The sequence below is a fragment of the Vigna angularis genome, chromosome 2 (assembly GCF_016808095.1).
Source record: "Vigna angularis cultivar LongXiaoDou No.4 chromosome 2, ASM1680809v1, whole genome shotgun sequence".
NCBI classification, from domain to species: Eukaryota; Viridiplantae; Streptophyta; class Magnoliopsida; order Fabales; family Fabaceae; genus Vigna; species Vigna angularis.
Window position 1 is genome coordinate 48,552,980 of NC_068971.1, and position 65,062 is coordinate 48,618,041.

Here is a 65,062-nt window from a genome sequence, read left to right on the forward strand (position 1 = left end):
AAGATTTATGCGACCAATTCCCAATTAAGTGTGTATCGTCATCCCCCACAAGCTCAGTCAACTTTAAATTTATCCACATCTTAATCTTTCACTTCCCAAATTCATTTCAAATAAAGCCACAACATACATTTATTCTTTCACCAAATCCAATATATATTGAACATTTTACCCAAAACCTAACTAATATTTTCCATCTTTCAAGTATTCCAAACAGTGAACTATTTCAAATGTGAACTTTTTTAAACAAAAAATGTCACTTTTAAATTGACTATTTTGTAAACAAATGGTCAAGTGAAAATGACTGGTTTGATAAAATAGACATTAAAGGGAAAAAGAGGTTCTTCTTTAAAAATATGATAGACTACTTTTGATTTCTAAAATAATTTTACTTCTTCTAACCCAAAATTGTTACATTATGAAGGGAACATGCAAAAATGAAAGAGTCGTATTTTAAAATAAAATATAAAAAAATGATTATCCGGATGATCTCCAAATCCTTCCCTCCAAGGAAACCACCATAACAGAAACATCATCATGATATTTACGGCGATCTCCATGAGGAATATCCAGCAATTCATGAAAATCCATTCCTGCAAAAAAAACTTCATCAAAAATGAATGGCATAATAATGATGACATGAGTAGAAGAGAGCATAGGTGACACTGACCGTTCTTTTTTGCGGCACGGAATAGAAGTTCTGCTATAAGGTATTGTGCAGGATCGCCTTCGGGAACATTTTCCATGAACCAGGTGACATGGGCAACTACCTCTTCATTGCTGAAATATTGGTAAAGGCCGTCAGAGGACAGCACCAGGAACCGATCACTTGAAGAAAGCCGGTGATGAACAACAGACGAAGCGCAACTTAGGTAAGGACCATTGCCCACATACTCAACTCGAAACATCTTCAGTAGAGGTTCGTTAAAACATGGCTAAATCATACAATTTTAGTTAGAAATTGTTTCAGAAAACAACAATATCTATTCTTCATTATTTATTCTCACCATCCAAAATATTAGTACTGTGTCTGTAACCAAATATGCTCCTATTGACATCTACTTTTTTACCTAGGTTATAACCAAATAACAATGAACCATGTATTTTTCTATCTTACGTAAATCAAATTACACCTCAAATTGATTTAATGTACAAATCAATATTTGCCAAGTTAAAGAAAATAACATGCAATATTCAAAAATATCTTCAAGAGCGATCAAGACTACGATAAAAAGTGCATGATAAACATCACAATTTAAAAATGTAAAATAGCTTAAAAGGTAAATGCATAAAATAAAAGGAAAGAGGAAGAAGCTATTAAAAGCATCAAGACAAGAGAAACAAAGTAAAAAAGAGTGACTTGTAGGGCAAATTGCAAGAATATAAATATAAATTGAAAACAAAGTAAATATACTGAAAATGCAAAAACTTTATTGAAAGAAGAGAACATACACTCAATTCGTTACTCAATAGTCATTGATGGGTAAGGTGTTACAAAGAGTTTGGTGTATTAAGTGTTTCAACAATGATGAATATCTACGAGTTTTTTAATATATAACCATGTAGTAGCCAAAATGCAGATGTAAATTATTTTCTGAATGTGAATTATCATAAACTATTTGATTACGAACTTCATAATATCAAAGTCATAAACTATGCATCTCTGATATCATGCATATATTGGAGGCCCGAAAGTTGGTTTTGTCACTACTGTAGGGAGAAAAATTAATAGCTCTACAGAATACTGGGGTGATCACACAAATACAAGAGAAAGATTCAAATTAGGTGATACACAACAAGCATAGAGTAAATGAATGTATAATGATGCATATAATAACTAAATTCAACATGCTACCTCTTTATTATTCTTTAGGAACAAATCTGTCACTGACCATCACAAACAAACTATACTAAAAAATTTAAATGTAAAGTGAAGGTCAAAGAATATGCTTTATCTCTGAAATGTTTTACCTACCCTTTAAAGTAGGTTACACTTGAAAAGTCAAAATATAACTAATTCACAATTGACTCCATCATCTGCTTATCCACCAACTCCTTTTTTGGTTAACATTTTGACAGTTAAACGAGAAAATCAGAAAGTATGATCGACGTCTAATGAACAAGAACCCCCCTTAATGCATTGATTGGAGATACTCATTCTTGCAAGAGAAATGTTTATGAATTTACTTTCAAGGATACACACATATATAAAAGGAGACAGCATGAATTTGAAAATATGTATACTTTTATGCTCAAAATCTGAAAGGTTAATTGTCCATGTCATGAAAAAAAAATGTATGAAATATGAACACAAGTGGAATCCCACCAATAAAACTATGGACAAAAGAACTGGAGCAAACTAAAATTCAGATAGCCAAAGTCAGAAGATCAACTGACCCTCTTCAAGAATCCAGCACCAAATGCTCTGGTCACTTTTAATTGTCCTTTCACTCGATCATTAAATATGGCCTGATTATCATCAGGGTGTTCTGCTCTTATTCTTAAAACTTCCTGCCACCAGAGTTGAAAAACATTGGTAAACTACTTTAACAAATAATACCAAATCTCCTTTCCAGTAAAGACAAATAATTCAATGTTTGTCTAAGGTGTTACTCAATCCTTCTGTTGTTTACCGAAAATTTCTTCTAATCACTTTGATTTTTTTTTCTTGAATTTCAGAAAGCATCAGATATAAATAATAAGAAAATCGCACTACTCCTTCACAACTGTATGTTGTATGCGCAAATACTAGATGTAATATAGGCAGAAGATAAAAGTACGTAAGAATGTGCTAGGTCCAGATCTTATTGAAGAAATATGAAAAAAGGGTAAATGAGATTCAAAAAGGTGATTATAAATAAAGTACTTTGAATTCAATAGGTAATATTAGAAAAAATGAAGATATTTGCTTTAATTTTTTGTTAGATAACTCAGTTCAAAATTGAAGAAAAAAAATCCTCCAGCAAAATTGCCAACAAGTCTGACCGGACCTGATCTGATCCAGAGAATTACACCTAACATGGATTTCTCCATTTACCAACTATATCTTACTTCTCATTTTGTTTAAAAGCAGGAGAATAAAGAAAAAACAACCTCTAGCAAATGCCCAATGACTATTCACAAATGGGTTTCTAATATAAATTCAAATTTGAGCATTCCTAGGCATTTAAATGCGAAAAATAGTTAAGAAAAACATGTAGAGACAAGATAAATCAACAACATATACATGACAATTCAATAAACCACGTAATAATAGCTGATCACAATTTAGAAATATAAATTTGACTATAATATATTAACCTACGGTTCATCAATAAAAAAAAAAAAAAAACACACCTCTTCTATACTTGTGCTGTGATCTGTAGAAAGCTGAACAGCCCTCATTTTCAATCTGCACATGGATATCTCTCGATTTTTGTTTATCTTGTTAACATGCTTATTAATATTGTGCACTGGGGACTCCTCCGAAATTCTGTCCAGCTCCATGCCTACTAATGACTCTCTAGAACGATTCCTATGCCTCATGTCATCTTTGACGAGACATGGATTAGGATGACGATCATTTGGTCGTTCTTGAGCCAAAATGGCTCGACTATCTCCTAGGTTCATAACATAGACATCTTGATCCTTCATCAGCATCACTAAAACACATGATCCCATTAAGGCAAGCTCTGGATTTTTATCCATACTATTCTCCACCATTTTCAAGTATTCTTCTTCTGTTCTTTCAAGAGCCCGAGCCATTGCTCTTAAAACTGCACTATGATCTACTCCAGACTTGCATATTCTAATGGGTCCTGAGGATTTCACTAATTTCTTGTCAAAACAAGTTTCCTCCCTATGCCAATCATAACTCCAAGGAAAAAGTTTCTTACGTAAGGACTTTTGTTTCCTGTACATTTTTCTGATTTTTGTACCAATAAATGACTTTCTTGTATTCTGTCTTTGTCCTGAAACAGAAAAGGGAGCTATAGGCTCCAGATTAGTCGAACTAAACCCAGGGCGTCCATTTTCCCCTGAAGTAGTAGGACATTCATCCTGGTGTCCAGATCTATCCTCTTTACCACCAGATGAGCAGAACCTCAACTGCCTTTCTTGTGTTATTTCAGCAGGAACTATAGAATCCTTGCCTTGTTCTGACACTTGTTCATTCCAAGATTCCATCTGAAGTAGCTCATAAAGTCGCACACTTCTTCTGCCTTGACCACTCAATTGTCCAATTGGAACAGATACAGGAACAGGATGCTCAATACTGGGACTTCCACAATTTTTCTGTTCAACATTTACCTCAATTTCAGCATTTACCTCCACTATCTCACTATTAGATGGCTGATCCTTGACCATTACTGGACAAGAAGTTTCTGTACAGCAGGGTCTTTCTTCATTTGAAATGTTATGAGCATCAGACATTTCCTCCCTACCGGATTCTAGAGCAACTACATCATTTCCATTATTATGGACATCAGGTTTAAGTGGATCAACAGGATTATCTTCATAATCCCAGAGCAACCCTTCTAATTCCTTGTCTATAAACTTATAAAGATGACTCATCAGAAAATCAGGTGCATCTGGTCCACTAAAACCATCATATATCCCAATAAACAACCACCCTTGTTCTTCAGAAAGCACAACATGAACCCTATCTTCACCGGCCTTACCATGAGCCCACTGCAAATTTTGTGTATGTTTATACTCCAAGTCAGACGATCCAACTTCAGTACAGTTTCTAGAAACTTCAGACCGAAACTTCGCCTCTTTAGAATTCCAAGCTAGTTGAGACACCGGATGAAGGAATAACCGCTGCACCCAACTGACACCCATGGAGTGCTTGGAAAAAGTCCGAGAAAAAGTGTTTCTCATTGGACCACTCACACTTCTCATGAGGCGCTGGAGGTGTGGCCTTCGGCGACCACGTGCAAGGGGGGCTGAGAAGTTGGACTTGTCAGTGGCATCAAGAGGTCCTGACATTACTCCCTTCTCTATCGGCCCAGACATGAAACCACCACCCTTATCCAAGGGACCGGAAGCAAATCTCTCCAAGGGTCCCGACATGAATCCATTCAAAGGTCCAGAACCGCGGGGAACAGGCTGCAAAGGGATTGCAGCAAACGACGAGGTTCCCTCAAAGGATGCAGCAGGCTCTAGAACATCACTAGCAAGTAGAGCATTCTGGTTACCAGTCCTGGCAGTGGAAACATTGGCACTGACCGAAGCCCCTGATATTGTCTTGAATGTTGTCTCCGGAACATTCTTGCCAGGCCTCTCTTCGATGCTCTCATGCCTAAATGAACCACTCAATGTCTCAGAATCAAGGGTGCTAGAATCAACAGTGAACCTCTCAGAGTTTGAAGGGGTAATGGCAGGAGATTCAAAAATAGAAGGCCTCACGTAACAAAAAGAGTGGCCTAAACCTTCATCTAATGGCTCTAGAAACTCCAAATCAACACCACTTTTGCCATTAAACGGCACCAAACAGCCAACAACACGAGAAGTGCCGTTGCCCATTATTGTTCCAACAAATGCAAACACCCCCGACACAGAGATGCCAACACCACAAGGTTTCTGAACACAAGCACCATTACCAGATACAAATACAAACCAGACGAAAACCTAATATAGCCCTAATTATTAAACACCCCATGATTACACATGTCACAAACATGCACCACCATCATCATCATCATGGTCATCAAATTCCGAGGCTGAAAGCGATGCGACCCATTTGCTGCTTCGGGACAAGGTAACATAAAAAGAGACCAAAACACTGTCCTGCAAAGTGGGTCTGAATGAAAAACAAAATCCCTCAAACAGCGCCAAAGGGGTAAAGCAGGAAACGCAGTTTTGGTGGGAAAATGTTGCGATCTAACCTGGCGGACAGTGGTTGGGAAACAGATCTAAGAACTGGAAAGAGGGTGCGGTGAAAGAGAGGTGAGAGGCGAATAGAGAGGCAGACCCATTTTAGAAGGCAGAGTTTTTTTCCTTCTTCGGCGCGGAATCTGAAAGATGAACATGAATGAAGGCGTGGGCGAACTGAATCATGAACGAAGGAAGATGGGGCTTCTGAGGGGAATTGAGAAGAGGTGTGAAATGAAGTGAGTGTGTGTTTGACTAACCGTGGAGAGCTGAGTGAGGGAGAAGACAACAAGAGCAGAAGATGAGAGCAGTGTGGTGTGGGCTTTTGTTTTTCTGTCCAATTTTAATTCTTCTTTTTACTCTTTCACTTTCCTTTTCCTCACCTAAACCATAAATTAACTACTAATGCCTCATTACATCTTATTATGGATATTAAAACACTGTGTCATTACATTCTAACCTTTAGTCATAAATCATTATTAATCATTTTTTTAAGTAGTAGTTGTACAATTAAAATATATATATTGTGCTTAAATCACATTCTAAAACTATTTTAGAGGAATACCTCACACATACAAGGCTTAATTAAATATGTTACTGGTGGGGTGGGTATGATATAGTCATTTATTATTTTATTTTTATTTTTATTTTTTCATTTTAATATGTTAGTCCCTGTAATTTTAATTTCCACTGGTTTAATGCTATTATTAGAGTATTTTAGTTAAATAATAAATTATATACAGAACATGACATTCCAATACATGACATGACTCGTGTGCCGTTGAAACGTGACATTTCCTGTATAATGTAATTTAAAGACAAAACTCTTGTGAGAACTAAAATATTAAAACATTTTTATCGAGAAAATAAAAAAAATAACGAACTGAAAGTATTATAGAAATTATATTTGCAAAAAATATTTTATTGGTTTTTATTATATGTTTGAAAGATTATTTCGTGTATACACAAAAGAATTTTTGAAAATGCATAATTTATAAGTTTTTTTTTATTTATACCAAATTTCGCAATAATTAAAAATGTTGATGTAGTTAATTTAATTTAATATTCTTGATTTCACAAAAATAGATAATTACAATTATTAAGTTATCTTGAATTATAATCGTTAGGAGAATAATAACACTGGAAAAGACTCAGTAGATTATTTACTTTTGCTATACATAAGCGTTTGTGAATATATATATATATATATATATATATATATATATATATATATATATATAATGTATATTGAAATTTGTATTCTTTATTTAATAAAATCATACCATTGTTTAAATTATTAACTCTTGAGCAAACATTTTTATGCATAAATGACACTATATTTTAAAAATATAATTAAAATAATAGGTATTAATCTGTATAATAGTTTTATATTAAATAGGTCGTTTATATTTTAATGTAATTATTTTTTATATTGTTTCTTATGATATAAAATTGGATTGACTTTCTCATTCTCATATAAAATTTCATATTCTGGATTTGAATGTTGGGATATGTCTTAAAGTAGTAACATGATATATAATGACTGCATGGTGTTATATATCTTAATGACAAACAAAGATTAAAAATTAAAATAATAAAATAAATATAATAAATGATCACTAACATATTTGAGTTTACTTACAAATTTTTAACATTAGAAACATATTGTATTATTAGTGATAATTTAAAGTTAAAAGCAAATATTTTTTAGCAGAAGACGCATATTATTGAGAATATATAAAATTATGATAAAATTATCCCATCACAAATATTGATATTGCCATGTATGAATGTATGACATGTATTTTCATTTTTAACAAATACATTAACATAGTATTTTAATTAACTAAAACAGTATTTTATTTACACAGGTAATACTTAACTTTAGAAAAACAAATACCAATGCTTTCACAGCAATGAGTGTAAGATATTAATAAAAAAATAAAAAAATAAATTACGATTTTAAGACAATTATTATGAATGTTAACTATTTTTTTTTTTGTTATATATGTGTGTGAGAGAGTGAGGGAGAGAACGTTGTAGGTATTTTATACCAATCAACTTCCATTTTTAAAAGAGTATGCCGCACAGAAAATTACATTATCAATAGATGAAATACTGTATTGTATCATTTAAAAAATAATTATTATTAATAAATTTATTATTGTTGAGTTTTTTATTATTATTAAGATAGATGGGATTTTGACTAAATTGTTCATATAAGAAACATGTTCTTACTTCTAACAGGATAAGGTAAGTTAGGGTTTTTCACTCAATTCTGATACTACTGTTAGAATTTGTTTTTTTTTTATGTGACATGTGGAGAGATTAATAGTCTCTGAAATATGAATATTTATATAAAATAATATATTAACACTACTTTTAATATAGAACACTAAGATTTAATGTTTATGAATATTTGTTTTTCTTATATATCATTTAATTATTTTTTTTATTTTCACTTAATAAACCCGTACTTAAATTTAATAATTATATGCATAATTTATAGTTTATAGTTTCATAATAACATTAAAATGTCTACACCTTCATTCTATAATTAACTAAGTTTATAATATGTATTTTCCAAAAATAAATGCATTAATTCTACATGACAACTTGCACATTTTGAATAATTAATTAAATTTATTTAATACCTGAGCATGACTATTAATAAAGTTATAATAGTCATTTATATGTTTAAGAGCAATTAAAAGATATATATATCATTCTCTTTATATATCTTTTTTCCTTTTAAATTATATGAATTTGATGTAACATGTTTGTTTCTATCGAAGAGTGCGTAAATCAGTTTTTTTTAGAAAAAAAAACATTCATCTAATAACAAAAAATAGACTTTATTTTAGTAAAATAAAAAGATTTTTTTTATCCATTGATACTCTGTGACGTGATGGAAAACGAAGAAATTTTTTTTATTTGTGACTAAAAAGATAGTATAACATATAAAATAAATTGTTATTGGTAGGGATTTGGTTTGACTATGAAGAAATAAGACTCCAACACGGATGGTCTCTTTCCTTCGGTTTCGAATGGTTTGGGAGGTAAATTTAATACAAACTTTAAATAAAACAATATTATAAGTTTTATAGATAATTTTTATTCAAAAATCTAATTTATTACTTCAAAACAAATTTTCTCTCTTAACGTTTTTTTTACGTAATTAAAATCCAAAATATTACAGAAAGAGTGGAATCGAATACTATATAATATACATACTTTCCTCCAAATGATTGTTAGTTTTTGGTGCCGTTGAAGTCAATAAATTAGCTATGCCCATCATCACTCTCATCAATGAAATTGGATGGGTGGAATCAAGTGGGTCATACCCAACAATCTTTTAACATCGCTTTTATTGTTATATTCTTTCAAAACACTTTTTATTATATGGAAAAACATTCTGCAAAATAAATAACTTATTTTAGGTATTTACAAATTATATAATATAATAAATACATATTTACTTATTTATTTATTTGACCACTTAACCGTCGATTAAAAAATCAGTAAAGTTTGTGTGGTACTTTTCAATGTTTGACATAATAGGAGAATAGTTTCCTAATTGCAGACATGAAGCAATCAATCCGAAAAACTTTGAAAAGAAAATGCAACGATACTCTTAATTTTCTATTTCTTTGACTTGTGGTTTCATATAATTGAGAAACTTGTTTTCTGCTCCACGGCAGGGTCTTTAGATCTTCTTTCTCTCTAACAAGTTTAATATATTTCTTTTCATTTTTTTAATATTTCGCCAATTACACAGTTTTTGCTTAAATTCTTTACCCTACCACCGTTCCTCATTAATTATAAGGCCCCAATGTTGGGGTTACGTTTTTGTCTCACTTGTGAGGTGAAAACAAGTCTTCAAGTTGCAAACCCGTAATAATCGTGTAAGCTTTTTGCTTTTGCATGTTTTATTCAAATCACAATTTTATTTACTGTTGAAGTCAAATAAATAAGCAGAGTATTTTATAATTTAAAAAAAATATCAAACACTGTTATTTAAGCATATTTTTTATAAGGGTTGTATAACTCTTGAATATATATATATATATATATATATATATATATATATATATATATAAATAATATTGCTAACATAGTTTTTCAAAATATTAGTGTATTGATTAGATTTTTAAAACTATATGCCATGTTATTAAATACTCTCTATTCATGTTCCAACTTATACTAAATGCTCTCAAATCAAAACAGGAAAAAGGTTAATATGCTAGCTTGATGAGTATAATCATTTCTTATATTATATTGTCTATCATGTTAAATCTTGCTCAATTCACACTATTAGATGACCTATACTATATGACTTAGACACTAGTTGAGTTAAAATAGTATGGTCCTCAAAGTCTCATTAGATACCCCAAGCAATAATATTTTTTCATGAAAACAATTACTTGGACTCAATCATATACTATTACTTCATATTAGTATTTAAAATGGTTCATTTTCAAATTTTAAAATTAAGATCACCGTTTAGTGGTAATACCAACGCCTAACAACATATTTAGTATACTAAATGGTATTATGTAACCAATTTTTCTTAAATTTTTATATATTGATATTACAACTATCAATTACTAAATATCTCATTCATTTTCATTTATGTGTCTAAAATTTTTTCATACAGACAAATTACACATATTTCATAACCTTTTATTAATTTAAATTTTCATAAATCAACTCAATTATTAAAAGTATTTCACAAACCATGTTTACATACTCATTAGTTCTCATCCTCATAATCTATTTTCAATTTTCACATACCTTCAAGTTTACTCAGAGTCATCAAAAAACTCAAAATTATATCAAAATACCAAAAGTTTCACATTTGTTGTTCCATTACTCAAACCACTTATACTTACATCAAAGCTCACTTCTCAACCCAAAAATTTCCTAACTTAATTCCAACAACAAATAACTTTTGCAATTCACACTAGTACAAAACAGGGTATAGCGTTCAACGTCCAACCACTGAAAAATCAACGTTAAAAATGATTGGTGACATTTTTGTAAATAAATACAATTATTAGACGTCGTTTAGAACTGTAATTCGACATCAATTTGTTATAAGACGTCGAATATTGAGATGTTCGACATCCTATTGGATAAATTTTGCAAAAATGTTTGGTCCGAAGGTGAAAATGTACTTACGTATGACGTCGAATGTCCTAGTGTTAGACGTCAAAAGGTTATAAATCGTCGAATGCCCTAGCGTTAGACGTCAAAATATTAGTGAATTCAATAAAAATTTGAGCGGGAGATTGAAAATTCATTCACTTTATCTTAGCACACGAGACCCTTTTCTCTACTCAAACATTTCTCGAACGAAGTTTGACGGCCATCACATGTAATTTTTCCTTCATTTGATACAAACGCGGGTTAATTAACTACTTTATGTATGATTTTCGTTTGTTTTGACCAGTTATTTTCGTGTTCTTGTTCTTCATAGGTGCATTATGCTTTCTCTCTCACGGGTGACAACACTTTATTTTGACGAATCCACATTTTGAAGGTTAGTTTTCGTTTTCGTTTTGAATAACTTACTTGTTAAACTTGTTTCTTGTTGTTGTTTGATTGAACTTGTTTGTTATGGTTGTTTGGTTGAAATTTTTTGTTGTTATTTGGTTGAACTTGTTTGTTGTTGATACTACACTGCACGTTCATAGTTTGTACTTTATAAAATACCAAAAACTAAAATTTGTTGTTTTTATACTTTTCGTAGAGTTGTAAAAAAGTATCACAAAGAATCACAATTAATTAAAAAAAAATTGATTAACGTTCAAAGTTCAACCTTAATTAAGGTAACATCGAATTTTTTTAATTCAACGTCAATTTAATGTCTCCTGATATGACGTTGATCTTAATTTCGACGTGAGATGTCAAGAAAACACTGACGTTATATGGTATTTTTGTACTAATGTCATTCAAATAAAAAATAAAGAAAATTTTCTAAATGAGTATTTCCTCTTACCTAAACTAAGGAATCCACTCTCTTTTTTCCTTGAATACAACCACCACACTATTTAAGCTTGAGTTATACAACAAAACCCTAATGAGATCATATTACAATTTTATAAACTCTATGGAATGAAGATTCATTTAAAACACTAAAAAAATCACATGCAACTCATGAAATTTACATGCATTAGAAATTGGAATGGTTCAGAAAAATACAGATTATACGCCTAGAGGATATTCTTAGAAAGCAAAGCATGGGGTTTTAAATTTTTTTTAGAACTTTCTTTCCTTCTCCTCATATTTTTACTTCTTTTAATCTAATAATATAATAAAATCATTTAACATTTAAAAACAAAAAATTATATATATATTGGACAGGGCCATTTGGATAAACATAATTGGTGTGAGTAGCAAAATGTAGCAGGAGTGAATGTAAGAGACTTGGCAGTATCCCTGGAACATTGTCATGATTGGAGTTTGGTGCAGTTTGAAATCTAAATAAATACTATTATTAATTAGCACTGTGATACATAAAAGAAAAAGAAAAATAATAGTAATAAATAAAAATGACGGAAAACTGATTCCCCACGACACGACCATAGGCAGCAACTTCTCCACGATGACTACTAACCAAACCCACTATGCACTGTGCAGTGACGATGGATGACCCGAACTCAGTGGCTATCATTTCAAACTTCTTATTATTATAAAACATTCACATAGCTGACTTTAGCTTTTGCCGTATCTTATCTTCACCTCCTAAGATTTGCCTTCCAATATTTTTTCAACGACCTAACCAACAACATTCCTTACATTTGCTAAAACCTTTCAACTCCATATATTCACCTTATAAATAAGATATTTCATCATATTTTACATTATTAATATTTACTAAATATTTTTTATAACAATTAATTTTTAATTGTTTTATTAAATACTCAATTGATTTTACTAACATAATTCCTCGTCCATTACACTTAGATTCGATGGTTGAAAATAAAGATATCACAGGTTTACAAATATCATCATTTGGGTTGATGGTCATTTTTCTTTGATTTTAGATAAAGTTTTTGGAAAAAATTTATTTCAGCACAATTAATTCTAAGAACAATACTTTTTACTACGTACGATATTTAAAAAAAAATATACTTAGTCAACAAAACATAATTAATTTTTGGAATATAAATTAAATATAATTATACATTTCCTTATAAGCTTAGGAAAAATAAAAGTAAAGGAAATGTTATTTTGATAAATAATTTCCATCCCTTGCAGAAGATAATTTAAAATTCGTAGAAATACAATTTAAAAAAAGACAATCAAGTTAAAACTAATAAAATAATAATGTAAAAAAGGTAAAAAACAAACAAACAAATAATCTGCTTAGTTTAAATAAAATAAAACATATTTAAAAAAATTAATTGAAGTTTGAGTTGAGGTTTTTGTTGGAAATCTAAGTGTGAATCTATGTCACACATTAATATAATACTATATAAAGATGAGAGACTGATTAACTCATTGGTTTTTGTAGAAAGTGGTATCAATCCTTAAATGGTTTGACTCATATCTTACTTAGTATTGTATCTTTCCGGTGAATCTCATTTTCAACATACTACAATTTTTCTGTAAGTGAGTGAAATAAATTATATATAAGGAAAAATAAATTCACTAATTTTTGTTTTAATATTTTTTTTAAATTACTGTCAGATCTCTTATATGTAAAATGCTTCCCAATTAAAAATTTATTTTAAATTAAATATTTATAATATTTTATATATTTATTCGAGAAACTTACATGATATTTTACTTTGTTTTATTCATAAAAAAATTTAACATATCCATGTCAATTTCTTAAGAAAAATGGAAAGTTCTGCATCAAGTTGCAAAACAGTTTTACAATAATTATATCATTTCCTTAACATATTTTTGTTTCAGTATTAATTAAAAAAATATGTTTAAAACGTTAAATAATTTAACAAAATTTAATTAAAACAAATAAATTAATATAATTTAAAAACTAAATTAATTCAAAGATTTTAATAAAAATTAATTTTAATTTTTACTAAAAATTAAAAAACTAAAAGTATATTTAATCTAAAAATCAATTTCACTTAACAACAACAAAATAACACTCTCAGAGAACAATGATTTTTATTTTTTTTAATCTTAATTTCAGCAGTTGATTTATATCTCTAATATTTTCCTGTTGAAATAATTTATTATATATATTTTAAGGTCTAAACAAAATGATTTCGTCAACGTTCTGTGAAAAATATGAGGTAAAGAGAAAAATTAATTAGAGTACAGAGCAAAAAATTAAGGAATGAATTAAACAGCTTTGTTACGGATTAATGACGTAGTTTCTATATGGGTTGTCCAGTTAACCTGATATGTTAAAACAAGTTGACTATAGATATTAAAGGTAGTGATTTAAAATAATTAAAAAAAAAGGTTACCACCAATAATAGATTAATAGTGACATTTTAAAGGGTGTAATTTAGTTAATGTAACAAAATTATTGTAAATCTTACTAATTAAAAATAAGATATTAATTTGTTATAAAAAAAAAGCAGCAAGTGTCTTCTCAAAATATAAACAAATTGTGTTGAAGGTAAGACAAACACGATAATAACTATTTCAAAGTTACAACTTTACTAAGGTCACTAATTAAATCTTAAATTCAATACTCAACTTTATTCGGTCTTATTTTTTAATGATTTTTTTATTGATACGACTTTTAACGTATAATAAATATTTTCTGAGGAAAGGCTGTTGAAGATTATTTGAAAGTCTGAACGAATACACTAAATAAAGGTGTTGAATGAAACAATGTACGTCACTGATCCAACCAGGTTTCGAGTTTCATTTATTTGTTTTGAGCGAAACATGACATGTAATGGATGCTATGTTACGTGTGATACCCAACAAATCCTTTAATTCTCATTCATTTTGTTAAAAAGCTTTTAAAATACGTTAAACTTATATTAGGAATCTGAAAGCCGTGACGGTTGTTTTTTTGGAAAAACACTTTCATCAATCTAGGGTTTACCCTTTTTTTTTTTTTTCAATTCTAGTAATGTTTATAAAACAGTGTTGGAACTCATTTTTGTGCTCATTGCATTGGAAAGAAGACTATGGAGAATGAATTCCACTCCATTCTAGATGTTGAACCATTCTAAAAGAATACTAAAATATAACCAAAAAAAATACTTTTCAAGAACTTGAATTTTAAAATAAAAACTATCAAAAGACCAAACAACTAGGATCAATAAATTTCAAGTACCCGTTAAATACTTCACATAATTTTTTTAAAAAATAAATTAAATATTTTAGCTGACTTTGTCATTTAACTTGACATCTATATAAAACTTTATTTCTTTTGTATTAAAAGGACACGTTTTCTGGAAGGAGTTTTTTCTTCTGAAGCTCTAACAGAAGCACTGTTTGCATTCAAAGCCTGGCTCATTTTATGGGCTGAAATTCTTTTTTATTGTTTTTGGTGAAAGCCCAAAAATAAAATCTGGCCCACAAAAAGAAAAATGAGCAACAAGAAAACAAACAAAACATCATGCATATTTAAATTATTTGCTGATTATTTCTCTTGTCCATTAATCCACCTGACATTTTAAATTCACAGATGGTGGCTGAGAAATCAATGTGAGTGCAGCTGGTGGTAAGACCAGCACCAGCAAGCAAAACAATAATTATACTTATTATTAATATCATATCTTATATAATTATTAAAATCAAAGTGTCATAATAATTGTATAGAAAACTTGAAAGATTTTTTGGTATAAAATACTATATAATAGTAGTGGAATTGTATATAGTCTAAAGAAATTATTCTAACCCAACCGTTGACGAAAATTTAGAATTCACTCTATAAAAACATCTAAAATGTTTTTTTACGTGAATTTTAGTAAAACTGGAGACTATTAAACATAAACACAAAAACGCCCTTTTATCTTCCATTTCATCAAGCAAAAAAAAAAAAACGTAATGTTATACTCTTTTCTATTGATACTTCAATATCTCTAGATTGTTCACTAAAAAAATCTGAAGACAGCTATTTGTTTTATTAGTTCCCCCCTATTTTTATTAGATATTAGAATACAGAACATATTAAATTAAACAAGGATATTATATATATATATATATATATATATATATATATATATATATATATATATATTATGTTAATAGATGTAAACGATTAAATACACACTTACAAGATAATTAATTTAATTGACAAAAGATTATTTTTAAAATAAATAAAAGAAATACTTTTAAAATATAAAACTACACATACTTTCAGTTTTTTCTTTTACATATAAAAAGGTGCACATCCTTATAACCCCTTTATCTCTTTCGGTCTGGTTCTTCAATATCAGCACAGCACAGCACAGCAAGGGAAGGTTCGAGTGAGTATGGCGTCTTCATTATCAGCTCAATTTGTTCATTGTCAGAACTCACTTCCACGGGCTCAGGTCTCTGCGTCCTTTCTCTTTCTCTTTATCCTTCAATACTATCAAGTGTACGGTTTTGACTTTCCCTTTTGGAAGCACCCAAGTCGCTTTTGTTCGATATAATTTATGAAAGAGATTATTTTTCATACATTTTCCCATTAGGGGTTTCGGATTGCAAAGTTGTCAACTGTTAACAATGGTAGAAGTTTGCTGCCATTTTTTCAGGGTAATTTGAGCCGAGATGTGTCAAAGGTTCAAAGGCCACGTGTTGTCTGTTGCGTTACAGGGTCACGGCTTGGTTACGGTAAAACATTGGCATCTAGGTCACACTATGCCTTGAGGTTCCCTGTGAGGCAACAATCTGAAGCAAGGTCAATTAGATACAGGAGCATGACATGTGTCAGCGCCACAGACAATGTAAGTTTCTAATTTCATATTTGTGGTTTGGGATTGTGTTTACTGAAATGGTAACTAGTATTATTACAAGAAGACAGTGGAGAAGCTAAAGGATGAAACCTTCAGGGTCTCTTAACTTTTACTCTTTGTTCCACTGGGCGTCCTTACAAGAGTGTGAAAAGAACATGGTTTTCACAATTTCTTTACAAATTTTTTAAAATAACAAAACAAGTTGGTATTTGTAATTATCAAAATTAGAAAATAGAAGGAGAAAATATTTTCTTAACCAAGCAGACACTGAATAGTTCTTAAAATTTAGACCACTTGTTGATCGAATTATCATTCAGCATTTGGATTTGTGATTGTTCATACTCACGACGCCGTGTTTGGAATCATATTCAATGGTTTAATGTGAGAAAGTCTGGAAAGTGCTCAATAATCTCGTCCGCTGTGATTAACATGATTTTCTTACATGGTTTTGTACCTTTAGGCTCTAGAGCTTCAAGCCAAGGTGACAACCAAGTGTTTCTTTGACGTAGAAGTTGGGGGTGAGGCTGCTGGCAGGATTGTTTTGGGCCTATTTGGAGATGATGTTCCCAAAACAGCTGAAAATTTCCGTGCTTTGTGCACAGGCAAGCAATCAAGTTTTTCTGCAGCATTTTTCGTGTTGCCGTTGGATTTCTACTCTGAAATGGATTGTGTAACTTTGAATTTTATATATCAAACTTAATAATTTTTAACAGGTGAGAAAGGATATGGTTACAAAGGAAGCTCCTTCCATCGTATAATCAAAGATTTCATGATTCAGGGAGGAGACTTTACGGAAGGAAATGTGAGCTCTACTTTTTGTTTGTATGCCTCCATATATGTAGTGATGAGTGCATTTACTTTCCAACTGACATGCCATGTATGTGCATCAAAGAGGCTACTGAATTTTATTCTCGCTTAGAATATGCTTTTATTTGCTGCAGGGAACTGGTGGAATTAGTATCTATGGTCCAAGTTTTAAAGATGAGAGTTTTGCCTGTATGTCTCTCTATTCTGGCCGGATAGTAATATTCAATTATATATTTTTAATAAGATTGCCTGATTGGTATTTAAAATTCAGTTTAATTAATCTGCTTACATTTCTACTTTCAACACTTTCTTGCAGTGAAGCATACTGGTCCTGGAGTTCTAAGCATGGCAAATGCTGGTCCTAATACCAATGGTAGTCAATTTTTCATTTGCACTGTAAAGGTGAGAGACATGCACTGCCCCTTCTGATTTTTTCAAGTTACTGATAGATAAATTTCAATAAAAGTAAACTCAAAATTCTAATCAAGCTTAACTTCAATATCCACTGACTGGTTGTTTATTGTAAAAGCCTCACTAGTCACTAGGGAATGTATTTATCTAGTCTGGTTCCAGATCTAAGATATGATTTCTTCACAGATCTGGACCATTTTGCTGTGGATGTTATTTATCGTATTCAAGGCTCAATTATTAACCTAGAATTTGACTTCTATAAAATATCAACTGTCTTTATTTTTTATGCAGACTCAATGGCTAGACAATCGTCACGTTGTTTTTGGACAAGTCATTGATGGCATGGATGTTGTGAGGACACTTGAATCCCAGGAGACGAGTAAATTAGATGTCCCTCGGAAGCCTTGCAGAATTGTTAATTGCGGAGAACTTATAGATGGTTGATCCTTACCCGGAATTACTTTACTTTTCTTCTGATTTTGAGTTCATTTCCCAATGTTCTGATTGTCTCTTATTAGTCATGTTAATAATGGGTTTGGATTGTCATTAGTTGCTGCCTAATTTCCCATATTTTGTATGACAAGACTCGTGCTTAATCTTTAGAACAATAATATTCTCATTTCCATTTCTTTATGCTATTGTTATTTGCGTTTACGTCACATGCTCCCAACAACATGATTTACATTTTTAAGCATCACTGTTTGTGGGGAGCCAACTGCTATGCACCATGGTTGGGATTGCTCGATAGTAAAAATTTGCTTATTCAAAGCAAAATCTATGCAAGGACCATGGTTTCAACTGCTTGAGATTGGATTATTTGCTGGTGGTCTCCCTCAACTTCCCATATCTCGGGTAATGCTTCTTTGATGTTATGAATGCTGTTCAGTGCATGGTCAGCTCCCGGCACCAAATCTGAGCGTCCCACCTGTCGCCAAGGTGGGTAACTTGAGTTAGATACGTACATAAATCATATAGCTATTCGATTTCAAAAATTTCTCAAGAGGAAACATGAATAGTAAATTATAGCTTACAATAACTGTGTTAAATCCAGCAGCTTTCCCACTTGCAATGTTTCTAGCACTGTCATCAAAAAACAACTGCATAGGATGGAAGAGGGAACACCAAATAACTATAGTAAGATATTCCAAGATTAAAGGGCCAAAATGTTGAAATATAAATAAACACACAAAGGCATAATTTGCATGCGTCACTTAGTTTATATAGTGTTTGCATTTTTTATCAAAAACGTGCACGCGTGAATAATTTCATGCCATATATGTTAAAATGACGCAGAAGCAACTTGTAAATGCGTAAGTGATGCATGCTTACTTTTACACTATATGCTAAGCAAAACACATGTAATTGATTGTACCGTTTTCCTTGGGTCTACATTAGCAATCTGAATGGCAGCTTCAATGGCTTCAACAGAGGGTTTGCAGAGGATTTGTGTCTTGGAGTTAAAGCATTCACTCTCTACCTGGTTACAATCTTCTTTGTTCAACGAGTTGCAGTTGCTCCATGCTAGCACGCGATTATCAGTTGGTACATCTTTGTGATCAGGAGGATTAAGCGTTTCAAAGCATATAATACTGTCAAAACATTCTATCAAGCCCAATCTGTTGAGCACTTGGTGTGCATGAGCCTGATCTGCATTGGTGAATACCTGAGATGGCCATTTCCTAGTCTTAGAATTATATGGAATACTCTCCGCTGAACAGACTAATATATAATATTTACACATACTATTTTACGCTGAGGCATGGAAAACAGAAGGTTCCTTAACACTGGATCTGGCTTCAGTTTCCAGTATGGTAGTCTTCCATGCACGTAGTCATGAAATTCATCATTATCAAATTCATAACCAAAGGCCTGAAATGCATATTCTTGTAAGAAAAGAACGATGAAGAGGAAACCGAGAAAAATGGGTATTTCTCTACCTTTAGTCCTGCCATAGTTGTCCCATATTCCTTGTAGAAGTCCAGGCAAATCTTTGGTACTTCACTTTCTTCCATATGCAAGTGTTTTAACATGTACTCTGTAAACAAGATTGGTTTAACTGAAGTACATATTTTGCATATTATCTTGGCACTAGAGGTACTCTGTAAACAAGGTTGTTTTACCTTCTATGTTCTTCCGACATGCCAAATTGAGACCTGAGCTCAATGGGTAGAGAGTATCGTCCATATCTGTGGAAAAAGTTGGAACAATACATAAACAACACTCCCCGTTTTCCTTTGAAATTGTAACAGAATACGTTTGCAATGGCTTGGTTCAGTTGAATGGAGGAGACATGTGATAAAAGAGGGAAATAATAGCTTGATTGTATCTCCAAAACTCCTCTTTTTTTAGTTTTCTTTCCAATTTATGTAGGAGAAAAAAGCATCATTTTCTCTCTTATTCTGTCAAAATCAAGTAAAATTCATCAAAAACTGGAATTATCATTCTACACTTTCTAGTCCCTACTATTTGTTTAATTATATCATCACCATCGTAATGTTTGCACAGCTTAAAAGAATTGCGCCAAAAAAAATAGTAAATCACGTGCAGTTTCCTAAAATTGTACTGCTCAGGAAACATGTAAGAGCGCAGAAATAGAGTAGCATCATTCATACCGAAAAGCAAGCAATCATACTTGTATCCAGCAATCCCCCAAGAAGCATCCATCTCAAACAAATTCTAATCTGCATCAACATGCAATAAGTTTGTCAATTCCAATGTTCACAAAAACCCTGCTCAATAAACCATAGTATGTGTGGAAAATCCATTGAGAAGTATAAGAAATTCAGTATAGGATGCAGAAGCTGCAACTGTTAGCATCTTAGTAAACATGAAAAACCATATATATGGGACAGGGATCCAAAAGCGTTAATATATATTTTCCTTATGCCATTTAAATTTGAAATGCAAATATCATCACTTTCGGTAACTTAATGGTTTCAGTTTGAGTGAAATCATAAAGGTAAATGAAACAGAAATACTACTATATTCCAAAATAAAAAAAGTTTCTGAGCAAGGTTACCGAAGGTGTTAGTCTATAAGTATTGAGGACTTACTTGGTGAACCAATGAAGAAGATGAAGAGGTATATATATATATATATGTGATCCAAACCTCCAATTTCTAGCTATAACAGGTTCCACCTATAAAAACAAACGAGCCTACAGTGAGTTATTTAATGTGGTCGGATACTGATAAACATCAATAATGGATGTGAAACAAATAATGAAAAAATAATGAAGGCTACGAACAGGAGAATCAAGGACAAGATATTAATTAGAGAACAGAATAAGAAAGTACAATAATCGCAAAGAAACGAAACAACACTTGTGTGGTGGCGTGTTTGAAGGTAGCAGGAAGAATTAATTAGATAGTTGCACACTCACGTGAATCTATTTATACGAGAGCATGCGTGCATGAAACTGTAGAAAGACCCGCCACCAAGTGAGAATGTGCGAGGTGACGATAAAGGGGTGAAATCTGAGGTGGAGAAGATGGAATTTTTTGCACCACTTGTAATTTTGTTGCTCTTATTCATCAAGTCCACAACTTTCAACTTAGGATTTCGCATTATTTAATTATGATAAATATACGGTCCAATGCATGTGGCCCATGTGTGTGCTAGCTCAACAAAATCACAATATTAGGCAGCAATCAACCTTCTCCATATATGCATATAAATTTTGTCACACCAATAGGATAATCTTTTGCTTCTTTGGATGTAGAGATGGGTGGTGAAGATGAGGTTTATTCCTTTTTATGAAGAATATTATAAGCATCAACGTTGTTTTCTGTTACTCAAATCAAGCATATCAACCTCAACATGTTTTTTACTTTATGCCTTTTGCAACCAAATCAGATACCCAAACTCCTGGGGAATTGTCCAAATGCATGCATCGAATTTTTCATTTTTTTCTTTTCTTACTTTTGTATGTATTTTCCTTCGTAGACACTTATGATCACCACAGAACAAATACTAAATAAAAACACTTTTTTTAACGAAAATTCAAACTTTATTTGACTCCCTTGTAAAGATTAATGAAATACTTAAAAGCAAATTACTGGTAAAAAAAACTTTAAGGAAAATAGTAACAAAGATATTATTTAATATTGAAGATAATGACAACATCAAAGTTTCCTTTTCACAATTTATCCCAAAGTATATTATCTCCTAGAGAGTGTAACATATTCGTCGATTCCACTTAGAAGGAAAAAAAAAAGGCTTAGGTAATATCCCATTCGTTTGTTTTATGTATCAGTGATTGAGCTACACATTTTATTCCTACCAGCACTGACAAAAAGGTAATCTTAGGCCAAGAAAATTTGTAGTAACTGATATAAACAAAAAAGTTTGTAACAACAAAACAAAAACTAATTTTTATGTAAATTACACATAGAAAAAAATGCTTTCTCTTTGAAAGTTTTCTTAATAAATTGAATAGTTAAACATGCATTATAACTTCACATAGAAACACTTACCAAATAAATAATTAATTAACATTTTTATTCTGTACATTTGTCGGTTATTTTTATTTCATCTAATGTTTTAAATAGAGTCAGTTGTTCTTTGAATACTAAGATTTTGTGAAGCTATATAGGTCACCAAAATGAATTAGTGTATTTGAATAAGACAAGTTATAGAGTTGACGGTGAATCCAGACAAAAGGAGAAATGAAATGCAAAGATGATCCAAACAGAGAAATAGTGAAGGGGAACCGTAGCCTGCGCAAGAGGTGGTTATGAGGTGCAAAAAGAAGAAGCAGCCCACACAAGGATAACATCCTATGGATCAGGCCCGAATTACCATAGGAACCAGCCCATATCCAATCCTTCAAACATTGAATTACCCAATCATCATACTGATACAATTAACAGTAAAAATAGTTTAAAAAACCTTTCTATTTAAACAAAGGGATTTTCGCTTGCATAAAATTAAGGATAAAGACTACAAAAACACATCTCTTTTGTTTGATTTAAAAATAATTATAGGACCACATATAATGATTATTTCAAGAAATATTAGTACTTTTAGAGTCTACAAAAACACATCTCTTCTGGAAAGCACACTCCAAACGACAATTATTTGTCTTGAAATATAAAATTGACAAGTCTTAAGCATGTACATTTATATTATTGTTAAACTTGATAGAGCTTAACGTGTTATTTATTTAAAGCTATTAATTCAGCATTTTGATAAACATTAATAATATCTTTTAACAGATTAATGAAGTATAATACATGACTAATTCAATGATATTGCTAAGTATAATTTATTTTAAGAAAATTATAAACTTTACATATATTAGAAATATATATTAAATAAAATGTGACTATTACAAAATCACACATGTATTTAATCATTATATAATTATATTCATTAAATATGCAATATATAATTAATGTTGTACACACTTTACTAATATATAGCTTATACAGGTGTTATTTATTTAATATGATACACAATTAATATTCTTTTTGGCGCAGGATATATAATTAATATTACACATGTTTTATGAAGATAGTATTATCTAATTATTAAAAGCATAATATTCCCCATTATCTATAAATATAACATATAGTTAATATTGGGCTATTTAATTTACATATTTAACACACACAACACTATTATTTATTATATTTAAGGTATAACTAATATTACGCAGAAATCTATGTATTTAATATATTAAATAGCTTAAAAGATATCAAATACAAATAATTCAACTTCCATAAACACTATAAATTGATAATGAAACAATAATTAATTTGACGGTTGAATAATTATATATTATCAAGTGTATATTAAATTTCGTAAAAATATTAAAATGATAATGTAATAAACATATTTATTACACATAATAATATTATATATTATATTTAATATATAATTAAAATTACAAACAAGCTTATGTATATTTAATATATTAAATACATTGAGAAGAATATCAAATAAAAATAATTTAACTTCCATAAACACTGTAAATTGATAACGTAACATTAATTAATTTGATGGTTAAATTCTAACTTCATATCATCTTGTGTATATCAAATTTTATAAAAAAATAATGAAATGATAATTAAATTATACATTCAAATATATATTACATAACTTTTAATTTTAAAATATATAAATGAATATAAAACAATTTCGAATTGAACTTTTTTTTTATAAATATGATAAATGTAAAATGAACATGATAATTCTTTAGAGTGATTTTTCAATTAAAGGTTACCTAATATATTTTAGTAGGTTGTGTAACTGTTTTTTTTTTCACAAAAATATTGATGTATGTATTATTAATATCCAGTGTTGGTTGATGCACCTAAAAATGTATTATATAAATATTTAAATTTGTTAAGATAAATGAATTATATCGCATCCATGTTATTAGAAGAACTAAATTACTTTAAATTTTAATGGTTACAACTTTTCAGAGGTTGTGTGTAAAAATAATAATGTATTGAGTATCTTCTCAGCTAAGAATCTCTCATGCACTGGACATAGAAAAGAAAATCTGTCTTATAAAAAATAATGCTTGACAGTGATATGAACAAGTTTTGCAATATAACTATAAAATATTTAGAAGAAAAGTTTTTTTTTTTCATTTGGGATAATAGTTCTTGTTTGGAATAATTTTTTGAGATAAACACATTTAATTTATATAAAAATATTTTTTTATTTATATTTTTATTATTTAAACTAATGAAAACACATGCAGATGTGTGTTCACTTTTTATGATAAGAAAAAATATTTTTAATATTTTTATTATAAATATAACTAATTTTTATAATTTTATTTAAATATTTTTATTTATTTTATTAGTTTTAAACATGTGTCTTTGAGTTGATTTTTTTTATGTATTTATTAAAAAAGATTTAGAGGTTGAAAAATTAAATAATAAACATTTTTAAGTTTATATTAAATTTTGAATACCATGTGAAAACTAATTTATAGGTTTGGAAAGTTAATATTTCTATAAAAATATAAACAGTAAATTTTATAAAAATACAAATGATAAATTATGTGCAAAAGCATAGAGTAAACCCTCTAAAAGTATATATGATGTGTGCAAAAATACGTAGAATTGATTCACGAAAAGTATAAATTAGTGTATGAACAAAATGATTTAATGTGTACTGCTAAACTTGTGAAGCATTAATAAACTTGTTTAATATATGTTGTTAGACTCATCTAATGATTATATGAACACATTCGTCTAATGTTTATTATCAGACTCATTTGTCTGTAAGACTCGTTTAATCAGAAAATAGATAGAGTCACTTAATATGTATTAATAGACTTATCTAATATATGCATGAACAAACTCGTCTAATATATGTTGTTAAATTTGTCTAATAAGTATATGAACAAACTCGTATAATGTGTGTTGCAAAACTCATTTTATCAGTGTATGAACATATTAATCTAATGTGCATTTTTTAACTTATTTAATAAATGCATGAAATAATTCATCTTATGTTTTTTGTTATATTCGTTAGTGTATGAAAAACTTGTTTAATGAATAATGTTAGGTCAATTTAATATTTTTCACTATATTCATTTAATTCGTGTGTGAACAAGCTTATCTAACATGTATTTGAAGATTTATTTAATAAGTGAATGAATATATATTGTCTTGTGTAACACCCTAATATTTTAAAGGGTATTACTGATAGTTAGAGACTAAATTAATTTGATATCTCATATAAACAATCAAACTTTATTTCAATTACTCCAAAGTACAATACCAAACTTACAAACTTTAAACAATATAGTCTTCACCATTGAAATTTCAACCATAATCTTCCCAATACAAATTTATTCTTTTTACAAAAATCCCTAAAAGTTTTCCCCACATCTCTCTCATCTCTAAGCTTTTTCAACCGCATCTGCAAAATTATCTAATCACATATAACATGAGTTATATGATCATAGTACAAACAAATAAGGGTAAGCCAATCATATCATAAAATCATTAAACTTGTAATAAAAATATTATAATCATGTGTTTGTGCAATTGATAAAATATCATTATTCCGATGTCATTAATTCATCATTATCAAAATCATCTTCCTCATTTTCATAAACCTTACAAGTGTACCATGCTTACTCACGAAGCCTTATGGTCAGACCGCTCTCTGCCTACTTCCTTAAGCCTCACCTGTATACTATGTCTTACTTTTTGAAGCCTTATGGTCAGACCTCTCTCTGCCTGCTTCTATAAATCTTTGAATCATATATTTATGTCAAAGCCTTATGGTCAGACCACTTTCTGCCTGCTTTCATAAACCTCAGGTGTTACTTTGCTCATATCAAGCTCTCATGGTATAAATCGCACATACTACTCCTCGTAGTAAACATCATTTCATAAGCAATGATTTCTTATATCCACTCCAATATTTCATCAAATCAACATTTCATACCATCTTATCCACTCCAACATTTCATCAAATCAACAATTCATAACCTCTTATCCGCATAACTCAATCATGTTCATTCTTTAATCATAATTTGACAATAACCTATTTTGATGTCAATAAATTAAACATATTGTCAGATATCATACTTCATATTATAAACTCATTTTGACCATAACGAGTATAACTCAACATATTTTCACCAATCAAAGATTCATAGATCAGTCAAAACATTTCAACATATCTTAGCAACTCATATTAAAGTCTGAGCTCAATGTAACAATAAATAAAATATATATGAGGTTTTTACCATGATAACTTTATGCATCTACAGTCAACTTGTTTTATTTTATTTTCATCCTATTAGAGATCTTTCTTTACCCCAATTGGTCACCGGAGAGGACCCAGATGTCTGAACGCATCAAACTCACCTTCGACGCCAGCACATATGACTAGTCACAACTGACTGGACCAGGCCAGGGCTGCTCTATGATCAGGGATGTGCCAACTCAGGTTTTTAAGGTTCCTCTATCCTACCAACAAAGGGAGGCCCTCAATAATTAACAATTTATTTATTTATCTACCTTGTTCTCTTATGCTCTAAATCTAATATGCCAAATTTTAATATTTTTACTTCCTCTCACAACAACCTCAAACAGTATTTGTATATCTATTTAATAACCATATACAAACTATTACAGAACCCTTACTCCAGACCTTCCAACAAGATCAATTTCAGCCAACAAGCTCATTCAAAACAGATTAAATTCATCACATCACAACATGTACAATTTAACAGTTTCAGTTATAACACTCAATATAATAAAAGTCATAAAACAGTTTCGCAAGAGAACACCAGTTCAACATTCGTATATTTATAAATTCATACAAAAATAATTAGTTGCTCTTACCATCAAAATAACATTAATATAAAAATTCAGGGGAAACAAGAAGTTGAATCTGGCAGAGCCGGTTAGACAACTTCTCATCCTTCCAAAAAGATGCAATAAAAAGAATAGATAAAACAATAAAATTTCTGGGGAAACAAGAAGTTGAATCTGGCAGAGCCGGTTAGACAACTTCACATCCTTCCAAAAATACAATATAAATAAGAAATAACAGGTATGGGAAAACAAGAAGTTGAATCTGGCAGAGCCGGTTAGACAACTTCTCATCCTTCCAGAAATACAATATAAAGATATAAGAAACAACAAAAGCTTTAGGGAAACAAGAAGTTGAATCTGGCAGAGCCGGTTAGACAACTTCTCGTCCTTCCAAAAATACAATATAAAGATATAAGAAACAATCAAAGCTTTGGGGAAACAAGAAGTTGAATCTGGCAGAGCCGGTTAGACAACTTCTCGTCCTTCCAAAAAAATACAAAAGAAACAAATAGATATTCTCATTCAAAATTCAAGACCATACAACAACAAAATACTACATATTCAAGATTTAGGATTAGAGACAAGCAAAGTATAAGAGTGGCTTCCCTTACCTCTATTCCAGACTTAGTTTCCTCTTCTCAAACCGTTCTCCGGAAACTTCCAGAATTTCCCCTCTTCAACTACAATTTACTCCAACTCTCTTCTCTCACAATTTCTCTAGAATTTTGGTGTAAATTTCCAGCCTCCCCCCCTTGGCTATTTATAGTAAAAAAACTTTACTATTCATTTTTACTATTCATTTTTACTATTCATTTTTTTATTCATTTTACTATTACAAAAATAATTTTTTATTTGCAAATTGGTGAATTCTGATCTCAAAGCTACGTGTAACACTTATCCTTTCCAAAAATAATTTTTTTTTTACTATTCACTTTTTACTATTCACAATTTACTATTCACAATTTACTATTCACTAATAATTTTTTTTTTCTAGTATCTAACAAATATTTTCAAGGATCTTACATCTTGTGTATTAATAAACTCATCTAATTTATATGTAGAAATACTTATCTAATGTATATTGTCATTGTTTAATTAATATATGAGACACTCATCTAATATTTATTGTTAACTTGTCTAATCAATATATGAATTAATGTTTAACCTAATAAAAATATAAAAAATATCCAATAATAAAATATATTATTATAATTTATTATAAAAATAATTTTAATTTTATGTTTACAAAGACAAAATTATTATGTTATTGTAATGTGTAAATATAACTAGTTTTTATAATTTTATTGTTAATACTTTTATTCATTTTATTTTATAGGTAGTTTTATAATTAAGATAATGATTAACTTTAAAAAATCTGTCAAATAAAAAAGTGGTTAAATTAAAAAAAACATTTACTTAAAGGTTGAAATTAAGAAAATAATTATTTTATTTTAAAAGTAACAACTCTAATGTTTGACTTCTAAGAGATGTTCTAAAATATCATTTATTGTCATTATGAAAGTTTTAGAAACTCCTTATAACGTAAATTAACTTTAGTGCATTTTGTCATAAAACATAAATACGTTTTATTAAACAAATGAAGACTCCTCACTCCAGAGATCTACTATTTTCAAAGATTAGGTTAACAGGATTTAAATAAAACATCAAAATAATTTAAGGTGTGAAAAGAAGAATTCAGATAAAAGTCTATTAAAGTGACCGGTCCGTCACGTTTTTTAACATGATAGTTGTTTAAAATAATTATTAAATATATATATTTATATTTTGAAATGTCCATCAGAAACACTCATCAACATTTTGATGAAAATTAAAAAATTGCTAAAAATATATATTTATTAGGACTCTGAAACGATTAGCAGGAAAATCCATCAATATATAGGAAGTTTAAAATAATATTAAATTAAGATTTAATTATTTTGAAATACTTGCAGGTATGATTCATGAATCATAAAGCGGTCTCATAACTTTAATTATTTTCCAGTTATTGTCTTGAACATTCCACATTAAGGAGAAAATGGTTTGGACAAAACATCCTCACCCACAAGGCAACAAATGCAGATCATAGAGCACATGGAAAATTAATTAAGACAAAAGCAAAAAGGGACCGACAGAGGTATCCTTGGTGAAGGGGGGGGTGTCGGGGCGACTTACCAGCTACATGAGATACATGTCTCATTCCAATTTATCGGCGATAAATGAGAAAAAGCCCTATTTAATAACTTGAGCTGTAGTGTAGTGAATAAACCAATACCCAAAACCCACACTGTGTTCTATATAAACAAACCAATAATTATCACAAGTTATTCACTCAGTGGTTGATTCAGAAATGATAATGAGGGTGCTCCTTCTTATAGTATTTACATTTTTTTCTGTGGTTATCAATGGTAGATCTGAGTATGAGCTTTTCTACCAAAACGACACCGGATCAATGGCTGCGAAGCCTCTCATGGTTCCTCTCACTCTTATTCCGGGAGCTGCTTCCAAAGGAGCTGGTATCTCTCTCTCTCTATTTCTCTGAATGAATGAAATTATTTGTAGTTTGCCTCGTCATTTCTTAAAGCTAGTGAAATTATTTGAATGCTGGCTTCACCATTACGCCACTTTGTAACAGTATCCTCTGAACTCTGCATTGCATTATTCCCTTTGTGCCCCCCAAATGCTCTCTTTGTCATTTTTCACTTTCTGGTAACACTTTTGCCGTTTTATGTAATTAGATTACTGTCACTGAACGGGACTAGGCATTTATGCACTGAGATGGTACTTGTACGAGTAGGATGGATATCATTTTTGTGCATGCTTTTTAGGTTAATAAAGACTGTCTCAACTGCGTGTGTTAGATAAGTGTTTGCAAAATTATTTTTTGATGAAGTCGATTTTGCATAGTGGATTCTGATTGCAATTGATAAGTGGAGTGATTTATTTTTTGTTATTTTTAATCTACAAGCAAATTAATGTTAGAACTCTACAAAAAATGAACGCAAACATTACCTAGAGTTGCATTTTCAAGATTTATAATATTTTTTGTCCTGAATTGCCAGTTTGTTTAGATGGAACATTGCCTGGTTATCACTTTCATCCTGGATTTGGATCTGGGGCAAATAGTTGGCTCATTCAATTGGAGGTATGTAGCAGAATATCCAGTTGTCTTGACAGTGAGATTCAATCAGAAATTTTTAAATATTTTAAGGATTTTTCAATTTTTTTAAAAATTTCAAATCTTTATGCAACTGTGATAATTTATTGGCATAATGCTATTATGATGTAAACCTCATTAAATACTTTCCTACCCGGCTTGCTTAGGGTGGAGGATGGTGTAATAACATCAGAAGTTGTGTCTTCAGAAAAACTACTCGTCGTGGTTCCTCAAAATTCATGGAAAAGCAACTAGCATTCACAGGGATATTAAGCAACAAAGCTGAAGAAAACCCTGGTTTTTGTCTTTACCTTACCTTACAAATGCATGCATTATTTTCTTCTGAAATTACAGGATTTTCTTACTCGAGTCTTCTGTGTTCTCATTTTTACGGATATTTTCGTGTGACAGATTTCTTTAACTGGAACAGAGTTAAAGTACGGTACTGTGATGGGGCATCTTTCAGTGGAGATAGTCAAGACGAGGTTAGTGAGAGTATGAAAAAGTATAATAGTATATATTTTCCCCTTCTTATGTATATATATACTTATTGAAACATTCAGTCAATTGATAGCCACTTGAAGTAAGTAAGCAGAGCTTTGCTATTTATTTTGCGTATCGTCTGACTCATCAATGGCAAAGAAGCAAAGTTTTGTTTCCTTGCAAGAGTGGGAGAGTCAAAGCTATGGTCCCAGTGTTAGTTCATTCTTCCACTCATATATGCCATGTTTGCATCTCTTGAAGGCAACTTTTGTGACACCATGTTTCATAGTGTCAAAATTGATTTGCTTTTAATGAAAGAAAGTAGACATGCTGACATGTCTTTTTTTTTTTTTTTCAAATGTAGTCATACTGACATACTGACACAATGTGTGTTACTGAGTTGTGAATTTTCCAACGTGTGTGTGTGTTACTGAGTTGGTTGCACACGGAAATATTCTGAATTTATGTTTATATTGTAATGTGAATTTGTTTCAGGCTGCACAGCTTCAATTCCGAGGACAAAAAATCTGGCAAGCTGCAATGGAGGAATTATTGTCAAAGGGGATGAAGAAGGCCAACCAGGTTTACCATGTCCCTTTTGTCGCAATAATCAATCTTCAATATCCATGGATGCTAATTAATTCTTTTTATCAGGCTCTTTTGTCTGGATGCTCTGCTGGTGGTCTAGCGTCTATAATACATTGTGATGAGTTCCGGACCTTATTTCCTACATCCACCAAAGTGAAATGTTTGAGCGATGCAGGGTTTTTCCTAGATGCGTAAGTTTTGTATTGTTTTATACTGCTACAACTAGCCCACAGCATCAGCAGAGCTTGATATAATTGATTATCTGTTCAATCATGTAGGGTTGATGTTGCTGGGGTTCGGACAATGAGGAATCTGTTTGGAGGTGTAGTTAAGTTACAGGTAATGTTTGATGTTGTAAAAATATGTGTAAGAAATTGAATATAGCTTTATGGATATGTTATGAGCTCAATTTTCAAGAGTCATTTGGTTCAAGCATGGGATAAACTTTCTTGTTACAGATTTACTTATTTTATATTAATTTCAGAAACTATGTACAAGTATGCCGTTACACTGATGTTGTTGAAACTGCAGGAAGTGCAAAAAAATCTTCCAGAAAGTTGTCTCAAGCAATTGGACCCAACTTCGGTATTTTTCTATTTATTTTGAATGTCATGCTGTCGATAACTTGAAATTGTAAAACTTGCAAATTTTAAACATAATTTTTCTTTTTGTAGTGCTTTTTTCCTCAAAATTTGATCAACCATGTTCAGACTCCATTGTTTCTACTCAATGCAGCTTATGATTCATGGCAGGTGATATTAACGGATACACTCTTGTAATTTTATGTTAATAAAGGGCCTGATTATGTGTGTATAAGCTTGTATCTCTTCATTTGTCCTCAAAATGCTATGGTATGGATGCTATGGTTTCTTGTTTAACTAATTTGTGGTCTATGATTTTCCTGTTTCAAACGTTTCTAGTACTGTCAAGAATTTTTTCTACTCCTCTTTTTTTAGTACAGGAAAAATAATTTTAATTTGGACTCTTACCAATGCCCAATCCACAGTAAAAGCCTTGGCCCTGTAGGCAAATTGAATTCATCCATCACTCAGTTAATTAGTTTTGAATGTTAAGTTATTTTATGCTTAAGCAAAAGTCCATAGGGTAAGCTAAGCAAGAAACATATATTCTCTGGGATTATCGATGAATACCCTGTATGTACCTGTGGCAACCTGATTAGAACTGAATTCTTTATGATATGGACTAAATCTGTCTTATTTCTTCCTTTAGGTTCAAGACAGTTTGGTCTCTGGTTCAGCAGATCCCCATGGCTCTTGGAATGATTGTAAACATAATCGTGCACTCTGTAACTCATCTCAAATTCAATTCTTCCAAGGTAACTTGATCTCTAATGTGAATTTCTATATTGCGCGTAGCAATTGATGCATATCTACAATCATCTGATTTCATTGAAATATAATATAATATAATATATCTCTTCTCTGAATCAGATTTCAGAAATCAAATGCTAAACTACATCAAAGGCTTCTCAGGGGAATCTCGTACTGGGTTATTCATCAATTCTTGTTTTGCTCATTGCCACTCTGAATTACAAGATACTTGGTTTGCTGATGACTCTCCAGTTATTGACAATACGGTATGCATGATTTAGATTTCTATGCTTCTAAAACTGTGCTGGTGGAATACGTTAGGGTTTTCTAGACTAACTTTTTCTTCTAATTGGGAGAGTTGAAAAGACTCAGTGAGAGACCATGTAAGGAGATTCCAAAAAATCTTGATAGGAATTAAAAACTATGGCATCTCTATGGTTCAATCTTGTCTTTATATGAAGCAATGATTCATTTGCAATCAAATGCATGAGGCTGCCATTTCTGTATAAAATAAAAAACAGTAGAATGATAAAGATTTAGAGTTATATGCGGATAAATCTTCTGTATATCTAGAATCATTGACTAATTACCGGATTAGTTCAATATTGTTGAAATGTTGACATAAACTTTTTTTCACTTTCCATCCATGTATTCATGGTTAAACATATGACAATATAGTTTGACCCTTTCATGAAAAGGAAAACAGTCATTAAAAATATACCTAGCCTTCATTTTGATTGCAATCGCTTGTTCTGCTCAGGTCTAAGACAAAGTGAAACTAATGCCTCTGAGTGAAATTATTCACTATTTACTGTTCTTACAGAAAAGTTATCTAATAAGTTGATATTTCTTTTCCTGCAGCCAGTTGCAACTGCTGTTGGACAATGGTATTTTGATCGGAAAACTGTCAAAGCTATAGACTGTCCTTACCCCTGTGGCAAGACCTGCCATAATACGGTCTTCAAGTGAGTGAAAGTTTACTGATTTTTCATTTGGCAATTTGATATTTTATCAATGTAATCACTGTAATTGCCATATGTGCGTGTAACATTGTTCAACTGTAATGAAAATAAATATAGTTCTTGATTGAGGCTGCAATTAGTTAGATCTATCTTCTTACTAATAAGTCGTAAAAGATTTCTTTCGACTAAAAACCTAAAATTAGTAACTGAGCTTGTGCTTCTGCTGCTACCTTTTGAATATTGTCAATATTTTCTCGTACTAATACCCGGCAGGATCTATGTCTTAAGGGTGTTTTTCCCTTTTAAACTAATCACACCACCTTTCAGGGTTCCTTTAAAGTGAGAGATTGATGTTCGTAAAAAGAAAAGATTAAAACATGATTCCTGAAAACATCAATTTCCTGATAGGATTCTACGTATGATAAACTATGATATATCTCATTGTAGAAATTAGGTAAATGGAATAGATCTTGGTTCCGGTATTCGTTGTCTGTCTACATGGAGAATTCCAATGTTTCGTGCCCTGCTATTATTTTCTTTTAGCCTCATAATCCCAGAGTAACTCACTGTTGTTAAGTCCTTTCCACCATTACCATCATGTCCTGACTGCGTAGTGACACACTGACAATGTCATCTGCAGAGGAAGAAAAATCATTCTCGTTGTCTTCCAAATTTGTCCCTTTCAAGTATAAAAAATTGCTCCCTTTTGTCTTTTCTTCAATTCCACTGTGCCATTGAGATTGACATTATCCTGCTTTTGCGGAGCTGGTAGATCTACTGTGGTGGACTACCAGTCCTCAAGTTTGACTTTTACTTCACCCTCCTTTCCTTTCTGAATGCCATCTTTGCAATTCCTCAGTGAGACTGTAATCCTCATATTCTTCCTTTGCAGTGGTGATGACACATCTACCATGAGCATGACATATTCTCGTTCCACGAGGCTGACTCGTAGTGCTGGCCTATATATTCTGAGTAGTTTGTTGTTAATTACTTACTCCTAGTGTACTATGGTCAGTGTTAGCCCCAAGAAGCAAGGCACTATGGTCAGTTTTCCACTCCTTGTTCAATCTTACATTTAAGTCACTTATGGCCGTTTATGGACATTGCCAGCTATTAGTTACACGTTAAGAGTCAGCAATAGGTGTTTTAGGACTCGAACAACCAATATGGTTAAGGAAGAACAACCTGCAACTATGGTGGTACCTCCTCAAATATTCTAAATACTTGTAGCAAATTGCACAGTTCACTTTGTTCTAAAAATTCCACAACCAGTTTAAAACTTACCTTTATCTTTTCATTCCCTGATTAAAATTTTCAAACTTCATTAATCTCTTAAATTCTTTATTGTGAATGATCATCACAATCATTAACCACGCTTCCCAAACATGGATATGTTCCCTACCATATCTTTGACTTCACGGGTATTGAATGGTTGACATATTTGTACTTGCACCAGTTTATTGTCAGCAATAAGATATTGAGTGAAGTATGTTGATAAAAAAAAAAGTTTAAATATGTTTAGTTTTTCATCATGCAAAATTTTAATTTGTTTTTATTCTGAATTTTGATATAATTTTTTCCTAAGTTTTAAAAATGAGTAAATATGATATTTTAGTCCAACAATATTAATTGTTTTGAGTTTGTTAAACGTGTTCTAGTATCATATTTGAGCTAGAATGTCTCAAAGAGCGTAAACAGTTAAAATGCTTCAATCTGAAATGTGTTTGAAACTTTTAAAAAATTTAGCACAATTGAATTAAAAAATTATACTATTTTATTTTTAAAGTTTGAAATAAAGACTAATTTTTTATTTTATATCTGAAATTAAAAACTAAAAATATATTTTAAAAAATTATGAGTAGTAGTTGGACCATTAGTTAGTTCAAGGCGGGTCTCTGGAGTGGGCTGGATTCAATGAGTGAGCACGCAGTACACCTACCCACCTTACATACTCCGCCAGTTATGCCTCTTTTGCAAACCAATGGACCACCGCCAAGGTCCACACTCTACATTAATTCAATTTGTTTCGCACTCACTTTTTTAACAGAAGCATCAATTATATTTTTCTATATAATTCTAGATTTATTTAAAATATTATTTTCGTAACTTATTACGGAAATTGAGAGTTAGTCCAATACATCAAATGTAAAATAAACAAATATAGACAAAAAAGTAACGTCTTCCATGGAACAATGGAGCAGTACATATTTAAAGATTATCTAAGAGTGGTAGTTTAATGTTTGGCATAAAGGTGTACATTATATCAACGGTAGTATAAACACAGATTCATTTGAAAAAAAAAAACCCATTAAACTACCTATAATTACTAATACATGGCTGCAAGATTGTGATTATTACAAAAGTAGTGTGATTTTTTTTTTAAATTATCAAAATGAATAAAATTATTAAAATGAATAAATTACGTTTAGAAGCCGGTTTTATTTTACGTAAGTTATGTTGGCACGCAAAATTTCTATTTTAATTTTCTTAAAACGAAAAAAGCTTATCCCCGAAAATACCACTTCAATTTTATTATAACAATTATAATAATGCTAATATTAATAATATTATTATTAATATTATTTTAATGTTATTTTTTTGTTTTATGAAAAAAAAATGAAAACTACTTTTGATACAATTTTATGTAAAATGAATTGGTGTTTCCAAATTCATAATCTTAGATTCATTGATTTGAATAATTTGATCGTTGGCGAGTTGTTAATGTCAAATCAATGAAGTGCCATAAATTAGGTATTCTATTGAGTAGATTTGTCCTAAAAGTTAATTAATATCATTATCACGCATTAAAGTTTTCCAGAGACAGTGCCAAATGTTATTTTCTAATTTTCTTAATTTTTGGACTCACGGATCAAACATTGATACATCCAAGTCTAACGTGTTTAGTGGGTTTAGTTAAGACTTGATTCTGCGGTCAATACATAAAACAACACTACTCAAAACTAGTGGGTGTACAGGACTCACCTCTGTAATTGCAACATATTTCTCAAATTATTCACGTCTTATAAAATATTTTAACAAATAAAAACATTGAATATTACATTGGCTATCTAATTTGGTTTTTTATCTATACGAAAACTTCTACATTGATTAATATCTATAAGATATATTCTTTTTATCGATTAGTACATTGAACACATTATTTAAGCATTGTGATAGATATATCATTTTTTTGGATAAGATGTTAAGATCCTTACTCAAAATATTTAAAGTTGTTTTAGAAACTAGATGGACTTTCTGATGGTTTTCCGTTATTTAAAATTGTATTATTCGCTCTCTATTCTTCTTCTCCAAGTTATGTGGGAGGGTACCTCCACTCCAATGTTCAAATAAGTAACTTTGCGTGATAATGTTTAATAGAAAATGAATACTCATAATTAATTACCTAATATTTTTGTCAAACATATATTTATATATATTAAAATGAGTTTATCCTAGACTTATTCATTACCAATATGATTAATATTCTCTTTAAGTGTCAATCAATAATGACTATTATTATTAATTATCTTATAACTACTTCAACGACTATATTTACTATTGAGTTTTTAATTGTTTGTTTGATTCATTACTAGTATCCACATGCTATAGTTGTCACCGTAATTTCTTTGTCTGAAAAGTATAACGAGGTGATTTTTTATACTTTGTCAATGTATAAATAAATGGATAATATTCTAAACATGAAATCGTAAGTTGTTTTGCCGACAAGGTAAAATGAACACAATAATTTAAAATCCAAGTTTACTTTTAATGTTTTTAATTATTTGGATGGTTATTATTTGTTTGAAAAAGAGATTTGTACTACTTTTTATTCAATAAACTAAAAACAGGAACAGTTTATTTCATTTTGTCTTATTTGCTGAATAATAATATTTTAAGAACCGTATCCCATGAAAACTTCTGGGAAAGGAAAATCACTAAGATTTATGTCTCAAATGAGCATTTTGTAAAATAACAAAATAATAAAACTGTACCGTACTTTTTGGAGATTATCATTTCCATTTAGACGAAACTTATGATGTTATAAAAGTACTCTAAAATGACATTTTAGGGCATGTTTAATCCAAAATATTAAACCACGAAATTTTATTTGAACTTTAATTTTGACGCTTGAACACAACTTAATAAATATTGGTTACGGCACTAATTAACACTGTTTAATAATTGACCATTTGTCTGTTTGCCGAAGATAAAAGAAAAATCTTTCGATAATGTATGTCTGTCTCACCACTTTTTTCTCAAACTTGGCGACAAATAAAATAACAACCAAAGATGTGTATATGAATCCAAAATTCCCATAAAAGTTCCACCATTTTTTCCTTTGTCCATTCACAATTTTTCAATTACATATTTTTATTGGCTATTCACACCCTAATTTCTCTCATCAGGGCCCTTTCATCTCATTCAAACGCTACTGTACAGAGCAAAAGCGACCACCACTCAAAAGAGAAACTTCCACCTGAAATCAACCTCAACACTCCTACAGCGGAAACAACAACTCTACAACAAAATTATATAACCAATAATCATAGTGGGAAGAAAAATTAAAAAACTTGTGCTATAGTACCCTATAATACATATCTATATCTATATATATATATATATATATATATATATATATATATATATATATATAGTCTCTGAGAAGAAGCGAGTAGGAATTAGGGGAAAATCGAATTCATGTGCTGTATTTTGATGCAGATGCCAGTGCCACCGCTTGCGCCCACACCTTCAGTCGAGCCTTCACGTCTCTTGGATCATCACCTAATTCACAAACACTCACTATTCAATTCCTTTCACAACCATCAATCACCACATCAAATTTCATCACTCATCATCAACAAATCTAAATGTAACATTTGTTTTCTAAAATGTAACATAGTTGTGCACAGACATTGTTTGTTATAAGTATCATGACAAGCCAATTAAACACAAGACAAAACTTAGAAACAGCTTCCCAAGATGTCGTTCCCCATGTATGATATTTCAATGATCTATTCTGACTTTAATATTAATATTACTGATAGTATGTATATATGTTTGTTTATACCTGGAGCAGAGATACGCCAATTGGCGATGGGAGAGTTGCTACCGCTGCTAGTTTCAAGAGTGGAATTGGAGAAAGAGAGACGAGAAGGGATCTCCAGCATGCGTTCGTGTTCCAACTCAAACCCAAGATCTCTGCAAGCTCTTACTTCCTCCAAATCCATGCAAAGAGACCTTTTCCCACCTTTTGGCCTAGTTATTACCATCACCCCACTTTGATCACTCTCTCCATGCTCCTCCTCTTTTCTCTTACTCTTCTCCACTTCCTCAAACTCAAACCCCCATCGCTCTCTCCTCATTCTCCTCTTCCTCCTCCGAGGATCATTCTTCTTCCTGCCCTTGTCTCCTCCATTGTCACTCGCGTACTCCTTAACCTCTTTCCTCCTTTCAGGTGGCGTGGAGGGCAAAGAGTAACAACTTCCCGATTCGTTTTCCGAGTCCGAGGATAACTCCTTCCCATCTGATAACTCCCCGTCCGCATCAAAGCTTTCTATGGACAACTGTGACACGCACATGGACGCCAGATTGTTAACATCATCGTCGTTGTCGTCTACTCCAAACGTGCTGCTGGTACACACTGACAACCTCGACAAGTTGTGGGGATGAGGTTGTCGGAGATGATGGTCATCAAATCCATCATCGTCGTCGTCGTCGTCGTCAAAATCCTCTTCTTGTAAGGAAGAGAGAAAGGTCATGGTCTCATCGGAAGCCATAGTAAGTAAGAAAGAAGAAAGGAAGTGAAAGTGAGGTATGCAGAAGACAGAGAGAGTGCTAGAGAGGCGTCTAGTGTTGGCTAATGTGAATCGTTCGTTTCTGGCTTTTTATGATAAGGCAGAGAAGAGAAGTAGTAGAAGACCACCTTCACTCAACCACCCTATTTATGCTAAAACTTTGTACTCAACGTTACTTCCTTTATTATTTTTTTTTCTTTTTTAATATTATTAATATTTTCCCGAGACCCATAAATTAAATTATATATACCTCACTGGTCTCGTGCTTCTTATGATATGCTCTGTATTTTTTAATTTGGGCTGAAGGGAATAGAAGGTGATATTTGGCGGTCAAAGAATGGATAGTGAAGAAGATTGGGGTTAGTTAAATCAAAAGTAGTAATTGATTACCTGATTAACCGTTCACTATGTGGCATTTCATTCTTATTCTTCAGATATTCTTATCTGCACTGTGCCATTTACATTCATTATTCTATGTTACCAACATCTATCTACTTTCGACAAACGCGCATACTACGCGGATATTGCAGATCATCAACCTCACACTTACTCAACATTACTTAATTAAACTCACTCCACCGTGTTAATGTCATTCCATACCAAATGCTTTAGACTAATCCTTGTCAGTGAAAAACGATTTTTCTTCTGTTTTGGTATAATTACTAAATAATGAGTTCATTGTGTACATTAAATTAGTAAAATTAATAAAAAAAAAGTGTTAGGCTTAAAGGTTTTTTTTTTTAATTTTATAATAGTGGTTTATCCAAATCTAAATTTTTAAGAGTAATCTGAGTAATATAGGATAAGAATTAGGAGTTGAAGTGATGACTGTTTGGTTTGGGGCTGCAATCATTCAACCAACAGGCACAAAAAGAATAGCCTGGAAATTTTGTGGTGCCCATTGGAACTGGGCACTTACCTTCGCTTTATTTTTTAAAAAATGTTACTTTAATTAGTTAATTAATTATTTAATGTAACCCCAACAAAACAAAAAGCTAGTTTTTCTCCACGTGCAACTCCGGTGACGTAATTTCACCCTTGCTCGTTTGTTCCAAGGGAATTTGGAGACACCTGTCCACGTTTTATTACGCTTTTCGTTTTCACTATTCGTTACAAATAATAATAATTATTATGGGATGAATGTGACCACCTTGGGTTATGTTTCCACATTTGAACAAAAACAATTAATGGAGGAAAAAGGAAAGAAGATATACACTGATAACCTCACTCGCCGGAGATAACGAAGTTAACACTGTCTCACAACAAAACAGACCAACCCTCTGCACCTGTCTACTTCTTTCAGAATCTGTACCACGTGCCCTTTCATCGCTGCATCCAACGCTTCATCATAATGATCCATTCCCTAGACAACTATAAAATTTCATAAATTATTGAAACCTTCTATTTCTAAACAAATATAATGATGCCGCACATCTAACTTTTTATTTCATCATTTTTCTGCTACTTCTATAATTTTAATTTATTGGTGAAATTTATATTAAAAAAATAAATTTTTATTAAAATTTGAATAATTTGCAAAGAAGATTGAGTAGGAAAAATGGAGAAAGTGGTCCCCGAGTTTCACTATTGTTGGTATGTAGAGTTGCACAAGGCAAACCTGCAGGCCATAGGATCATGGACATTCATTTTTTAACGTTTTCTTCAGCCACCCATTTTCTTCTCTATTTATATTTTTTAGAGAATTTGTCACTGTCTGTTGGGATCGAGTTTCCCATTCAAAGTTCAAACTATTGAAAATGAATATTAAAAATTGGATTTGTGAGTAATTAAATGAATTGTTGAAGGCATTTGAATGGGGTTTTTGGTGAGACTACGTTGATTAATTAACACAGGGACGCTCACCGACCGTTGATAAAGCATGAACAGTGGTGATGGAAGCTTGGACGGTTGGAATTAATGTATTAAATCTGCCATTAGCTTGTTTACACGTCCTATTTTCAAGGCATTTTCAGTCCTTACCTATCAAATGTTATACAATTAAATTCTTCTAATATATTAAAAAGTCTCACTAACCTATCTACTATCTTTTTATATATACATTCATACAAGTTACAACCATTTTTACCCTCGATTAAGTCATCTACAGATTCAAATTATGATACTACCATTTTAAATATAAAATAAATGTATTCATACATTGTTTTTAATATTATCAAACTAAAATGAAGAATAACATGTAAAATTTGAAGTATATATATTACCAAGAGAAAATAACAAAAAAATTGAATCATGTAATCGAGTTGTTTTAAAATGGAAAATATATTTGGTTCAATGAATAAAAACATACTATTGTGCTCTCTTCAATTCACAATGTTAAAATGTTAAAAATAATTATGCTACAAACTATAGAATCTTAATATGTATAGAAGTTGCTATGCTGCAAAATTTAACCATCTTAGTATTTCAATGCTTCCTCTATCAATGTTTAATTAATTATAACTATTCAATTAAGTTTTGAATGTTAGAAATCCAATCATTCATTAAATACGATTTTTAATAACTTTAAAAAAATCAACTCCATTTCTAGAAAGCAAGACTTTCTTTAAAAAAGCCTACAACATTTGTGCACCATATATACCTATAAAGTACGAGAAATAATTTCACAGTTTCTGGTTGAAACAGGTAGAATAAACTTTGTATAATTAGCAACTTAATTAAGTTTAAACGTTTTCATATTTACAAATTCTTTCAATCTAGGATGCGACTTTCCAATTATAATATCTCAATTAAATATAATTTTAATCTCTAAAAAATTAATTTTTTTAATATTCTTTATATTTAATCTTAAGATTTTAAAAATAAATAAATATAATATTCTTAATTCAATTATATTAATTTTTTTTATATGCTGTGCTCTAGATTGACATATTCTAATTTGGTATATAAATTTAATAACTACAAATATATTTAACTTTAAAATTTTAATTTCTTATCTTACTACTTTAATATTAAGAGATATCATAATTAGTTTTATAATATATTTATTTAAAAAAGAAAAATGAGATTTGCACAATGATAACATAAGAAATGTGTGGTGATAAAATGGTGGTTGAAATTGACGTGGATTTGAATTGCATGGTAGAATGATATGTGAAAAGGGACATGATGGACACGTTGGGTCCATAGCCGTTTGATGAGTCAGAGTCGTTGTCTATAAATAACACCTCAAATCAATTCATATTCATTACCAACTATTCTCCTCTATTTAAGGCCTTCTTCACTTGAAGTTGGAAAGAGTGGTCGAAGTAATTTAAGAAAACTTGAAAATAATTTTTTTTTATTTGAGTGGATTTGGAGATAACTAAGAGTGAATTTGGAAGTAAAGTTTATGAGAATTAGTGTAGGATTTGATTGACGTGACAGATTAAAAAAATTTAATTCTAAATTCACTCTCATTTAGCTTCAAATTCACTCAAATAAACAACAACAAAATCTACCTTCAAATCCCCTCAAATCTCCTCAATCACTCCCCTCCAAATTCATTCAAGTGAACAAAGCCTAAAGAATTAATATAACAAAGTTTTAAAACATTCTATATGATTAGCAATTAATACAATGTACATTATAACATGTACATAAGGAATACTTATTTTATAAATTCGAGTAGTTAGATAAATATTCTGGCCACTCAAATTTCATATAAGATTTTTTTTATACAAACCAATTTTTAACCCAATTCACTTAGAACCCGACTCATCCAAGTGGAACACGTGGTGAGTCGGGTTGCCTCACCAATCCACCTAGATTAATTTAATTATTTATTATTTAATATTTTAATATTATTAGTTAACATGTTTTTTATTGTATTGTAAATATAAATAAAGAAAAAAATGTTTCAAAAAAGCAAAATATTATAAATTTATCCATTCAAGACTCTAATCTTATAAATCGATAAGTGAGATAAAAATTATCAATATTATAAACTTATTTATTCATTTATTGGCTTTGCTTTTTCGATTATATTTGAGTTGTATGTTAATTTTTTATTTTGAATTGTCTTTGGAGTTTAACTTCATTTTAGAGTGAAATTATTTAAATTTAAATTATAAAAAAATTATAATTTTTTTATTAAAAAACTTGTAATTAAGTGAACTAGTGAGTTAAATCGTTTAATTCGTCAACTCGTAGTGGATTGAACCGAGTTCAAATTTTTTTGACTCACTATTAAATTAATCGAATTGAATTGACTCACTACCCCATGCTAAATCAAACCCGATTTGGTTGGATTGAATTGGGTTAATTGACCCTATAATAATGTTTTTGTAAAAACCTAAAATAACGTGTAGCAGCTTTTATTAAAATCAAGTACATACATAAGTTATATTTCTTTGACTAAAAGAAATTTCAGGGAGAAAATATAGATTTAAAATTACTTTTGCAAGCACAAGGAGAAATTAAGTGACAGTACACTACAATGTGATGAATTATTTTAGAAAATTTGGTACATGCAAATCTAATGCAAACAGAAGTAGATATTTGAACTGTTTGTTGCTTTTTGTCCCTCAAATCAATGTGCTAACCGTGTCCAGAAAAGTAAGACCATTTTTTGCATTATATATTTTTATTATAAAAATATTAATAATTATGTTACCATGGTTTATAAATTAAATGATTTTTTAATAATATATAAATTTTAAAAATATTGACTTTAAGAAAAAAGAGAGAAGTCGTTATTATTTATAACAACAAAATATACAACTTAAATTTGTTATCATGTATAGCGTAATTAATTTTGTTAATAATTTTAGTATTCCTATATCATATTTTGTTAATTTTATCTACCATTAAATAACTAATTAATTACTTTCTTGAAACCTAGTGTCACTAATATTTCTATTCTTCTTCGATTATACTTCTATATATTTTTCCAGAACATGTACATTTAATTCACCCATTTAAATGCTACACTTGAATTTTGGTTTTCATCTCAACTTAATCAATAGCCTTCCAACATAATCATGAATCAAAAGGCCTTTTTAAATTATAACTTAGCTACACTTTAAACAATTATTGCTTGTTTAGATAAAGGCACTTAATGCAAGAAGAACTTTTTTTTTTTTTGCGTAAAATTATGGCATAAGTTTTGTTGTATCAACCAAGCCCATTCTTTATAAAATAATTGATACATAAAGAACCTTCACGATTATTTCAAAAAATTATTTGTGACTTCATAAAATATTCTTAATTTTTAGTGAATAAGACGGATAAAAAAGTATTACTATGTTAAAGTTAATTATTTTAAATATTAATAAATTACTAAATATTTTATTTAAAACATTCACCTGACTTTAAAAGATAAAATTATAAAATAAACGATGATAGAATAATAAAACAAATTCTAACAAATAAGACAATATATATTCTAGTCTATTTTTAATAAAGTTTTTAAGTGAGAGGTAACTTCGATTTCCAACTTTGTTGTCAGATTATTATTTTTGAGATTTTTTTAGAGAGTATAGTTAGAAACTTATGTTTGTGGTCATTAAAAAAATATATTTTTATATTATTTGTTCAGGTGTAAAGTAAGAATGATATAAAATGTGTGTAGGGAAAAGAAAAATTTGTTCACACGATTTTATTATGCGCGAGTTCTTATAGTTTTGCAAAGAAGTTATATTTTGAAACTACATTTACTTTAAACATATTATTTTTAGTGAAGATTGATAACTCTCGTGATAAATTTTATAAAAAATACATGCATTGTTGACTCGTCAGTATTATAGTTGATTGAATTGAAACCATGAGTGCTTTTGCATCATCTGAAAGTGATGAAAAAGCTAAGATATATTAAAATCTAAATGCATATTGGTAAGAATTTATTTCATTTGGCTGCATTAACATGTGTAGCATTTAAGTGACTTTTTTTTTTGTTTCAAAATTTTACAAGTTAAAGAATTAAATAATTATTTTAAAACAAATTTTACAAAACATACCAATCTCAAATAATCAAATTAATTCAAATGCAAATCAGTGATGCCAATTAACTCACTCAAATATGTGAACAACATTGACAATTTAACGTGTAAGGAAGAAAGATAGGTTTTGTTACCACGAAACATAGTCATATGCTTAGGTGACAACTTTTCTTTGGGCTTTGACTTACGTGCTGTCACTAGGTTTATTTACGCTTAGTAATATTTTTGTAGCTGACTCTTAAATAATGAGAATCTTAAATAATGAGAATCATCATTCAAACCAAGTATTGAGATTGCAATGCAGAAGAAGAAAAACAGAGAAGTAAAAATAGTTTGTGTATTATATCGATTCTGCATAATGCAGATACAAATATTTATACATCAAGATTATAACAAAATTAGTTATAATTCTATCTAATCTACTCGATATAAACAGAATAATAATAAACAAAAATAATAACAAGCAGGATTTTAAATCCTAACAAGATATTAAATCATAACAGACATTAAATCCTAACACTGACAACAAAATGACAATTGATTTTGGAACATTTGATTAAGAATATAGTTATGTGTTTGGATTGTGATTTTAGTATATATTCAAAAATAAATAACGCATTGAACGTAGTTAATGTCTTCTTTCAACCGACACTATAGATCTTCGTTTAAGGAAGCATAAATTGATAGATTTGGAAGTACTTTTAGTTTAAATATTTACCTAGTAAAATTCAATATATACTAAACATTACTAAACGAAATAACTATGGTAAAAAATACATTTCAATTCCTTTAATCATTGATAACTCTTGAGATTAATTATCTGAACTTTCTTGTATTAAGGCAACCGTTTTGATATTTACATTTGATAGTTAATGATAATTGGTGGTTAAGGAAGAAAAGTACTTGTATTGATATTTGTAGAAGCAGAAGCAATTAATGAAAGCATTCGTATCTTCCCCAGACACTTACAAGAAAGAAAAGAAAGGTGGAGCAATAGAGTTCAGAAACAAAGTCAAATAATAAATAGAGTTGTCTGAGTTGATGAAATTTATGAGAGTTGTGATCCATAGCTAGCAACCAAAAAATGCGTGGTGGGTTTCTGTGACGTGAATGAATAGTATTCATCAACATGGGACCCTACCCTTCACAACATTCAAAATATGTCATTGCACGGAGTAACACCCAAATTTCAAGGCACTCATCAAAATCAACAACATTTTAATACATTCCATGCCAAACTATTATCGATTTTTTTAAAGGAAATATTAGTATATTGCAGCATTTGATTTTTTTTCAATGAATATAACACATTTCCAAGTTAATGGATGAGTTTTTCTTAAAAATCACTTTTACACAGTTGTTTACATAGTTGATGTTTATGTTTTTACATCTTGAGAGATTTTTTTCTTATAATTAAAAGATATCTTTATTTTATGGGTTAATTGTGAGAGTTATAAGACTTGATTTTTTAATTTTTAATTGATAAAATTCATAATATGTTTTTTTTTGAGAAAATAAGTTATTTAGTATGATGAGAAAATTTTAATTAGTAAATTTGTTAATTGCTGGTTTATGATTTTATATCTTTTAGGTTTACAAACGGTTTATTAAGTTTTTTTTTTTAAAATAAAACAATGAATTTAAAATTTTGTTTACATTAGAAATACACAAAAATGAGATTGTTCAATCTTAAATGTTCTATTTAATATGATTCTAAAGTGAATGGTGGTTTACAAGTTAGTAATATTCAATTGGATAACAAAATCTTTAGCTTCAGAGTTTGTTTATGAAAAAATGATTTGAACTAAACTAATGCATATTCAATTTTTTAAGTCTAAGTATTATAAATATATGTTATTTAAATTGTTGTCAATTTATCATGATATTAAAGATGTATATGACATTGTTCTTAAAAATACTTTTTGGACACTAAGTAGGATTATTGTGTTAATTTTTGGAATGATAGTTGATGTTTTGACATTTTCATATCTAAATCTATTGTCTTAAAAATTCATTATTTCAATAGACTAAGGCTATATACTTTATTATTATAGTAAGTACTCATTTGAACCTTTTTTTTTGTCAGTTTATTAGATTTTTCTTCTTTAATAGTTAATGAAGATTAAGATGTACCTACTTGGGCTATAGATGATATTGATGTTCTTTCTCAAAAAACTGCAAAAAAATTTAACTCTTATGGTATGAAATGTGTGAATGAGAAATTTGATTTAGTTGGATGAGGTGTCACTAGTTAAAACTTTGATTTTTTTTTAAATTGTTATATGATTGGTTACCTATTGATTTGGAAGTTAAAAAAAATGAATAGTTTTATACTCTGTGTTCCTTGTGTGGTAATAATGTTGAATTTCGTTGTTCTATTGCTATATAGTTGTGGGCATGATTGAAGGAAGTTTGTCAGGATTTGTAATTTTTTTCTTTGAATTTAGTTGTTTTGTTTATGAAATTATCTTATAGTCCTTTACTTAAAGTGATTGTCATTACTATAATTATTTTGATGATTTGGATAATGAGAAATTATAATAGATTTCAGGATTCAATTGCAATTCCTTCTACTATTTTTTAAATTAAAGAGTTATTGCGTATGGATGGAAATATATTTAAGAAGCATATAATATTGTTTATGATTTTTTGGTGCTGAAAAATTTTAATATTCAAAACTAGGAAAAGTATGGTGGTTATACACGTATGAAAGTAATGTGACAAAGTTCCATATGCTAGTTGACTTAAGATGACTAATGATGATGCAGCTAAGGGTTGTCTTTGTTTGATTTTATGTGCTAGTATTTTTAGAGGAAGACAGGAATAATATATAGGTAGTTTTTCATTTGTTTTAGGGGTTTATTTTGTCATTTATGCATACTTGAGGGAAGACTTTCAAAGACTTTGGTTGAAAAGTGATTCTCCTTAAATGTGTCATGATTTTTTAGATCAACAAATGGTTTCTTTGAGTTTTAAAAGGAGATGACATTGGTGCTTTCATTTTTGTAAATTTATGCAATTTAAAGTTTCTTATGTTTTGTAAAAGAAATTATTATGTTAGTAAATTTCCTAATTTAATTTTGATTCATAGAGAAAAGTATAAATAACTCAATGTTTTATCTTCATGTATTTATTTATATTTTTTTCATAAAAATATAGTTTTTCGAAGTGTATTAGGTGTGATTTTTTATATTTTGTATTATTTTTTAAAAAAATATTTTGTTGTGGTAACAATTGATTGATCAACTTTGTATATAACTAAAATGTCAAAAAGTTTATAATAATCCTTAATCTTATTTAAAAATTACACATGCATGCTTTGCAGTTTAAGATAAAAAGCATCAAGTTGAATCTGCCTTAAAAAGTAATATGTATACTAAAATGTAAGTTCCTTTGTGCATGATATCTTAGTCTTGATTATAACAAAATTATGTTTAAAAAATATATTACAATTGCTAGTTCTGAGTATATTTTTAGTTTGCACAAAAATATCTCAGCCATGTGGATATTTTTTACCATGAAGAACAAATTTCGTTTGTAGAAAATAGTTGGATTAACTGTGAGAATTATTTATTTTAAAAAAATTATATGTTTAACTAATCTTTTTATAACAAATTGTAATTGAAAAATGATTTTAAAATAGTTTCTATCGTTTGATTAAATGAAATTAAATTTTTACGTAGTTAAAAAGGAAAGCAACGGATGAAAATAATTTACTATTTATCTTTCACCATGTTATTTATATTTTTAAAATTTTCATCTCTCTGTGTAATGTCATATTACTTGAGAGAGTTTCGAAATCTACTTGGAAATTATTAGAATAATCAATACATAAATAAATAAAAAACTATAAATTATTTTCTTTAAAACATTTAAAATCTTAAATTGAAAATCATATTTCAATTTTTATACAATATTTATATTCTATCTTCCTAATATCTCTTATTAAAAGACTTAACAGTATTATAAAAGCTTGATTGATATTAATGAAAGATTCTTTCTTTGAAAACCCTAACAATAATATGTCATATGACTGTTAGTATATATATTTTGATTGTCTTTCACCAGTGACTGAAAAAAGTGATTAAACTGACCTGAAATTTTGTTCTAGAGTAAGAGTACCATTATCGGTCAGAGAAAGTGCTTAATTAAGAAGCAACCGAGGATTAAGGCTTTTGACTTTTATTTGAAACAAAGGATAGAAAATTGTTTGACAGTGAAAGAAGGTGCAAAATCTTGTGTATAATTCTCTGTTCATCTGAATGTTGGAACACACGCGTTATCTTTTCGAAATATAAAACGGTGGACAGTATGTATGACGTGCTATTTTTAAAAAGGAAACTCTTTCTTAAACAAAACTAAATATACTTTTAAAAAATATTTATATCTTATGTTTTCATTATTTATTGTATACATTTTTAGGAAATCAAAATACATTTCTGTAATTAAAGTCAAATAAAATGTTATCTCTAACTAAATTAATCAGGATTATTGTAATTAATAGATGTAAACACAGATGTGAAAAGTGTCTATGTATATGTAATTTTTTAAATAATTATATTCTATTATAAATATATAAATTAATTGAATTAATATATAAAAGAAAAACAGTAAAAATAATAAAAAGATATTTCAAAATTCATCGGAAGTTATAAATGTTTTAAATTATAACATGTGAAATTTGTTTCTTTATTTTTATTAAATTTTGTGTTAACGAAAGTAGAAATTAAGGAAGAGAGAAAAAAGTGATAGGAGAGTTTGTTCCGGAAAGTGAAAAGAAAAATGAAAATGAATATGAATATGAATAGGAGTTGGAATTAGAATTTTAAAAGATAAAATGTAAAGTTAGTAAAAGGAAAAAGAATAAATTTAGAATTTTAAAATATTTTAAAAAGACGTAGGAAGAAATTAGGGTGGTGGAGTGAACATGGCTCTTTCTCCAAACTTGTTAGGCCAGTCTCTCTCTAAGCCCTTTCTCTAATGTGAGTCTCCTTCAATCCGTCCATATTAACTGGATGGGCTTTTTCACAAATAGATTTGGGCTGTTATTTCCAGCACATTCCATTTTTTTTCACCCCATAAATTGTAAAATCCCATTTTCTCCATTAATATAAAATATTAAAAGCTCTAAAACCCTAATTTTATATTTCCTTTCTTTCCTTGTGCAGCTAAACTTTACACAATTAAAGGGAAATTCTCACTTGAAGGTGAAAGATTAAAGGAAAAAGAAAATTTAGAAAAAAAAAATCATGAGATATCTAAAAAGGAAAAGAAAAACTTTGGAACAGATGTTCCAAAAAGTATTTTTAAATTTAAAAATATCTTCTAAAAACCTCTATTTTGAAATAAATAAATATATATATATATATATATATATATATATATATATATATATATATATATATATATATATATAATATTTTAGAATCACTGTTTCCAAAAATATTTTTGAATCCAGAATATAAATTTTTTAAATGAATAATTTGAAAGTATTTCCAAATCCTTTCTGGAATGACTTGGTCATGCTTACCTTCCACAATAAGTTTTCCAGAAGGACTTTTCCACACATTGAAAAAAGTAAAAGAAAAAATGAAACAAAGTAATTAAGAGTCAAAGACTAGTTTGAAGTTTTTTCCTTCATATTACAATGAACACGACTTAAGAAAGTTGTAAGCATTCAGGTCAGTTGGGAGATGTCATTTATTGTATACATTTAGAATTATCAATAGGTGAGTCCAAAATGTCTAAACAATTATTTGGATATATAATAAATGTTGTATCTTAAATTGAAGTAGATTATTATTTTATCTGATAATTAGACTAAGTTTATTCAAAAACTTATGAACTAACTTATTCTATATAATAATAACTTTATTTATACATCAAATTATTATATTTATAAAAAGATTAATCATTAATATAATTAAATTTTAAAAAAATACTTAGTGTATTTCAAAAAATAAACATATTTAAAAATATTTTATATTTTAAAATAGACCGATAATACGTTATTCTAACTTATGTCAACTCAACTAAAAAATTATTAGTAGTGTTTGTGGTGTTGTTTAATTCAATTTTTTTTTTCAAAGTTACATTCACACCAAACACAGTTTTCTTTTAATTTGAACTTTAGAAAATCTGAATCAAAATAAATCAATTTTTATATTTTTATTTGAATTATATGTATATATATATATATATATATATATATATTCTTATCTTTTAAATGGAAACTTAATATTAATATTATATTATGATAAATAATTTTATTTTCTAGTTCATTATAATTAAATATTTTTTTTAACTTTATACATAATCTATACCTATATATATAATGAGAATTTATTTAGTGTTCATATTTGTTTTCTAATTTCACTTTTTAAATAATTTTTTTATTTTTAAATTAAAATAATAAATTTGTTAATTTTAGTTTTTAAGTAACAATCTCTTTAAATTTAACCGATTATTTTTTTAAAATTTAATCATTTTTTAATTATAAATTATTTAGAAAATAAATAAAACTTATTTATAATAAAATTATAAAAAAAATAATTTTATAATTATAATAATAACAACAATAATAACTTTAATTTTATTATATTTTGTTATGTAAACACATATACAAACATAGTATATATGTTTTCACTAATATTAAATAATTTATTTACATATATTTATACATTTTTTTATCAGCAAATAAATTAAAATAAAATATAAAAACATAAAAAGGTTATAAATAGCTCAAATGCTTCTTTTAGGATGATAATAATAAAACAAAATGGAGGTTTTCAAACAAACAATACTAAGAAGTTTTTCCAACTGCTAGAAGGTAGGAAAGTCAGTTGTATAAAAGATCAATAAAAATAACAACAATATGGGGAAACAATATTGCGAAGGTTGGTTTCAAACTGGTAGATCTTTCTCGACTTTCAATTGTTTTTACAATCTTAAAACTTTTTTTTGTCAAGTTTTAAGTGCTGTTTAGGCAAAACTTGCTTTCTTCTATTTAAGCTTGTCCGTAAATTTTTAACTTTCTTTTCAATTTTGTTGTAAAATTCTTCTTTGTAAACTCTAGCTTTTGGATAACAAGCTTATTTTCATATATTTTTGAGGAGGTATCTAAGTTGTATAAATATACTATTGAGGTATTTTGAACTTCTCATTTTATCCACCAAATTATTTGAGTTATCTACACCTAGGCTCCTTAATGAATTTTTAGAGATATTCATTTGCTCCACTGACTTAATCAAATTATACAGACATTTACCGAACCTTAAAACTCTTTCTCAAACAAACACTCAAATTCTTAAACTCTGAAATTAATTTGTTGACAAAAAAGTCTTTCTTAAATAACTTGCCAGTATTATAACTTGATATATCAAACTTTGAATAGTACATATACTATTTATAGTCCCTTTATCTTAACTCTTCAATCACATATATTTAATAAATCTATTACCAAAATATAATTAATACAATTATCTAATTTATCAAAATACTATTAATGAATTTCTAGTCTTAAACGCAATTATCCAATTATTACTAAAGTATAATTTATTGAAGTCCATAATGATTAGTAAGTATTCCTATGCATTTTCCCAACTTTCTTCATTTAAATTTATCTATCAGAATTTGCACACGAAAGTCAAGGAGACATCGATGTTGCCACCTGTGGCAGGGATGTGGTTAGCCACAAACCAGCTTTGGAGAAACTGGCTTGGAATTAAGTAGTAGCTCTTCTAGGAACTAGAAGTTACTCAGTTGCAAAACAAAAGGGTTGTTTTGAGATAATGTTTTGAAGTGTGTTCAAAGGGCTAAAAGACATGGGCACACATATAAGGTGCTCCTTGACTTAGCTGTCCATGTCTGATGGTACGGACCGTAACCAAGTGAGCAACTTTCAACTTCAATTCATTGCATTAGTAGTGCCACTTTATTACTACTTACACGCACATGATCCTGTTATAGTCTTCCCTTACGTCAATGACTTGTGAAAGGGAGAACCCAACAAGGTCTCAAGAAATAAATTAAAAGTAAGCAAAATGCTCGCAAATGTCAAAGGTTATCCCGTGGTATCTTTTTCTACATTTAATCTTTCCTCCTGTCCCTTTCTTGGTCATGAGTGAAGGAAATTATTCACTTATATAGTTTATAGGGAGAACAACACTAGCCGCCTCCTTGTGCCGGTAAAATTAAAACTTTCTTAGATGGGAAAGTCTCAAGCTTAGGCTATTATTTATGGAAGTGAGATAAAATAGTGATCCTTCTTCTGTCAAGAAAATGCTGGGTAACACTTAGAATATTGGATAGGGTAAAGTTCTGGCTGCACAGGTTTGGTGACATTTTTAGTATTCTAAAAGATAGTGTGGTGTGGTTAGAGAATAATAGGAGATGGTAAGAGGTGAGATAATAAAAGAGATTCGGTAAATTGTGTGTAAGCAAAGTAACTAAAAGTGAGTCCCCTTGAAAAATAAAGAGATACTTCCCGTGCAGTAGTAAACATTTGTGATGGCATAGATATGTAAAATAATGCACCAATGCATTGCAGTCAAAAGAAAGAAAGAACAAAGCAGAGCAATCCTTATTATTCTGCAATTATATTCCACCCACACAGGAGAAGGTAAAAGACAGATGAGTTGGTTCACAATAAAAATTACCAAAATGAAATGTTTTTGTGACGGACCTGGCCTATATACATGAGCAAAATTAATCTGTTGTTTCACACACCTGCACTGAGAACAGAAATAAATCCCTTGGAACCCCTTCTAAAATCTTTCATTATATCAAATCCTGATGCTATTATATATGTCCAAACGCTGCTGTTAGCTTTTGGATGTCCTTGGAAAAGATGGCAGAAGTTTGTGACTGGTGTTGCTCCTTGGAACCAGAAATTATGGACCCTAAAGTGTTATCAGGTACCAAATGTGTGGCTGGCCTAATTTGGTTGCACAATGATTCAGGAGCTGCCAGCATCAGCATTGGGTTATGGAGGTACTCAGACCACTTGGCTTCTTCTGTCAGTCCCCACGAAGAAAGAACACTGTTCTTGCTACTTGTGAACTCTCTGCTGCCATCACTTGTGTTGCTGCCATTGCTGTTGTTGGAGGCACTGGGTTCCCAGTAATTGGGTCCATTCAAAGCGAACGAAGGTGCTGAAATATCTTCTGGGGGGACTGCAAGTGATGGCTTGTAGCAAAAAGAAGTGCTAGGGAGAAATGAGGTTGTTGTAGGTGGAAGAATGGACATAACATTGGAAGTAAACTCAGAGTTTATATCAATGGGTCTTGCAGTTGGACTGAACCAATGGTTGGAGTCTGAATTGGTTGGGAGAGTGTCAGTCATCTGAAGAGGGTAATTTCCCATCAAATCTGAGGGTTGACAACTAGTGGTGTAGCTGTCTAGGAACAAGTCTTTGTTGGAACAATTGGCTATCAAGTTGGTGTCGTTTTTGGTGTTAATCTTGGAGCTGCAGGAACCTTCCATCTCATAGGCTTTGGGGGCAATCGAAGATGCTCTCTGCTCAAAGGACCCTTCATCTGACTTGAAGCTCTCAGAATTCAAGAGGTTCAATTCGTTGGATAATTCTTGGCTCGTTGTTTTCTCCTCCTCAACATTCTCAACCTCTGACAGTGGCTTATGTGTCACAGGGTTTATACCTCTTTGCCTCAGTTTCTTCTTAAGGCAAGAATTCCACAGATTCTTTATTTCATTGTCAGTCCTCCCAGGTAATTGTGCTGCTATTTGAGACCATCTGAGAAAAGAAAGAATGTCCATGTCAAGATATCCATGAAGGAAGAGTTTTCTTTACTTTGTATGGCTACGTATGCTTGGCCAAGAGGCAGAGACTAAACGTGAAGAAAACGTAAGAGTTTGGTCATGAAAAGAAGGAATGAATTTACCTGTTCCCTAACACTGCATGAAGTTCAATGATAAGATTTTCCTCCTCTTGTGAAAATGTACCTCTCTTCAAATCAGGCCTAAGATAATTGATCCAGCGAAGCCTGCAGCTCTTGCCGCACCTATGCAAACCTGCCAATAAACGACATTGACAGGAAAATTTACAACAAATCCTTCCCTTGATTTTTTGTTAGATGAGGTGGTAGAGTGTTGAAGTACCTGCTTGCTTAGGAACCGAGCTCCAACAACCATGACCATGCTTAGTGATATGCCTTAGAAGTTTTTCATCCTCTTCTGGTGACCACAGACCCTTCCTAAGTTTCTGCTTGTAACAGCAGGAATGCCTTCCCATTTGTAGTTTTTGGTAGCTTCTCACCCCACCAAAGGGGTGAACCTTTCCAATTAACTGATGGGTTCTTGAATTGAACTTGTGTGTAGGTGTAGGTGAAAGGTCAGCAGGAGTGGCACTGAGCCAGACTGTGATAGGGAGAATATGAGAGCGAGAGAGATTATGTGAATTGAAGACAGGAAAATGAAGTGGCAGCTAAGAAAAGGAGTTGAATTAATATAAGAGGAAGGTCCCAAAGAGATGTCATAATCAGTACTCACTGCTACTAAGGTTCCTTCTATTTCTTTCTTTTTTCTCTTAAAAGTATGTGTACGTATGAGATGGATTTGGAGCCAGGGAAGCTTCATTTTAGCTTTATGATAAAATCAGAAAAATGGGGTTAAGAAACAGTGTAGTGGCATACGCATACTATATCCCAAGCACCAACACATGTACTAGATATCTAATATCTAATATCTAAATCAATGTATGGAAAAATGAAAGAGAGCTATCTGCTTAAGAAAATATTAATATTTGAAAAAATAGTTTTTAGCTTTGAATTAAAGTAATTTGGGCTTACCCAAAAAAACAGTATAGCATGTCATATCGGTTGTATGACTTGTGAATGTTGATGTCTCTTTTAGGAAGGTGGGGCAATTTCAGTGGTAGTATTATGAATGGAAAGACTTATCTTACTACAATTCATGCTTGTAAGTGAAGCATGAAAATGCATATGTTCCAAGAGTTATAGGAGGAAGGAAAGAAATAAGAACAAGTTACAATACAACTTCTTTTGGTACATAATACAAACAGTTGGAGTGTTGATTAATCTTATACGGAGCACCATTATGGATCCCAACATAAAATAATTACATTTTTAATTGTTGAAAGTAAAACTAAAATCAATTTATAATATATAAATAGAGTTAAACTTTATTTTATAATTTTTTTATGAGATTGAATTATGTTTTTTATTCATTCTAATCTAAAAATCATTTAATTCACACACAAAATATTTTTTTCATTTATTTAGTGGAATAGAATTAAATTAGGATTTGTTATTTTCTTTTTTTACTTTCATTTCACCTACTATGCTTCTAGTTTCCAGTAATTTTTATTTTGGAAAATATTTTACCAATTCTCCGTCAAATTAGCTTACTTTTTTATTTTATTTTATTTTTCCATAGACAACTAATATTTGAGTGCATTAGTCTATATTAACTTTATCAATGAATTTATTACAATTTCAACAAGTCCACAACCATTCCACTGGCATGTATGTTCACCACATATGCTGTTTTTCTTTGAACAAATCATGAGAAAGTGCTTGGTTTTTCTTCTCTAATTAATTGCCGAAAATGTATTTAAACTATTAAATATATCTATTAATATTGACTAGTCGCATCTGTCATTAAATATTAAAATAAATATTACATTACTTTTTATATTAAAAATCTGATTATACAACTGTCATAAAAAGGTATTCATCACTTATTATTGGAACATAATTGTCATATTAATGATACTTATTGTTCGTTAAAAAAAAATATTTTGTATCAAATAAAATGATTTATGTAAGACTTTTTATAAAGTATTTAAAGGTTAATATCGTTTAAGGCATGTTACATTTCAAAGCCTAAACCTGATGTTCTGTAAAAAAAAATGGCCCTGCCCCATTTGATAAGAAATTATAAACGAAATATATTCTGGTTGAATTAAATTATTAATTTTGAATAATGAAAAGGTAAGAAGAAAACAGAAAAGAGAAAGAACAAAGCACGATAGCGATGATACTTTAGATTCGTTCCATCATGTACACATACAAAAATACACAAAAAGCAGGTATATTTATATTTTATGAAACTAAAGCACAACAGCTTCATTCTCCATGTTCTGTTCTTTCTTTTTCTTTTAGCTTACCATTCTTGCTTTCTGCACCTTTTTTTATTATGTGTATCCTTGCTCAGAAACTCAGCTGAGATAACAATTAAGAAGCTTCTGCATATAATTAAAAATGGAAAAGAATATTCTGCAAACAAACTCATCAGCAACATCATATCTTTTGTATTAACATTTTAATAAGAGAATTATGTATAGGATTAAAAAAAAGAAAGCAAAGAGAAGAATTCTGAATTATTGCATATCATTAACCGTCGAATCTGTGGCCCACATCGAAACGCAGAACCTCTACGAATCACAAAAATAAAATATCAAAATATGGGATCATTACGCAACATCGATCCGTTGCAAACAATTTTATATAAATTCATCATAATTATTAGCGTTCTTCCTTATTTTAAGCATTTAAGGAAATTTTTTAAAATGCCTTAACTAGAAAGTGAACTTACCCTCATTGCTGCATTTGGATTTCTGCTTGTGTTTGGATGCCAATACTGTGGTCCCAAAATTTCAACTCACTATAATTTAAATTATTTTTTTTCTGATAGAAATCTTATTAACTAATTAAAAGTATTATTATTTGATTTTATAAAAATTAATATTTTAACCTTTTCCTTTTATTTAATAATAATGATTAAACATCATTAAGTACTGTGGATAGAATTAAAAAGAAAAAAATAAAAGCAATGGTGCCGTGGTTGCACAAGTGGCAATGATATGTACCTTATTCGATGAATTAATTTTGTACATACTTTAACCTATTTGAAAAAAAATGTGAGAGATGGGGACGTAATACTAACAGTGCGTGTAAAACCTAATGGGTAGTGGTTCTAATCAAAATTTTCTTTAAACTTTTTTATGAAAGGAAAACCTAGTTGTTTGTGACATGTTTCATTTGATTGCGAAGGAGCTATTCGAAAATCCAAAGTGGTCTGTTACCTTATCTTCTGTCAAATAAAGCTCTTTGAAGAACTTTATGTTTTCCCCCCACAATATCAAACCCTGTCCACTATCATTTTTTCCAATTTTTTACCAATTTCGGTCACTAACCACAATATTCTTAAAAAAAATTCAATTTAAAAATGAAAATACAATTATTTTTATTACTTACTACAGATATAATTAGATTATAGTATACAAATGATAACAAATCTCGTGTTACCAATAAGTTAAGCTTGAGATTTACTTTCTAATGTTGATAATACTTTCTAATGTTGATAATACTTTTTAATTTGATAAGAATAATATGATTTGATAACTCTTGAGAGTTGTAGGTATTATTTTGAAAGAGTTGTATGTTTTTGGGCCAAAAATTTGAATTTTGATTAATCAAATTGAGAAAGAATTGTTGTATATGATGATAATATATATGACAAGTGGCATGAAAATACACAAACTTGGTAGAAATTATATAATTGAATTTTGGGAGTGTGTGGACATTTATGGTGCAACTGATTTAGGAATTTAGGATTTATTCACAAATATTGTTTCTCAACATGGATTTAATTAAAACTTTTAAGTATTGTTTTGAGTTTAATGAATTTAGTATGTATGTAAAGTTGACTTCGAAGTTTAGATTAGTCATTCTTAATTTGAATTGGTTTTTATACAAGTTTGTAAATAAGACGGGTTACTTTAGTATTTTAAAAATGTTTGATAAAATATTAAAAGTAATAAAGATATGGATGGTTAAATCTATTATTTTGCTACAATTTTTTTTTATATGTTTCTGTAAGAAGAAAATATGACAAGACAATTATATTTTCTTTTAAGCTTTTTTTTCTTGATCGATCTAGTTTTACTCAAACAATTTTTTTTCTCTTAAGCGACTATTTTTGTTCAAATAAAAAAATTTCTTTGTTTATAGAAGATAAGTTCTTCAAGCGAGAGTGTCTCACTCAAACAATATCATGTGGTATGTTAATGATATGATTCATAACTATGTTGTTTGTTATTGAAAAAGTATAAGTGAAATCAGGGATTGCGAATATTATATGGATGATGTTATTAATGATAACCAACGTGCTAAATATATTTGTAGGTGTAATGAGTTATTATTTTGTATATATATTATCAAGTTATGATGTTAAATAATATTGTGTTCCATTAGTCAACAAGATATGTACAAAATTAAAATGTTATTTAGATATCGTTAGATAAAATAAATGGTAAAATGAGTAAATTTTCAAACAAAACAAATATGGTGATGCATGTTACTTTCTACATTCAAACTTAATATTAATATTTGAAAATATGTTTATCAGTTTATATGGATAACATGTGTATCATTTCTTATTATAAATTTCCCATGTGTTATTTATAATAATATGTTAATTTAAATAGTCAGTTCACTCTTAATTTTTATTTATCAAATTTAGCTATCGTTATACTAGAGATGGGACTACATGATTATAACATTTTTAAAAATGGCCAAAGTTTTTACATAATTCAAATGTTTTATACATGTTTTTATTTATATATATATATATATATATATATATATATATATATATATATATATATATATATATATATATATATATTAATTATGAATGTTGGCTTTGGAAGTTTTAGAACATTAATTGTTTCAGTTATTTGGGGCTAAGTCATCAAACTCCTTCACAATTTGTCTTCTGGTCGTCCGGTAACGCTCCAAGCTCCGTTGTCCACTCTTGCATCCGGGAGAACCTGTCAAGATTCTCCGATGCCAAAGTCAGTACAGGAACTGTCTGGCGATTTAATGGAATAGTAATGAATGTGCAGTAAATGCAACCTATCTACCACTTACCTGTATTTATAGTTTTCGCTATGGGCTTGGGATTAGTGAAAAGTTAATCACAGCCCAATAGCTCTAATAATTATTTACCTTAATCTTAGTCTTAGTGACCCAATTTAACGGTCGTCCGGTCTTGCACAGCCGTCCGTACGGTGGACCGTCATTACTCACCCGAATGGAAGGATGAACGGTCGGGTTGCACCGTGTGTAATGAATATTTATGCAAGCCGCCCGGTACTGCTGTCAGAGGAGTAAAAAAGATAGAAGAAACGTCGGCGATCATATAGGTACCGGTGTTGCTTTCGGACCACCCGGTCCATATGGTACATTAATAATTATTTATTAGTTGACAACGTTAATTGTTTTAAAGAGAAGCAACGATCAATTAAGACCAATGATCAAAATGTTTTAAGTGCTGCAATGTTAAAATAATTATTGCTTTAAATTTCTTTTATTTATTTTATTGTTTCCTAGTTTTATAAATAGAGAGTTCTTCCTCATTCCAAGACACACCAAATTCAGTATTTCTCATTCTCTTTTCTTTTTAGTTTCATTCTTTAGTTATTTTCCTCTTCTAAAAATATTCTGGGTTATTTTTATACTCTTTTGAGAAATCTTGCTGCCTTAGAAAATTTTGTTTGTGATTCTATCAGTTTTTTTACAACAATATATATATATATATATATATATATATATATATAATAAATGTAAATAATTTGTTTGTAATTTATATATTTTAATAATTTTAAAATTGTGGTGTTTCATAATTAACGTTTAAGAGATGTTTTCAAATTTAAAGTTAAATTATAATAAGATTGAATAATTTATTTTTGTATAGTATGGTCGGATCGGATGCATATTGCCAAATAAGCTGCATTTTCACGAAAAAAAAACGAATATTTAAAAATTAAAGATGTATGTGTTGATAAGATTTCATAATGTTTTCCATATAATTGCGTAGGATAAAGACAAAAAGACAATGATAGTATTCAAGTCAATTGATATTTCAAATTTTTCTGTAGCTATTAAAAAAAACTTTAGTAAATAATTGGTATTCAATATATCTCAAACTTTCAATATCTTATATGGTCATTGAAAAACCATGTCTAAATTGGATTTTTTTTTTGTAGAAGAAGAAAAGTATATCAAAACAAACAATGTGATATGTATCACGTGATGCTAATTATGAATGATGATATTAATTTTTATCTAGGTTTTATTGGAAAAAATAATTCATAATTGAATTGGAATTTTAAAAACTTTCTTTTGTTAATGTTAAAGTTAAAATTTGTCAAATTAACTTTTTTTAAAGTGTCACTACAAGAAATTGGTGTTTTACCGAAGGGTATTTACAGACGGCTTCAAGGCCTTCGGTAAAAGTGTTTTACCGACGGTCATTTAGTGTATTACCGAAGGGCTTGGAGGCGCTCGGTAATTAAGTGCTCATTTTAAATACCGAGGGTCTTGACCGTCGGTATTGACTTGGTGAATTAAGTTATCGAAGGATATTTGGCCTTCGGTAAGATGCGTTATTAGTAAACCCCAAATTGGGTTTCCCTCACCCATGTTTCATTTTTCGAGCCAAAAAAATTTGCTTTCTTCTTCGACGTAGTGAACCGTTGTCAGTTTTCCCCCAAATTGGTTGCTTCGAAGCTCCTTCGCTCACTTTCATTGACGAACACCGTCTCCATCCTTGGCACAGCCATTTGCAGACGCCGTCTTCAGTGGCAGTTCGGTCTGAGGTTGCAGGGGCTGACCATCGTCACTTCATTCGCACAGGGGCGCCTGGTTGGAGGGTTTGTTTGAGACCAAGGGTTTGTTGGAGGGTATTACCAGAGCGTCCATCTCCTTCCCTCACGCGTAGAGGCACAACCATTGACTGGTAGAGGATCCTTCGCAAACTTGGTAAGTGTCTCGTTCTATTCGAAAATGAAATGATCAACATTAATTGTTCCATCAGGGTGAAGTCTATTAGTCCTTGTTATAAGACCAAAATGTTCATGTTTTCCGTTAATGAATCTGCCATGATGCATAGATTAGTGTTTGTAGTTTGTTTTGTAAAGTGGATACTGTATGTAATAACCATTACATAAGATTAATGAAGAGAGGGTAATGAAAAGTGAAATAGTTGATGTTTGAGGAAACATTTTGATGTTTCTGTTTGTGTTGTCAGAAAGGAACAAACTGGCAGAAGGGGAAAAAAAGTTTGGAAATTGGTATACATATTTTGAGTGCCAAATGACGAGCTAATGTTGTATACTTATAGACAAAATAAAACCTACATTTGTAGAGTGAGATTCAATCTTTAGTTGGAAGAAAATTGAACTGTTAAATAAATTAGAGAATGTTTTTAGTTTATTCTAGATGAATGGATAAGTTCTTTTAATTACTTTTTACATTGTATTCAAAGTATTGCAGTTTGAAAGTTGAACAACTACATAAATTATGGTTAAAATGATAACAGTAATAGGTATATTTTGTATCCTTGATACAGGAAACAAATTTTCTCCTTAATATTGATGTTGAATACTTTTATTTTTATTTTGTTATAAGCATGTGTGAAATGTAAAATTTTCAGAGAAAATTGTAATCAGAATCAATTAGTTAATTGATGTAATATTCCCAAGATGTAGCACATGCAGTCTTTTATGCAGTTTAGAGAACATATGGAACTGATAACTGTCAACTTAGAGTAACTTTAGTTGTTGTACTTATAATGAACAGAGACCTGTAATCCAATTTTTATGGGGTCTTTGACTTTTTATAGTTGTAGTAATCTCTCTAATAATCATTAAAAAGTAATATTCTTGAACCAATATTAATTAAGAAATACTAAATAACTTGAAGCAGATGAGTTTCTGAAAAGGGAAGAGTAGGTGTGGCAATGTGTTATGGAAAAGTTTGTTGTGGCAATGTGAGGATGCTTTGCATGTGATTTTAGTTGATTGAAAATTTGCCATAATGTGTTATGGAAAACCAATGTACAAATCAGTACTGTTTTTTGTTAGGAAGTTCATTAGGAAACTATTATATCTGTTAAAGTATTTTGGTTTTAAAGCATCACTTTTTGAGTTCAAATGGAAGTGGAGTAGTGATATTGAGTTGCAGGCTGTTTATAACTCATTTTAGAGTTTAAACACAATTAAAATCATCAAACAAAGTTGCTTGAACATTCATTTGTGTGTTTAAATCTGTTCCATACTAGTTTTAGTATGAAATAACACAACAAGGGACTTTGTCTAGTGGAGAATTTTTTGTCATGGTACTTTTTGATTATTTTCTTTGGCCACAAGTTGTCAAAATTTAAAGAAATTGGTTTGTTCAATTCTGGTGCAGTATGATAAATTTGTTTGGTGATGTTTGGTGATGTTTTAGTACGAGAAATGATATGAGTGAGATGTCCAAAACCAAATGCAGCTGCCTTATCTCCTGTGTTAATTTGCATCCTTTGTTTTTTCATGGTTGAGAGAGTTCTTTAGCGGTTGATCAAAGTAAATGTGAAATGATTAAAAAGGTTCCAGAAAAGGGGAAAAAAATAAAAGGATGGATGGGTGTTAAGCTTTGTCATTATACTAAAGCAGGGTTGTTTAACTGGCACAAGCTCTGTTTTAGAATGATTTGTTACGTAATTAGTGGCACAGCTCCATCTTTCTTTGATAAGTCTTTCATCCTTAACACACTTTTCTTCTTTCTTTGTTTAAATCACTTTCATTTTCTTTTTATAGTTGTTAGGAAGTTCATTACGAAAATATTATTTATGTTCAAGATGGCCTGATCAAACAAGTCTACAGGACTTTGTTTTCTTATTTTTAATTGTTCACATTGAGCTGTGTGTTTAAATACCTTTTTGGATACTATTAGGTAATGCTTAAACTGTTGCTGTGGTTATTAAATTAATGGAACAATATCTAATAAATAACCTTAAATACACTTCTATTTGATGTCTTAGGTGAGTTTTTAAAGCAATTGTGGTCAGAAGGGGAGGAAGAGAGTCTACAAAGAAGACTTGAGCAGGAAAGGATAACAAAGGCGAAGGTATGGTCACCTAAACTAAAATTGCATGATTATATGTGATATGTTATTTTCATTCTTGTTTCATGAATTTGATGTTGTTATAAAATGTTGTGAATGTCCACTTTGAATGTTAAGTTATGTTGAATGGAGTTTATGATACTGTATACATTGAGTTTTGTCTAACTTTGTTTTGAATTGTTTGAATTTGATTGTCAAATATGTAAGAGTTTTTAGACTTAGAACCTAGAAAAAAGTGTTGGAAATCCCATGTAAGAACAAATTATAGTGTATGAGTGTGAGTGAAATCTTCCACTATGAGCAGCCATTATGGAACGTAAGCCTCGTACTATGCCTTGTTTACTAATACAAATTAGTTTTATCAACAAAAGAAGAGTAGAGTTTCTACTTTTCCATTCTAATCTCGCCTGTTTCATTTCTCTTGGTAATTGAGCAAAATAAAAAAGAGATAACAGAGAAAATTAAAGATGAGATATGAGATACCAATAAAGGAGAAAGGAGATGATACATTTATTTTATCCAAATTCATGTTATCTAAGATGGACATCTTTGAATTCACTCCTAGAGTGTTATTCACATCTCAATTGTTGTCCTAAAGTGAACTAAAGAAAATCACTTCACACCAATTGAATTAAAC

The 65,062-nt window shown here is 29.9% G+C and overlaps 6 protein-coding genes across 9 annotated transcripts; 2 read left to right on the top strand and 4 right to left on the bottom strand.

Moving 5' to 3' along the window:
• Positions 1–365: 365 nt before the first annotated feature.
• LOC108329229 (protein phosphatase 2C 32) lies at positions 366–6,254 on the bottom strand. 2 transcript variants are annotated; one of them, XM_017563349.2, is made up of 5 exons: positions 5,865–6,254; positions 3,334–5,766; positions 2,395–2,508; positions 668–932; positions 366–590 (listed from the first exon to the last, which is right to left on the bottom strand). In XM_017563349.2, exons 2-5 carry the CDS (start codon positions 5,500–5,502, stop codon positions 475–477), a joined length of 2,664 nt encoding a protein of 887 aa, XP_017418838.2. In that variant the 5' UTR covers positions 5,503–5,766; positions 5,865–6,254; the 3' UTR covers positions 366–474. The 2 variants fall into 2 exon arrangements, with proteins under 2 accessions (XP_017418838.2, XP_017418837.2); XM_017563348.2 differs by having other exon boundaries at positions 3,334–5,779.
• A 9,912-nt stretch (positions 6,255–16,166) lies between these two features.
• LOC108329274 (peptidyl-prolyl cis-trans isomerase, chloroplastic) lies at positions 16,167–18,581 on the top strand. The gene is made up of 7 exons (XM_017563415.2): positions 16,167–16,325; positions 16,530–16,721; positions 17,191–17,332; positions 17,444–17,532; positions 17,672–17,726; positions 17,854–17,939; positions 18,240–18,581. Exons 1-7 carry the CDS (start codon positions 16,266–16,268, stop codon positions 18,390–18,392), a joined length of 777 nt encoding a protein of 258 aa, XP_017418904.1. The 5' UTR covers positions 16,167–16,265; the 3' UTR covers positions 18,393–18,581.
• LOC108329273 (uncharacterized protein C24B11.05) lies at positions 18,541–21,302 on the bottom strand. Of its 3 annotated transcripts, XM_017563410.1 has the most exons (9): positions 21,245–21,302; positions 21,002–21,087; positions 20,561–20,629; positions 20,069–20,134; positions 19,886–19,983; positions 19,692–19,817; positions 19,321–19,611; positions 18,980–19,045; positions 18,541–18,873 (listed from the first exon to the last, which is right to left on the bottom strand). In XM_017563410.1, the coding sequence occupies exons 3-9, from the start codon at positions 20,610–20,612 to the stop codon at positions 18,724–18,726; spliced, it is 849 nt and encodes a 282-aa protein (XP_017418899.1). In that variant the 5' UTR covers positions 20,613–20,629; positions 21,002–21,087; positions 21,245–21,302; the 3' UTR covers positions 18,541–18,723. The 3 variants fall into 3 exon arrangements, with proteins under 3 accessions (XP_017418899.1, XP_052729065.1, XP_017418902.1); XM_052873105.1 differs by having other exon boundaries at positions 21,002–21,290; XM_017563413.2 differs by lacking the exon at positions 21,245–21,302 and having other exon boundaries at positions 20,968–21,003.
• Positions 21,303–29,380: 8,078 nt separating this feature from the next.
• Positions 29,381–33,898, top strand: LOC108327746 (pectin acetylesterase 6). Its single transcript, XM_017561439.2, has 12 exons — positions 29,381–29,757; positions 30,304–30,386; positions 30,566–30,695; positions 30,810–30,883; positions 31,377–31,463; positions 31,536–31,660; positions 31,748–31,808; positions 32,001–32,054; positions 32,144–32,221; positions 32,700–32,805; positions 32,921–33,066; positions 33,662–33,898. The coding sequence occupies exons 1-12, from the start codon at positions 29,592–29,594 to the stop codon at positions 33,767–33,769; spliced, it is 1,218 nt and encodes a 405-aa protein (XP_017416928.1). The 5' UTR covers positions 29,381–29,591; the 3' UTR covers positions 33,770–33,898.
• A 4,174-nt stretch (positions 33,899–38,072) lies between these two features.
• LOC108328031 (uncharacterized) lies at positions 38,073–39,682 on the bottom strand. Its single transcript, XM_017561806.2, has 2 exons — positions 38,831–39,682; positions 38,073–38,544 (listed from the first exon to the last, which is right to left on the bottom strand). Exons 1-2 carry the CDS (start codon positions 39,537–39,539, stop codon positions 38,459–38,461), a joined length of 795 nt encoding a protein of 264 aa, XP_017417295.1. The 5' UTR covers positions 39,540–39,682; the 3' UTR covers positions 38,073–38,458.
• A 14,369-nt stretch (positions 39,683–54,051) lies between these two features.
• On the bottom strand, positions 54,052–55,930 carry LOC108327708 (transcription factor MYB61). Its single transcript, XM_017561397.2, has 3 exons — positions 55,610–55,930; positions 55,393–55,522; positions 54,052–55,244 (listed from the first exon to the last, which is right to left on the bottom strand). The coding sequence occupies exons 1-3, from the start codon at positions 55,740–55,742 to the stop codon at positions 54,293–54,295; spliced, it is 1,215 nt and encodes a 404-aa protein (XP_017416886.2). The 5' UTR covers positions 55,743–55,930; the 3' UTR covers positions 54,052–54,292.
• Between the last annotated feature and the right edge of the window lie 9,132 nt (positions 55,931–65,062).

Bases quoted from the DNA above. Each gene is read 5' to 3' on its own strand.
- LOC108327708 (XM_017561397.2), bottom strand. From the start codon at position 55,742: ATGGGAAGGCATTCCTGCTGTTACAAGCAGAAACTTAGGAAGGGTCTG. The intron at 55,523-55,609 runs GTACTTCAACAC...GTTTATTGGCAG, and splicing joins CTCGGTTCCTAAGCAAGCAG to GTTTGCATAGGTGCGGCAAG. The intron at 55,245-55,392 runs GTAAATTCATTC...TTCTTTTCTCAG, and splicing joins CATGCAGTGTTAGGGAACAG to ATGGTCTCAAATAGCAGCAC.
- LOC108328031 (XM_017561806.2), bottom strand. From the start codon at position 39,539: ATGGCTTCCGATGAGACCATGACCTTTCTCTCTTCCTTACAAGAAGAG. The intron at 38,545-38,830 runs GTATAAACAAAC...TTTGTGAATTAG, and splicing joins TTGGCGTATCTCTGCTCCAG to GTGATGATCCAAGAGACGTG.
- LOC108329274 (XM_017563415.2), top strand. From the start codon at position 16,266: ATGGCGTCTTCATTATCAGCTCAATTTGTTCATTGTCAGAACTCACTT. The intron at 17,333-17,443 runs GCAAGCAATCAA...AATTTTTAACAG, and splicing joins TTTCCGTGCTTTGTGCACAG to GTGAGAAAGGATATGGTTAC. The intron at 17,533-17,671 runs GTGAGCTCTACT...TATTTGCTGCAG, and splicing joins GAGACTTTACGGAAGGAAAT to GGAACTGGTGGAATTAGTAT.
- LOC108329229 (XM_017563349.2), bottom strand. From the start codon at position 5,502: ATGGGCAACGGCACTTCTCGTGTTGTTGGCTGTTTGGTGCCGTTTAAT. The intron at 933-2,394 runs GTCAGTTGATCT...TGTATGATTTAG, and splicing joins GTGCTGGATTCTTGAAGAGG to CCATGTTTTAACGAACCTCT. The intron at 591-667 runs GTCAGTGTCACC...TTTTTTTTGCAG, and splicing joins CCGTGCCGCAAAAAAGAACG to GAATGGATTTTCATGAATTG.
- LOC108327746 (XM_017561439.2), top strand. From the start codon at position 29,592: ATGATAATGAGGGTGCTCCTTCTTATAGTATTTACATTTTTTTCTGTG. The intron at 30,696-30,809 runs GTTTTTGTCTTT...TTCGTGTGACAG, and splicing joins CAAAGCTGAAGAAAACCCTG to ATTTCTTTAACTGGAACAGA. The intron at 30,884-31,376 runs GTTAGTGAGAGT...AATTTGTTTCAG, and splicing joins GTGGAGATAGTCAAGACGAG to GCTGCACAGCTTCAATTCCG.
- LOC108329273 (XM_017563410.1), bottom strand. From the start codon at position 20,612: ATGGATGCTTCTTGGGGGATTGCTGGATACAAGTATGATTGCTTGCTT. The intron at 19,612-19,691 runs GTATGTGTAAAT...TGGCCATCTCAG, and splicing joins CCATGCCTCAGCGTAAAATA to GTATTCACCAATGCAGATCA. The intron at 19,046-19,320 runs GTACAATCAATT...CATCCTATGCAG, and splicing joins ATGTAGACCCAAGGAAAACG to TTGTTTTTTGATGACAGTGC.